Source organism: Saccopteryx leptura, chromosome 5, assembly GCF_036850995.1.
Source record: "Saccopteryx leptura isolate mSacLep1 chromosome 5, mSacLep1_pri_phased_curated, whole genome shotgun sequence".
Classification (NCBI taxonomy): Eukaryota; Metazoa; Chordata; class Mammalia; order Chiroptera; family Emballonuridae; genus Saccopteryx; species Saccopteryx leptura.
In genome coordinates, this window is record NC_089507.1 from 31721558 (window position 1) to 31793646 (window position 72089).

At 36.2% G+C, this 72089-nt stretch overlaps 1 long non-coding RNA gene across 1 annotated transcript; it reads right to left on the minus strand.

Moving 5' to 3' along the window:
• Window positions 1–3184: 3184 nt before the first annotated feature.
• Window positions 3185–28357, minus strand: LOC136407115 (uncharacterized). The gene is made up of 3 exons (XR_010751772.1): window positions 28230–28357; window positions 9157–9347; window positions 3185–3268 (listed from the first exon to the last, which is right to left on the minus strand). It is a non-coding gene; the product is annotated as an uncharacterized lncRNA (long non-coding RNA).
• Window positions 28358–72089: the final 43732 nt, after the last annotated feature.

Genomic DNA, 72089 nt, shown 5'->3' on the forward strand with positions numbered 1-72089 from the left:
AATGTAGATATGAAGAGATAAAGTCCATATGCTTTCTTTTCTAGACACCTGTTCATTTATTGCAAAGAGTTTGTGGGTGGGAAATGGGGAGACAGAAACCACAAAATAATATACTCAAGAGAAGATTATTGCTTATGCTATTATTGTGTATGATAGTATGGCAATAATTATCTTTATGTAAAGTTAGTGGAGATTGTTGATTGTAGTCTTGTGCTCAAGAGGTTTGGCTCAATTGTATTTTTTGACAATCAGTGAAGATTTGTAAGAGGTAGAAAAAGAAGTTGAGCTCTCCACCACTGATGGTATGTTTTAACAGTCAAGGCTTACTTACCCAGTTGAAGTACAGAAGATAAGCTCAGGAAAATGAGAGCCAGAAATATTTTAGGTTCAGAGAAGCAAAGATTTGATTTCAAGAAATTAGCTAAAGCAAAGATAAGAAATCTAGATTAAGAGATAGAGAGCAAAATATTAGAAATTAAATATTCAGTTCCAGATTGACCTTTCTGCCAGGATCTGGCAGCAGAAGCAAGAAGGTTGATATTGAACAGTGGTTCTCAGTTCTTAGTCTGTGATTCTTTATTTTTTTTTTTAATTTTTCATTTACTGGGGGTTTTTTTGGAGGGGGGTTAGAAATAGAGGAAAGGAGAGAGAGAGAGAGAGAAACATTGATCTGTTTTGGTATGTGCCCTGACTTGGAATTAAACCAGCAACTTCTGTGTGCTGGGAAGATGCTCCAACTAACTCAGCTATCCAACCAAGACCTGGCTGTGATTCTTTACAGATGTAGTAGAGAGTCTCCAAGGTGGTTTTTCATCATCTTTACCTCCTGGATTTCTTACTTTTCTGGAGTCCCCTCTTACATTGCACCCGGATTTGGCTGTGACCATTTTCATACTGCAGAAAGCAGTGTCATAAATTCTAAGATTAGGTTATAGAATGTTGACTTCCATCTTGGATACTGCTATATAAACGGGCCAAATATTATTCCTGCATATTGGTTTCTATCTTATTGACTTCTTTTCTTATTTTTTTAGGTGTGAACTATTAATTTTATTTAGAAAGTTTTTTTTTTTTAATGCAAAGCATTTTCACACAAAATTGAGATTATTGGATGTGCCCCTTCCTTCCAAAGATATAAAACTGAACTTACTGTTTATTAACTGGCTGTTTGGAGAGTATTGGTTAGAGCTACTTAAGAAGTGTTAGTTCTTTTAAAAAAATTATTTAGAAAATCAAATTTAATTTTCTAAAGTAAATTTAGAAAATTAAATTTATATAGAAACTTAAGAGTACATAGGTTTTAGGTAAACATCTCCATAACATTGAAACTGTTGATTATGTTGTATGCTCATCACCCAATGTCAGATCATTGTCTGTCACCATATATTTGTCCTTCTTTACTCCCTTCCACCTTATTTCATCCCCCATAACCTCCTCTCCATGATAAAAACACTTCAATTTTATCTGTGTCCATGAATCTCATTTTTATATCCTATGTATGTATGAAATCATATAATTTTTAGCTGTTTCTGATTTACTTATTTCACTTCTATAATTTACTTCTTCACAGCAGGGTGAGAGACCATTAGCTCAAAGCCCACAGGTGTCAAACTCAGGTTCTTAAATATCCAATTGATTTAAATATAGCTCAAATAATCATATGTTTGGCTATTTTGAGCCTACTTGCTTTGCATTCCCCATGAAACTGTACTCTACACTAGTAGCCCTGGATTAAGACAAACCCTGGAGCCATACAAAACCCCACACCGCTGCTGCATTGCAGAGCTCACTGATCCAGAAATTCGCACCTTGGCCAAATGACATCAACTAGACATGCAAGGCCACTGTCTTCTCCGGAGACTCCAACTCTCTTCCCCTTCGGGTGAGCCTCCTGCTGCCTCTGAAATGTCTCCTACTGTCAGAGACTTCTTCTTTCATGCAACCTTGTTCAAGGGCCACCTTATGAAGCTTGTGAAATATTGTCATTTTGTGATCTATTTTTTCCCTTGGTCAAGCTCAGAATCCTTGAACACACCTCGGGTGCCCACACTCTTTGTCTTTCTTTTGGGGCTCTAGCTTTGGAGGGAGGAAGTTGCCTTGTTCTGAGCAGCCCAATTGAAAAGTCCAAATGCTGAAAAACTAAAGCATCGAACCAGCACCCAGTGAAGGACTGAAACCTGCCAGCAACCACAAAGTGAACCTGAACGCAGTCTGCTCAACCCAGTGAAACCTGGACATTACTGCAGCTGGTGCGAGACCCTGAGTCAGAATCCTGACATAGAAGCCATTCAGAGATTCCCCACCCTCAGGACCTTTGTGAAATAATAAGCATTTGCTGTCTTATGTTGCCAAATATGGGATGATGTGTTACCCAGCAATAGATAAGTGATACAATAACCCTTTGATCTGGAGATCAGTCACCTCAAATGTTGGATAAGCATAGCCCCAGGGCAGAAAGCAAGAAGACCTGTGGAACAGGACTAATGGCCAGTGACTTCCTCACACTCTTACCGCATATGTGGGAATTTCAACAGCAACCATATAAAAGAAAATGACTTATAAGTTCCTTACACTTATCTTTATTTATAGCTATCTCCTAGGTACAGAGAAAATGTTCAACAGTGCAGGGAAGTTTTGCTCTTATTTTATTTGTTTTATTTTTACTGTAAAAAATACATGAGGGCCTGACCTGTGGTGACGCAGTGGATGGAGCGTCGACCTGGAGGTGCTGAGGTCGCCGGTTCGAAGCCCTGGGCTTGCCTGGTCGGGGTGCATGTGGGAGTTGATGTTTCCAGCTCCTCCCCCTTCTCTCTCTCTGTCTCTCTCTCCTCTCTCTCCCTCTCTGTCTCTCTCTCCTCTCTAAAAATGAATGAATAAATAAAAAAATAGTGGAAGAGACTGCACTTAAATGAGATGGAAGGTGTCTCTTCTAAAAAAAAAATACATGAGAATAAAGCTCCTGAGTAAAACAACCCTTCATGCTTCACATCAGATAGAACTAATCCCGTGCCTTCCCTCCCACTGTACCTGGAACTTGGCCATTAATGAGTGCATCGCTGAGGTGTGCCTTCTCGTGTTTGGTGTGTGTTTCCTTGCTTTTATATTCTCAGAACCTCTTAAGCTGTGTGACACATGCTCAGACGACAACTCGGTTTTGATTTGAATTCAACTGAAAAATTAGAATTTTAAAATTTTGCAAGATGTATTCTTCCTTTCAATTCTTTTGGATATCTCACATTGAAGACCTGGATAAAAACTAACAATGCCTCTAAAAAGTAAAAGATAATGAAAAGTGTGAAGTTAAAGCAAAATCTTTTTTTTTTTTTTATCAAATTGGGTTCATTTCATTTTATGGAAGGATTGCTATGTGGGGACTCCTTGGCTTAACTGTGAGAGTGAGAGGACAGTGTAAAACATAATAACTAATTGAAAAGTTCTTGAAATCTTGTAAGGAGGATAAATAAGAAGCAAATATAATACAGCATTATAGACAGCAGAAAAGCAAATCCTGGAGGGAAGGGGGCACGGAGGATGTTGAGGGGAACACAGGGGTGGGGCATGTATTCGGTGGAACACTTGAATTTATGTAAACACAATAAATTTAAATCAATTTTTTTAAAAAAGAAGCCAATACATATTTTGGGATGAGATTATTTTCTGACGCTGGCCTCACAATTCAATCTTGGGGCCCAAATTTACAAGTCAACTGGCCCTAATTTCCCTGCATTTTAAAGAGATTTGCTCTCTCTCTCTTTTTTTTTTTTTTTTTTGTATTTTTTGTATTTTTCTGAAGCTGCAAACGGGGAGAGACAGTCAGACAGACTCCCGCATGCGCCCGACCGGGATCCACCCGGCACGCCCACCAGGGGGCGATGCTCTGCCCCTCCGGGGCGTCACTCAGAGGCCAAGGAGCCATCCCCAGCGCCCGGGCCATCTTTGCTCCAGTGGAGCCTCGGCTGCGGGAGGGGAAGAGAGAGACAGAGAGGAAGGAGAGGGGGAGGGGTGGTGAAGCAGATGGGCGCTTCTCCTGTGTGCCCTGGCCGGGAATCGAACCCAGGATTTCTGCACGCCATGCCGACGCTCTACCACTGAGCCAACCGGCCAGGGCCGAGATTTGCTCTCTTTAAAGCTGGCAAAACAGTTTGAACAAGACATCCCTTCTTGTGTTCACAAAAAGAGAGTACATCTAGGCATTTTAAGAGAAGTGTCATTACAGAGATAAAAATTCTATAGGTTTAAAGAAAATGGAACCACCAGCTCTGACTGGAGTTATTATTCTTTTGAGTCATTCATATACTCATTCTTTCTATAAATATTTATTGAACTCCTTTAATGCTTCTGGCACTGTGAAAGGTGTAAAGGATAAAACAATAAATAAATGATTCATAGTCCCTGCCCTCAGAAAAGTACATTGTGTGTGACCTTAAAAAACTACTAATATTTTCAAATGCAGAGTTGTGAGGTGAAGAAAAGAGATAGTTTGAAAAAGAGCATAGTAGAATATATAATAAGATGGATGAAGAAGGATAACAAAATTGGGTTTGACGTAAGGTTGATTTTTACCTAGGAAGTCTTTAAGAATATCATGTTTATATTTTAATATAGACCAAAGAAATTTAGCTCTCTTACAACTGTTAAACTTTTTGCTACACATACATTTTTTGGATATGCATATTAAAATTTATTATACAGGAACCTCTCTTTGTATCAATTTTCTCATTTGTGAGGAGATTGGCTAGCTTGATAACTCAGAATTCACAAACTAGCTATCTCTAACCTATTATTAACCAAAGATTTACTCTTGAAGGTTTTATGTGAGTTGATATCATTGAAAATATGAGAAATTATACAAAAATATGGACTTCGTTTATCTTAAAAAATAAGAATCTATGACAATCCTGGGTCCAGTAGATCAGATGGTGACAACTGGATAAAGCTGTTAAAAGTTTGTCTTAAAAGTACTGTGATTTTCTCATTTGCCTTAGCTTTCATCTCTCCTATTGTCTGATGTACTCAATTCTATAATATGCATGCCCACTATTGTTATTTGAATTAGAAACACTGACTTCTAGAAATTCTTTTTTTTTAAGTTTACTTTGAACTTATTTTGTATTGGTGTTAAGTGTATAGCTTAATGGTTAGACAATCATATACTTTATATAGTGTTCTTAATATTTTTAGTAACCAACTGGCACCATACATACTTATTGCAATATTATTGACTATATACCCTATGCTTTACTTTACATCTTGTGACTATTTTGTAACTATCAATTTGACTTCTTTATCTCTTTACCTCTTTCACCCAGTCACCCAACCCTCCCTCTCCTCTGGCAACTATCAGTCCATCCTCTGTATCTATCAGTCTGTTTCAATTTTGTTTGTTTGTTTATTTTGTTCTTTAGATTCCACATATAAGTGATATCATATTTATCTTTCTTTGACTGACTCATTTTACTGAGCATAATAATCTCTAGGTCCATTTCTGCTGTCACAAATGGTAAGATTTCATTCTTTTTTATGGTCAAGTAATACTCTATTGTATATATGTATCACAGTTTTTTTTTATTTACTTGTCTATTGAATTGATGGACACCTAGGCTGTTTCCATAACTGAGCTAGTGTAAGTAATGTTGTAATGAATATGTGACCTCCAAGAATTTGTGATGTGCCTCTCAGTGTTAAGAGTCTATGGTTAATTTTAATTCATACTTTATCATTTCTCTTCTAGAAATATCCATAAAACTCTTCTTGAGCATGAGATTATTATAAAATATCCTTGGGGAATAAAAATATTTCCATGATGTGGACAAAAGGGAACTCTTGTACACTGTTAGTGAAAATGTGAATTGTTTTTACAACCATGAAAAACAGTATGGAGGTTTAGCAAAAAATTAGAAATAAACCACCATATTATCCAGAAGTTCTACTTTTAAATATATATATTTGTCCTAGGGATATGAAAACAAGATCTTGAAAAGATATGTGCACTCCCATGTTTATTGCAAAATTATTCACAATAGTCATATGGCAACAACCTAAGTGTTCATCAACAAATGAAGGGATAAAGAAGATACACACAAAGTGGAACATTATTTAATTCATGCAAAAGAAAGAAATCTTGCCACTGTGACAATGGGGTAGACTTGAAGGCATTATGCTAAATGAAATAAGCCAGACAGCAAAAGACAAATACTGTATGATCTCACTCGCATGTAGTAACAAAACGTTGGAGTTATAAAAGAAAAGAGTGTAATTGTAGTTACTGACGTTTGGAGTTTACAAGAGACTGAAGGTTGGGGACAGGGTATTAAAGAAGTGTTATTTAAAGGTATTTAAAGGTACAAAATTGTAATTAGTAGATATATAAGTCCTGGAGATCTAGTGCACAGCATAGCAATTATAGTCAATAATACTGTATTATAAAATTCAAAACCTCTAAGAGACTAGATCTTAATTGTTCTCATCACAAAAGTAAATGAAAGAAGATTCCAAGATGGCAGCGAAGTAGGCAGACATAAAAACTGCTACCTTCTGGGACCAAACTGGATTACAAATTAATTTAAGAACAATCATCATAAAAAACCAACTTTGGACTAAAATAACAGGACTTGAAAACCAAAGAGCACAGAAGAAACCACACCGAGACTGGTAGGAAGTGCGGGGATGTGGTAGGGGTTTCCTCGCTCCCAGGAGTGAGGGGTGGCTGAGGGTCCGGAGGGATTCTTATTGTGGGGAGAGAGACCCTGAAAGGTGAGGGGCCTCATTCTCAGAACCAAAGCCCCAGCCTAGAAGCAGAATTGAGTGGGAAGAAGAGCAGGGTTTCTGTCTGTGGAAAATGACTTGTGAAGAAGTTGCAGCCTTAAAGGGCCAGTGCAGAAAATCTCACTCACAGCCATTTGCCTGGGGCTCCAGGGGCAAGGAGGGCGAGAGGACTGGTCTTGCATGAGGAGAGTGGGGAGATAGAGGCACAGGGACACAAATGGTGATGGGGAGAATACCTGTGCTAAGTCATTCTCCAAGATTGAAGCATCCACAGGAAGGGAGAGGGTCACTCCCTCCATCCCAAACAAGCCTAGCATAAGGCCCATTGACCCTCCCTCCAAAAGCTCTCCAGATCCAATCAGCATGAAAGGCCATTTGGAAAGGAGGAAGTAAAGGGAAGGGGCAGTGACTCAGGTTTCCAGGAAGATGTGAGCTACACCTCCCCATTCTGATAGGAGAATGTGCCCCACTCCCTGTAGAGTAACTGGGCAGACTACATCTTCTGGTTCTTAGAAATCACACCCACGGCATTACTGTGGCCTGGATAGAGTTTCAGCTGGGGCAAAGTGCAAGATATGCCCACTACCCCCCCCCCCCCCATCCTAAACACAGAAGCTCCCTGCTGGGCTCAGCAAACAAACAGCAAGGAAATTAAGACTTTTATGTGCTCAACTTGTTAAGGAGAATTAAAATCCAAGCAACGGACAGAGGCTGAGGGATAAAGCCTTGGAGGAGGGGCCACATTCCACATATCAACCTCAGCTGCACAACCACAACAAGTTTGCAAACCACACACAGAAAAAATGGGAAAACAGAGAAATGTAATCCATATGAATCAACATGAGAAATCCCTAGAAAAAGAACTGAATGAAATGGAAGTAACCAAATTAACAGATGCAGGGTTTAAAATAATGATTGTTGGGATGCTTAAGGATCTCAGAGCTACAGTGGATGGACTTAATGAGCACCTAAATAAAGAAATTGCAAGCATCAAAAAGGACATTGAAACCATAAAAAAGAATCAATCAGAAATGACAACTACAATATCAGAAATGAAGACTACACTAGAAGGAATCAACAGCAGGCTGCATGAAGTAAAAGATTGAATTAGCAAATTAGAGGACAAGATAAATAAAAACAGAAACAGAGCAGCAAAAAGAAAAGAGGCTCAAAAAGTCTGAGGAAATTATAAGAGAACTCTGTGGCAATATGAAGAGAAATAACATCCACATCATAGGGGTTCCTGAAGAAGAAAAGAACAAGGGATAGAGAACCTGTTTGAAAAAATTATACTTGAAAACTTTCTCAAATTGATGAAGGAGAAAGTCACACAAGTTCAAGTAGCACAGAGAGTTCTGGTAAAGAGAAACCCAGTGAGGTCTACATCAAAACACATCATAATTAAAATAGCAAATTTAAGAGATAAAGAAAAAATACTAAAAGCAGCAAAAGAATAGAGGAGTCCCCATAATGATGCCAGCCAACTTTTCAACAGAAACACTTGAGGCCAGAAAAGAATAACAAGAAATATTCAAAGAAATGCAAAACAAGAGCCTACAACCAAGACTTCTTTATCCAGCAAGATTATTGTTTAAAATAGCAGGAGAAATAAAAAGCTTCCCAGACAAGAAAAACAACAACAAAAAAAACTCAAGGAATTCATTACTACCAAACCAATACTGCAGGAAATGTTAAGGGGCTTGCTGTAAAGAGCAAAGGAAAAAAGAAATCAAGAAAAAGAAGATTATAGATTTAAAGAATAAAATGGCAATAAACAGCTACATATCAATAATAACCTTAAATGGAAATGGGTTAAATGCTCTAATCAAAAGACATAGGGTTGCTGCATGGATAAGAAAACAGGACTCGTACATATATGGTTACAAGAGGCCCACCTCAGAACAAAATATACACCAAGACTGAGAGTAAAGGAATGGAAAAAAATATTTCCCGCAAACGGAAAGGAAAAAAAAGCTGGGGTAACAATACTAAAATCTGACAAAATACACTTTAAAACAAAGGCTATATAGTAAGAGATAAAGAAGGTCACTACATAATGATAAAAGGATTTTTACAACAGGAAGATATAACTATTATAAATATATATGTGTCTAATATAGGAGCACCTAAATATATAAAACAGATTTTGATAGAAGAAAAAGGTGAGATCAATAGCAATACTATAATAGTAGAGGATTTTAATACCACATTAACATCAATGGATAGGACCTCCAGACAGAAAATTAACAAAGAAACAGTAACCTTAAATGACACACTAGTCCTTGGTCAGCAAACCACGGCTGGCAAGCCACATGCTGCTCTTGGCCCCTTGAGTGTTTAGCAAAGGCCAGCTTAGGAGTACCCTAATTAAGTTAATAACAAAGTACCTACCTGTGTAGTTTAAGTTTCAAATTTTGGTTCTCAAAAAAAATTTCAATCGTTGTACTGTTGATATTTGGCTGTGTTGACTAATGAGTTTGCCGACCACTGCACTACATCAGCTGGATTTAATAGATATCTTCAGAATCTTTCACCCAAAGCAGCAGAATATACATTCTTTTCAAGTGCTCATGGTACATTCTCTAGGATAGATCACATGTTAGGACACAAACGAGTCTTAATAAATTTAAGAAGATTGAAATCATATCAAGCATCTTCTGTGATCACAATGGCATGAAACTAGAAATCAACTATAATTGAAAAACTGAAAAACATTCAAACACCTGGAGACTAAATAGTACGCTATTAAATAATGAATGGGTTAACAGTAAGATCAAGAAAGAAATAAAAAACTTCCTTGAAACAAATGAAAAATGAACATACAACAACTCAAAATTTATGGGACACAGCAAAAGGAGTTCTGAGAGGGAAGTTCATAGCACTACAGACATACCTTAAGAAACAAGAAAAAGCTCAAATTAACAACTTAACTCTGCACCTAAAAGAACTAGAATAAGAAGAGCAAGTAAAGCCCAGAGGAAGTAGAAGGAAGGACATAATAAATTTCAGAGTAGAAATAAATGACATAGAGGCAAAAAACAAACAAACAAACAAAAAACCCAATACAGAAGATCAATGAAACCAAGAGCTGGTTCTTTGAAAAGATAAACAAAATTGAACCTTTAACCAGACTCATCAAGAAAAAAAAAGAGAGGGTTCAAATAAATAAAATTAGAAATGAGTGTGGAGAAGTAACAACTAATACAGCAGAAATTCAAAGGATCGTAAAAAAGTACTGTGAAGTACTGTATGTCAAAAAATTGGACAACCTAGATGAAATGGATAAATTCCTTGAAACATATAATCATTCAAAAATCAATCTGGAAGAATCAGAAAATCTAGACCAATTACAACAAATGAAATTGAAACAGTTATCAAAAAACTCCCAACGAACAAAAGTTTGGGACTGATGGCTTCACAGGAAAATTTTACCAAATATTCAAAGAAGAACTAACTCCTATCCTTCTCAAGTTATTTCAAAAATTCAAAAGGAGAGAAAACTTCCAAACTCCTTTTATGAGGCAAACATAATCCTCATTCCAAAACCAGGCAAAGTCACTACAAAGAAAGAAAACTATAGGCCAATATTCCTGCTGAACTTAGATGCTAAAATTCTCAACAAAAAATTAGAAAATCAGACCCAGCAATACATGAAAAAAATCATACATCATGATCCAGTGGAATTTAAACTGGGGACCCAAGGGTGGTACAATATCTGCAAATCAATCAATGTGATTCATCACAAACAAAAGGAAGGGTAAAAACTACATGATAATATCAATAGATGCAGAAAAAGCATTTGATAAAATCCAGCACCCATTTATGATTCAAACTCTCAGCAAAGTGGGAATATAGGGAACATGCCTCAACATGATAAAGGCCATCTATGACAAACCCACAACCAACATCATACTCAATGGGCAAAAATTAAAAGCAATCCCCTTAAGATCAGGAACAAGGCAGGGATGCCCCCTTTCACCACTCTTATTCAGCATAGTTCTGGAAGTCCTAGCCACAGCAATCAGACAAGAAGAAAAAATAAAAGGCATCCAAACTGGAAAAGAAAAAGTAAAACTTTCATTATTTGCTGATGACTTGATACTGTACATTGAAAACCCTAAAGTCTCAGTCAAAAAATTACTGGAACTGAGAAATGAATTTAGCAAGGTGCTAGGATATAAAATCAATATTCAGAAATCAATGGCATTTATATATACCAACAATGAACTGTCTGAAAGAGAAATTAAGGAAACAATCCTCTTCACTATTGCAACCAATTAAATAATGTACCTAGGAGTAAATTTAACCAAGGATGTTAAAGACCTGTCCTCGGAAAATTATAAAACATTGATAAAAGAAATCAAGGAGGATACAAACAAGTGGAAGCATATACCATGCTCATGGATAAAAAGAATAAATATCATTAAAATGTCTATACTACCCAAAGCAATCTATAAATTTGATGCAATTCCTATTAAAATACCAAAGTCATACTTCAAAGATAGAGAACAAATATTCCAAAAATTTATATGGAACCAAAAAAGAACCCGAATAGCCTCAGCAATCTTGAAAAAGAAGAATAAAATGGGTGGTATCACACTTCCAGATGCCAAGTTACACTACAAGCCCATTGTACTAAAAACAGTTTGATACTAGCATAAGAACAGGCATACAGCTCAATGGAACAAATCAGAGAACCCAGAAATAAACTCATAACTTTATGTCCTATTGGTATTTGTCAAAGGAGGTAAGAGCATACAATGGAGAAAATACAGTCTCTTTAACAAATGGTGCTGGGAAAATTGAACAAATACATGCAGAAAAATGAAACTAGGCCACCAACTTACACCATTCACAAAACTACACTCAAAATGAATAAAAGACTTGAATGTAAGACATGAAGCCATGATCATCTTGGAAGAAAACATAGGCAGTAAGCTCTCTGACATCTCTTGCAGCAATATATTTGCAGATTTAACTCCACAGGCAAGTGAAATAAAGGACAGGATGAACAAATGGGACTATATCAAACTAAAAAGTTTTTGCACAGCAAAAGACAATATGAACAAAATAAAAAGACAACGCATACAATGGGAGAACATATTCACCAACACGTCCGATAAGGGGTTAATAACCAAAATCTATAAAGAACTTGTAAAGCTCAATGCCAGGAAAGAAAACAATTTAATCAAAAATTGGACAAAAGAACTGAATAAACACTTTTCCAAAGAGGACATATGGATGGCCAATGGGCATATGAAAAAATGTTCAAAATCCCTAATTTTTAGAGAAATGCAAATTAAAACCACAATGAACACCTCACACACCAGTCAGAATGGTGTGAAATATGTAAGACAGAGAAAAACAAATGCCATAGATGGGCTTCTATTGAGTTGTACACTTGAAAACTATATTGTTTGGCAAACCATATCAACCCCATAAATTCAAAAATAAATTCAAAAAAGAAAGACAGATACCATATGATCTCACTTATGTGGAATCTAAAAACAAAACAAACAGGCTCATAGAGAACAGAGTGATGTTGTGGGATGGGGTTGGGCAAAATAGGTGACGTTGTCAAAAAGCACAAAATTTTAGTTATAAAATAAGATATGGGGATGTAATGTACATCATGGTGACTATAATTAATAATACTGCAATATTTGAAAGTTTCTAAGAGAATATAACTTAAAATTTCTCATCACAAAAAAATTTATAACTCTGTACGGTGATGGATATTAACTTGTGGTGATCATTCTCAATATAGACAAATATTGAATTATTATGTTGTACACCTGAGATTAATATAATGCTTTATGTCAATGATTCCTCAATTAAAAAATAATGAGAAAGAACTTAAAAAAAAGTAAATGATAATTATATATATATAGTGTAATAGAGGTGTTAGGTAACATTATAGCAATAAACATGATATATAAGTGTACAAATCAATGTGTTGTACACCTAAAATTTATACAATGTTATAAATGAATTTATCTCAGTAAAAAAAAATTTCTTTTAAAAAATTTTATGGATATTGTTTGCAGCATTTGAGAGCTAAATCAAAAATCTTGGTTAAACAGGGCAGCTGCCATCTTGCATCAATGTTCATTAACTATAAATTGTGTTGGAAGACTATGAGAGTCTACAGACTCAATTGCTCTAACTAAGGTAACAAGACAGAAAACAAAGTTGACACGTGAAAGAAGATGAAGAAGGAAGCAATCTCCTTATACTTTTTATCATATCCATTGCTCACATTATTATTAAAAGACTATATTTAAATCAAGAGCAAGGACTGACTAATATAATTAAATAGTATGATCAACATTATTAAACACCACTACTTACTTTACATAGGGTATCTCATTAATTCCCACCTGTCACCTAAGATTGATTATATTATTATCCTTTATTTTACAGATAAGAAAATTAAAACTTAGAGTGGTTAATAACTTACACCAAACCACCAGGTAACTAAGTGTAGTCAGATTCTGCTGTATACTGGTATATCTCATCACTTTTTTAAACCATCCACTGGCTTATAAAAACAATTATTGTTATCCACAGAATTCTATTATATTACTAAACATATATATATTTCTTCCCTAAGCAGTCCTTGTTTAAACCCTGAAATAATTTAATATCTGTCCTTCAATAACTCCTGTAGTATTTCATAGAAGATATATGCAAACGACTGATAAACAGTCAACTGCTGTAAGAATTGTCTGCTTGAGTTGTCTTCAATCAGATTTTAATCAGCGTCTGAAAAGCTCTAACAGCAGGATAGAGAGCAGGATCCTGAATCCAGTTACTTTGGCAGCAGCAAAAATCCCCCACCAAAATAGGATAGATAAAAGAGTGAAAATCCATTAGAAAAAGGTTGCACGTTCTTTAGCAATTAATCTGTTAGAAGGGTGGCAATATGGTGTTTCAGTAAGGTTGAATGTAAGGTTTCCAGGGTCTGGTTACATTAATCTATCATCCAGATGTGAATTCACCTTTGATTGGCCTTTGAATTGTTTTGCTTGTGTCAGCTGCACACACCAGTCAAGATTAAGTTGCAGAATATGTTTTCACTCATGAATTTATATTTATAAATAAGTTGTTTATCAGAAAGTTATTGAGGCATACTCTTAAAAATAATTTACATCAGTTACTTATTAGATAATTTCTTTAAAATATTTGTTACGTATGCTTGGACAATCTAAGCTTTTATATTTTGAAAGTTACCATATCCGCTGTTATTTTCACCAACAATACCTTAATAAAAAGTGCATATTTTGCAGCAGTAGGTCTCTCTAAGGGCCTCTGTTAATCAAAATGCTTGCTTAATTAGCATTTTTTTTTGTTTCCACCAAGGTGTGCCAATTAAGAGAATTGTATCACATTATCATCTTGATGGTCTATATCATATCTCCATCATCAGGTCATCAGCATTCTTGGTCCCCAACTTTCAGGAGAATCTTCTCTGGATAAGGATAATAGCTCATTGCAATGAGTTTTCTGACAGTGGAATTTTCCTCTCCATTGTAGTTTTTCTAATGGGCTTCTTCTCTTTGTTAAATAAATTGAGGCGATAGACTGGAAGCTCCAATTTAATGTTAGGCTCTATTATCTTAGCTTTCTACACAAATTGTAATATAAAAATGGAAGGAAATCTTACTAGTATGATGTAGTGGAAAGTTTTAGGCATGAGCATCAGAAGTGCTGAGCTTTAATTTCAGCTATTTCCTTTTACTTGGGGAAATTTGCTCAAGCTTTCTGAGTACTAAAGTCCTTATCAGTACAATATGTGTATTCTATTTGTCCTGCCTATTCACAACATTGTTTTAGGAATTAGGTAATGGCTAGGCAAACACTGTATGTGCTATAATATTCTACCAAAAACAAGTTATTTTGTACTCGATATAGCAGACAGATTTGAGAATTATTTTAAAAGGTATATGGCTTAAACTATAAATTTGCTATAAAAATCTGGTATAAATAGTCTATTTTAATACAGAATAATAAAAATAAATCGTGAAAATGTCTGTCTAAAATAATCTATGAGAAGTATTTTACCTTTGAGTCACGATATGAACATAAAGCACATTTTGTGGAAGATAATGACCATTGCTCTCATAAATGTAGAAGAAAATGGATATGCTTCACATATTCAATTCTGCCAGTGTGTTGTGTTAAGCCTTGGGTAAGATTAGGTCAACAATGGGGCAAATAAAAGAAGCTATTATATAATAAGTGCAGCATCATTTTTTTAGCAGAAAAATTTGTATAATTATCTTTTTCCAAATCAATGAATAATAAGCAAATGTCACAAACCTCCACATTCTGACCTAAAAGATCTTATAATTATAAGGGTAAACAGACATACAAAAATGAAAAAAACAATGCTTTTCCTTGTGTAAATACAGAGAGACCATTTTCTTTCCCTTTTTGCTTAGAACATTTTATTTAGAAAACTTACGTTACTTCTCTGAATCTTTGGGATATATGTACATTTTTCTAAAAGCTAAATAAAACTTTTTGGCGACTTAAAAAACATAAATATCTTTCTCAGGGTCCTAGAGTTATCTATCACCTTTAAAATACAAACCTCATGCAGTCGACCACTGTTCGCCACTTCCCTGTTTCTGTGAGGAGACAGGAGCCTAACTTCAGCTGGTGCCTGGTTCAAGTTGAAAACCTCCTAACACAAAGATATGAGAAATTTATCTTTTTTTTTAGATAAAGCTAATAAAGATAACCTAGATGATCACCCCAATTACCAGAGAAATTTAGAGTCACTATGTGTCATCAATGATGCTGCCAAGTCCTCTCACTTGGAGACTAGTTATTGCTTATCTTGAGAGCATGCGTGGAGTGGGTTATATCTTTTTGGCTATAGAATAGGATGAGGTTTGGTTTTTTTTCAATGTCTTTATAATCTCTTTAACAGATTACCTGTGATGTGTACCACATTCTGTTTAATGCTTATTTAATAGTAAAACTGTTTTTTTGTTTGTTTGTTTGTTTTGTTTTATTTTTAGTATTCTACATTATTATAGAGGTTAGTGGTTGGCAGAAGATTATGTGTTTAATTGTATTACTCCAGCATAATATTTAGCTGGTTATAACATTATTTTATTTAAAGTTTTTGGATAGCTTTTTTTTATCCATGGGATCAAGTTTCAATCCCCAATATGAGTTCAATGTCCTCCGCCGTGTAGCACTCATGTATCTCTCAGCACTGTCCTGCCTGCTGAATATGCTATGCAAATTTAAATTTTCATTCAAAAAGATGTGTTGGGGTGAGATCAGAAGAGGAAGTAATAAGTTTGGTGGATCATTTTCCTAACAAAAGAACAACTTAGCTGGTGAAAATTATAAAAATAAATTATTGAAAGTTCTTGGAAATTGTCTTAAGGGAAGAAACGGAAATATGATACGAACATAAAGGATAATAGAACACAGGAAATAGAAACACAACATTAATTCAAGAAAACTTATTAAATCTTGGTAAGAATGAAGAGTCAGTGGCATTGGAGCTGTGAATCACTCCCCCACAGCCTCTCCTCCTGCTCCTAACCTGGAGCTGGAAACTAACCTGGGTACTGTTCTCTGGGCAAGGGCAGCAGAGAATTCTGGCTCCCTTTCTCACTACATCAGCCTAGGGCTGGGAAACCATGCTTAAGGAATCCAAGGAAGGCATAATAGAAATGTGTCACCAATTTTGAAAGTTCACTAGATGCGTTTGATGGTAGATTTTAGCTATTATCTGAAAAAAATTTAACAAGGTTGAAAGAGATGAATAGAAAATAAATGAAGAGCAGAAAGAAACGAATAAAGAACAATAACAATTTCTGAAAAATGTAAGACATATGGGTAACTTTGAAACAACCAGAAAACAACTTGATCAACTCAGCAATGGAGAAAATAATTGAAAGTGTTATCAATGTAAAATATGAAATAAAATAATCCATAAGAGTTCTAACTGAAGAGTACTTTCAAATATGTAGTGATTGCCTTAATTTATCAATTAAAAATACCTTTAGATTGACTTAAATGTATATATATTTATGAAATAAACAGAAAAAAAAATATATTTCATATATATATATATATATATATATATATATATAATGAAGACCTGAGTGCAGAATTCAGATTTTGGGACTCTTAGATTAAAAAGAAGATAGAAAGAAAGAAAGAAAGAAAGAAAGAAAGAAAGAAAGAAAGAAAGAGAAAGAAAGAAAGAAAGAAAAGGAAGGAAGGAAGGAAGGAAGGAAGGAAGGAAGGAAGGAAGGAAGGAAGGAAGGAAAGAAGGAAGGAAGGAAGAAACAAAGGAAGAAAGAAACAAAGGAAGAAAAAAGAAAGAGGAAAGAAAAACGAAAGATAGATTAGACCCAATAATCTTTTGAAGATTCTTTCTTAAAAACATACTGCAAATTAGTCCTGGCCAGTTTGCTCAGTGGTAGAGCGTTGGCCCTGCATGTGGAAGTCCTGGGTTCAATTGCCAGTCAAGGCACACAGGAGAAGCGCCTATCTGCTTCTTTACCCTTCCTCCTCCCTTTCTCTCTATCTCTCTCTTCCCTTCCCACAGCCAAAGCTCCATTGAAGCAAAATTGGCCCACATGCTGAGGATGGCTCTATGACCTCCGCCTTGGGTGCTAGAATGGCTCCAATTATAAGGGAGCAACAGCCCAGATGGGCAGAGCATTGCCCCCTAGTGGGCATGCTGGGTGAATCCTGGTCTGGGCGCATGTGGGAGTCTGTCTCTCTGCCTCTCTGCTTCTCACTTCAGAAAAATCTATTAAAAAAAACACAAAAAAAAACCCCAAACCAAAAAAAAAACATACTGCATATTAAAAATAAAAATGTTAAAAAAAATACTGGGCATATGTAATCATGATAAAGAAGGAGGTAACAATATTAATAATTAATAAAATAGAATTTAAGGTGATAAAAATAAGGTCAGAGAAAAAGATCTTATAAAAAGAACAATAGATTAAGGAGTTCTATTTATCATACAAATGTATAAACTATTTCAAAATAAATAATTTTTGGCAGAACTGTAGGATAAATGTAAATCAGAAATTATAATCAGAAATTTTAATATATTCTGTTTAGGAATACTGAGATGAAATAGTCAAAAATAAACTCAATGTGTTTCAAAATTTTGCAATAGATGAAGGAAGTCTTGAATGAAATTTTCTGTTGAATTATTTAGCTTTCCTGACCACTCAAAAAATAGTCAAGCATCTGTCTGAAGATTATTTAAACATTTCAAGAATTATTACTGAGAGATGAAAATATTTTCACAAGAATACAACCTCATTTCTCTTTCAATCCTTGCCCAAAGAATTTAAATGAGTGGGAATCACAGCTTCATGAAAGTTAACTGTTATTTTTTTTAAATCACTACTTATATACATATTTTTCTTAACCCAAATGGAAGAACAGTGTTACCAAACATTGTAGATGTCTTATTTCTGAACGGAGGATCAAACAATTACTTTCAGTTAATGATTTTAAAGCAGGAGAAATTAAAGGAATTTTGTGAATTCAAAAAAGAGCTCACAAAAAAAAAAAAGAATTAATGTCATTCAGGTGCACATAAGATAAAATCTAGAAGTTGGTTGCACAGAGACATGTCATCAGTTTCTTGTAGCTGCATGGTGATGAGAAAAGACAGCAACACTAATTTTTCATAACCTATAATATATTAGGAAACAAATACATGTTTCTTGAGTGAGTGATATCATTTGTCACAAGTACTGCTTCCCTTTCATCCTAAGCAACAGCTTTCATTGCCAGGAAACATGGTTGTATTAAGGTCTCTTCAGTTGTGAGCAGTTCGATTTCATAATAAGAAATAGAATGTGCTGTCTTGTAGGATGATGCTTCTTGGGAAGGGTTCTATTCAGGATAGCCTTAATTTTCTGGCTCCTTCAACCAAGCCATCTTCTTATGAGAAAAACCAACACTGTGTGACACATTTTCAGGTTAGATACATCTGAGCAGATTTTTCAGTCTTAATGGCTTTAGGTTATTATTGGCAAAAAAAGTTTACCACTCTCTAATACTGTAGTTTTATAATCAATCGGGTTTTTCAATAAAATTAAAATCAAAAGTAATTTTATTTTTACTAAATTTTTAATTTGATAGTTTAAACTTAAGTTATTCCCAATATAAACAATGGCAAAAAGATATGTTTTCATAATTTATATGAACTAGAAGCTATTCTAAATGAAATACGGTGTAAAGACTCTAATCATAGTAGTGTATGATGCCATTTACAATAAAGATGTAAAAGCATTAATGTAACAGTTTTTCTATAGACAAATACACATTTTCAACATGACAGAAAGAAAATCAAAGAAAAATGTGTAAGTGTGTGTGTGATATATTTTTCAGAGTTATGCTTAGCTTATGGAACTCCTAAAAACTATCTAGATGTAAAATATTACAGCTCTTGATCTGGAGGGATTTTATTTTCTGAAGCTGGAAACGAGGAGAGACAGTCAGACAGACTCCCGCATGCGCCCAACCGGGATCCACCTGGCACGCCCACCAGGGGCGACACTCTGCCCACCAGGGGGCGATGCTCTGCCCCTCCCGGGCGTCGCTCTGCCGCGACCAGAGCCACTCTAGCGCCTGGGGCAGAGGCCAAGGAACCATCCCCAGCGCCCGGGCCATCTTTGCTCCAATGGAGCCTCACTGTGGGAGGGGAAGAGAGAGAAAGAGAGGAAGGAGGGGAGGGGGTGGAGAAGCAAATGGACGCTTCTCCCGTGTGCCCTGGCCGGGAATCGAACCCAGGTCCCCCGCATGCCAGGCCGACGCTCTACCGCTGAGCCAACCGGCCAGAGAGATCTGGAGGGATTTTAAAGGGTTTATTTTTACCAAAATTGGATGCAGGATCAATGATATAATGATTTGTAACTAAGAGGCTAGTCTTACTCATTGCTGGAGCAGATTGGAGAATGAGAATACCTTAAAGAAATGTCACACCTTTGATTGAGCAATGGGACCTTGCTCAATAATATATAATATATAAGTAATCTCTATTTCATTCAGAAAAATCAAAACTCCATAATTTAACATTCAAGATAGTTATGATTTTCAAGCTAATTTTCAACTAGTTTTCATGAGGATAGTTACTTTATAGCTCTATGGAACTGCTGAGTACTGCTCCGTGCTTTCTCACCTCCATTAAAAACACATTTTGTTTCTCCAATGCCCCTGTTCCCTTAAGGACTAAATAGTTATCTTTTACAACCTTGTGGAAATTATTTGCCTTCTGTGTTGTCCACCCTAATCAAGTTAGTTAAAAATAATCTCTTTAACCTAAGTGGGACTCTTGGGATTTTTCTGTTCAAGTTGAGTATAAAAAATTTCATTTTTATCCTGTATTTATGCATTTTTTATGAACTCAGTCCTTCTTGATTTATCTTTGTAAATTCTGTATCACACCAGTGTTTGCACACATCGGTTATTCATTAGTTACTTATTGAGCGAGTGAATCAACAAATAGAGTAATAATGAAGGGTAGAATTTTTCTTCATAATGTTTTACTTGGCCTTATGTTGTCTGCCAACTCAAGTTAGTGACAACTCTTTCTCTCAATAATTTCACAACTGATTATCTGTGGAGGCACACCTCATGAGACAACAATTCTGAGCTGAGAATACTGATATAAAGAATCATTGGCTTTGCTCTAGTTGATATTACAATGCAAATAATGAATACTTAATTATCAGGACTTAGCAAGATAAGATTTTATTTAAAAAATCTTAAATTTTTAGTTATACAGGTTCAAACAAAAATGAAAAACCTTGTGATAGGACCACAGACTTTATGTTACAGGTTATTTATGCTCAGAGTGATGGGAAAATCTGTTGTAAACCAGGAATGGTGCACAGACTACATACATCTGACCCCGGAAGAGCCCTTACAGCCTTAACTCTCTTCCTCAGATGCAGGTAGAAGGCCCACAGAAGGCAGGCGAGTTCGCATCATGTAGCTATTGATTTGTGAATTCAAGATTTCTATCCAGGTCTATTCTCTTTCCACCATACTGAACTTGCTGTTAAAGTTATTGTAATTTTGACATTACATAATCTCATATCAGATTGAGAAAATTTGGTATAGTGAACAAAATTCAGTAGCAGGAGTCTAAAAGCCAGGGTTCTGGAAAAGATCAATTAAGCAGCCATGCGGAAGGTATGTAATGATTTTATATTGGAGAAATAAAATATTATAATGTTTGAGGGAAAATTCAAATTTTGCAACCAGTATTAACAAATAATGCAATTTGGGGCAAAGTAATATTATCTTAAAAATGAAGATAATACTAATCCATTTTCAGTTTTATTTGTACTGTAAATGAAATAACACATACAGGGTGGGGCAAAACCAGGTTTACAGCTGTTCGTATAGAAAATAACACAATAACCCATAAATAATAATACAAGAACAAACTGTTTCACATACTCACAACTATAAACATACTTTTACCCAACTGTGTATATTTGGCATTTAGTAAATGTTCAATCAGTAAGTGACAGATTATCTTTTGGAAAAATTTCACTCAACTTTAAGTAGGGTTCCCACACACACAAAAAAAATTCCACAGACTGGGTGGCTTAAGGAAAAGAAATTTATTTTCACACAATAAATGGCTGAATTCTCCCTGTGTCCTCACATGATCTTTCTTCTGTCTGTGTTGGTTGTGTCCTAATTTCCTCTTCCTCTAAGGACTCCAGTCATATGGTCATTCCTCTAATGATTCATTTTGAACTTAATTACTTCTTTAAAGGTCTTATCTCCAATACAGTCACATTCTGAAGTAAGGGGTTAAAACTTCAATGTATGAATTTGTCATGGTCACAATTTAGCCAATTATATTTTGGGACTAAGATTATAATTCCAGGAGATAATATATTTGAAAAAATTATTTATTGATTGATTTTAAATAAAGGCACATGAGAGAGAAAAGCTGGGGGAGGAAAGAAGAAAATGTATCAACTCATAGTAGTTGCTTCTCCTCTGTACCTTGAGCTGGCAAGCCTGGGATTTCGAACTGATGATGTCAGCATTTCAGGTCGACAATTTATCCGCTGCCCCACCACAGGTTAGACCCCAGGAGATAATATTTTAAGAACTAGATTAAGGATATATGATAGAAAGATTGGAATGTCGTGTTATGAAAGATGACTTCATACTGTAAATAAAACTAAAATATTAAATATTCTTGAGCAGGTAAATGATAAAAACAGACTTTTTTCTCTCAGGCATTTTTGGTTGCAATCAAACACTTAAGTAATTAAAAATTGGAATGGAGAATTTAGACAATTAACAAACAAAATGTGGAGAAATGTGGATTAATTTTATCCATGAAAAAAATAAAGATACAAATATGTCATAATATACATGATCTAAAGTCAATTTAACACCAGAAACTCTGTGCTTTTGTTCATACTGACTGCAAATTCATTTGTCTTAACTTCCTTCTGTTTCTCTTTATCTCAAAAAAGTCTCTAATCCTTGGAAAACCCTAGGACAACTGAGAATAAGTTGCTTGTCTTTTCAAAACGAGCCTGCAAATTCCTCCTAGACATTTCCTTCCCTCCCGTGGCACTAACTAAGCTATTCCTAGTTTTAATACCTGTTAAGAATCCAGACCTAGTAAAACAGAAATCCTTTTAGCTTTTGAGATGCCATGTGGATGTTTTATTTCTATCTCATTTTTCCCAAGGGTGCATAGCTTCTTGCTTTGTTTTCTTCCAGTGACTCAACAGAAAGACCATCCTCATTCTCCAAGGAAAAATATAATTCATTTCTTTTAAAAGAATATTACAGAGCCCTGTTTTATATTTTTCCTACTTGTTCTTATCATCAGCTCTAAATCTTTCTTACTAGAGTATTTCTGAAAGGGGTTTGAACTTTCTCTCGTTGTAATGTTTAAAATAGTATATTTTGAACAGAATACTTTTTAATTTTTATTTATTCATTTTAGAGAGGAGAGAGAGACAGAGACAGAGAGAGAGAGAGAGGAGAGAGAGACAGGGGGGAGGAGCTGGAAGCACCAACTCCCATATGTGCCTTGACCAGGCAAGCCCAGGGTTTCGAACCGGCGACCTCAGCACTTCCAGGTCAATGCTTTATCCCACTGCGCCAGCACAGGTCAGGCAACAGGATACTTTTTATTCTATACCTATTTAATTATATTATTTGCTACTATAAGGAAGGTATTAATGACTTGATTATTTATAATATAACAGAGAACACTTTTATTAAGAAGACTTTTTTTTTAATTAAAAGTTTATATGTTAGGAACTTGAATTTGTTTCCAGAAAATCATTTCAAATTCCACATCTCTTATTCTCCTTCATTGTGAAGAGAACTCTTCATTCATTTCGAATTCACATAGCTCAGACATGTCCCTTATATTTTGCTGACCCAGAAAACTTCTTTGTCATGGTGAAAATTTGTTCACTTTGTTTTCTCTCCAGCTTCTGGCTTTAGGTATATTGGTAAGAGTCTAATGTATATACATAGAGGGAGGGGATGGTAATAATTTAGTTGGCAAGCTGGAAGGGGTTTTGGCTACTCTAAAACAATGATGATTGGAAGAATTCATTTATATCAAAGAAAAGAACTTATTTCTTCCAAAAAAATTTATTTAATAACAAAATCTGAAACCAGTATAAGTCACCACATGCCAAAATGCTGCCTGTTCCTGACAGTCTACAGTAAATCTGGATTGACACTTATGCATAGATTTCCATTTTTCTGTTAGGCTTTGGGACAAAATTATATTATGTATAAAATCTGAAATACTATAGGAAGCAGGGTGCCCTGAAAAAAGTGTGTTCAAAAGATCTGTTACAACCCAGCTGTTTTGCCTATTCCTAAAAACCAAAAGACCTAAGTCTCACTATACCAAAGCCAGATATTAATAATAATTTAAAATTATTACTTACATAATTAACAACTTATTAATTAAATAATTAATAACATGTATTATAAATGAAAGATTCTGGACCTTTTCTTTTTAGATATACCAATATCAACCAAATTAAATTTTAAGGTTAGTCTTTGTTCCATAAATACAACGTGACTCTTAAGCACATGACAGAAGGACACAAATATGAGGTGTTTGAGGAGAAGCAACAACCTTTGAATTTATGAATATATTTCTTTTGTATTTTTCTATTTTTTGGTATCTGTTACTCCAGGGAACTTAATAAAACAATTGTATTGATATAATGTATACCCTGGTGAATGTATAGATATCTCTCCTTCTACTTCTTGCTCTGAAGTATTAAATTGCAAAGAAAAAAAAACTGTTCCAGAAGAATAACAGCAAGTATGTCTTCCTTTTAAAATTAATTTCAGATTTATTAAAAAAAAGGAAACATACTCAGAAGGAATTTAACAGAAATGTTTGTTGGATACATAGTGATATAATTTGGGAGTATGAGGCAGTCTCAATGCTGTTGTTGGTGCCAAAAGTTTTCCATAGCTGTGGCTTTGTGATTCTTTTATATTTCTTGTTTATAAAAAGAAGGTATCCCTGGCTGCCCAGCTTGGTTGGTTAGAGCATTATCCCAATACTGCAAGGTTGTAGATTCAATTTCCGGTCAGGGCACATACAGGAACTGATTGATGTTTCTGTCTTTCCAACTCTCTCCTGTCTTCTCACTCTAAAGTCAGTAAATAAATTAAAAACAAAACAAAACGATAAAGCCTAGTGTTACAGAGTTGTGTTTCTCTCAACTTTACATGTTGAAATCCTAACAACCAATGTGACTAGTTTTGGAGATAACGTCTCTATTTAAGGAAGTAACTGAAGTTAACTGAGGACATAAGGATAAGGCCCTAATTCAGTAAGACTGGTGTTCTTTTAAGATAAGAGATACCCGAAAGGCTGCCACACAGAAAAATAGGCTGTATGAAGACACAGCAAGAAAGTGGCCACCTGCATGGCACAGAGAAAGGCCTTGAGAGAAACCAAGCCTTTCATCACTTTGGCCTTAAACTTCTAACCTCTAGGCCTGTGAGAAAATACATTTCTGTTGTTTGAGCCCTCCCCTCCATACCCCTGGTGGTGGTATTTTTTATGGCTTTGCTAGCTGACTAATATACCCAGTCAGACTTCTGGTAATAGAGAGATTGCATCTTCTAAAGTCAAAGTACCATAGAGAAGATGCCCTAAATGTTCTATGTGTAAGCTGTTCTTAAAAAAGTATTTCAAATCTCTATCCTCCAATGAATTCTTTATTAATCATCTTTATAGTTTTTATTTTCCCTCTTCACATACCACAATAATTACCTAAGAAATTGGCAAGAGCATTGGATCAGGAGAGTTTGACTCAGTTTGCGTGCCATTAAGATCAAGCCTTCATCAAAAACTGGAAGTGAATTGTTATTCATAGTCAAGGCACAGTAGGGTTTTAATGTGTGAAAGTAAAAGTTAATATTTAAAAGAAAATAGTCCAAAATATACCTAGAGGATGATGAAATCTGCATCATTAATAATCAAATAAATACATGCAGAAGAATTTTTAGACCCCTTCCTGAAACTGTGTGCTGTGTGCTTCTGTGAGGAAAATAATTTGGGTCGGTAAAATAAATGTGTATTTCAAGGGAAAAAAGTAATCATCATGTGATTCTTATACATCACACTGCATATTAACAAATGAAACTCTTTTTTTTTTTTTTTTTTTTTTTTTGTATTTTTCTGAAGCTGGAAACGGGGAGAGACAGTCAGACAGACTCCCACATGCGCCCGACCAGGATCCACCCGGCACGTCCACCAGGGGCGAGGCTCTGCCCCTCCGGGGCATCGCTCTGCCGCAACCAGAGCCACTCTAGCAACTGGGGCAGAGGCCAAGGAGCCATCCCCAGCGCCCGGGCCATCTTTGCTCCAATGGAGCCTTGGCTGCGGGAGGGGAAGAGAGAGACAGGAAGGAGGCGGGGTGGGGGGGTGGGGGTGGAGAAGCAAATGGGCACTTCTCCTATGTGCCCTGGCCGGAATCGAACCCGGGTCCCCCGCATGCCAGGCCGACGCTCTACCGCTGAGCCAACTGGCCAGGGCCCAAATGAAACTCTTTACATAATTTAAATATTGATTTTAGGAGTTTGAGAAACTATGGATAAGAATAACTTCAGTAATCAAAGTAATTTAGAATCAGGAATGACACATTATGAGGATAAAATAAGGATTATCAATCTTGAAAGGTTAAAAAAACATATTAGAATCTGCAGTGTTATTAAGATTAGAAAGTGAAGAGTAGAGTTGTTTATAAGATGATATCTGATAGATACAATAGATTTTTTTTGAAGCTTAAGCAATTTTAATTACAAAGTAATACTTAATTGAAGAATGTCATAGGAAAAATTTTTGTAGGGTGAATATGAACTTTTTCCCCACTAAAGTTAAATTAATTGCATCTAACATAATATTTTAGTGTCTCAATAGCTATACTGCTTCCTATTAATTCATGGACCTTAGTAGAAAATAGAGCAGTTGGGAACAAAAACCCAATGTCTCCTTTCATTGTATTTAATAATTGAACAATGACACTTTATAATGCTGATAGACTCTGTGTGTTTATATAAAAGTGCTTGTTTTTTTAAAAAATGTTTATTAGGGTTTAAGTCAGGAGTAGTCAACCTTTTTATACCACCGCCCACTTTTGTATCTCTGTTAGTAGTAAAATTTTCTAACCGCCCACCAGTTTCACAGTAATGGTGATTTATAAAGTAGGGAAGTAACTTTACTTTATAAAACTTATAAAGCAGAGTTACAGCAAATTAAAGTATATAATAATAATTACTTACCAAGTACTTTATGTTGGATTTTCACTGTTTGGCAGAATAAATCTTTATAAACAACTTACTATAGTTTAATCTATCTTTTTATTTATACTTTGGTTGCTCCGCTACCGCCCACCATGAAAGCTGGAACGCCCACTAGTGGGCAGTAGGGACCAGGTTGACTACCACTGGTTTAAGTCATTATTTTTTAAAAACTGCAATATACCATGGTTTTTATGATAAATTCTCACAATTTTTGTTCTAATGTAATTGAATAAAATGATCCAAGTGGAAAAAAAAAAGTCTACCAAATAGAACCTGATGTCAACAGTAGAATCACATCAAAAATTGCTCTTTATGATTCTTAGTTAATACACACAAAAAAGTGAGACATTCTAATTAAGGCCTATGATAGAGTTACAAAGCAACATTTCAAACCTGAAGGACTAGAGAAATTTACTTGAAGAGATATTGGGAGACTATCCAAGAGGCATAATGAAGAAGCACTACTACTTCTGTTGATATTTCATCACAATGACTTCTGTTGTTTTATCTATTTCATACTGAGAAAAAATAAAAACTTACTTTTTCATATACTGATAATTAACTGAAGTAATTGTTGGTTAGAACATTCTAAAATGAGGTCATTATTTAAAATATCAAAATTATTTTATCTTGGAAAGTACTTTTAATTCTGAGAAAAAAAATCTATTTTTAAATAGTACTAATAAAATCTCTTAAGCCAGTATGTATTAAGTTTCTATAATGGTCTGTAATTTAATTTTCTTTCATTTTAAAATTTACTTCAACACACTATAGTTTAATTGAAAATTTTAGTTAATGACAAAGGATCTTCTTTAAAAGAAATCAATAAGCTTTCAATATTTCAAAATAAGTATGTCATAGGAACATTGTAAACAAATGCTTTATTCTTAATGTGGCATGCCTGTAGTCCCCTTTAAATTCCAGATTAAGAAAAACATATTTTTAATATTTCAAATATAGTCACATAATTTACGGTATAAAAATTGTTAATTGCTTAAGATTCTTCAACTAACTTTCTTAGTTTACGTTAAAATAATAAAGTATTTTGAACGTACTATAAATGCTACAAAGGAAAAAAAAAATTACTACGTTTCTAAGCCATGTATTCAGATGACAACTATGGAAGAACAACTGTTCTGGGTGATAACAGTCAAGGAATATAAGTCTCAAGAACACACTATTCTTCTTTAAAGCAAGAATATGGCACACATTTTTACAAGTATGGATCAACCTTTTTATCTATTGAACTTTAAGTCTAGAGGCAGCTCGTCCTAGGATACACTGTTAAAATCATAAAGATGACAAGCAAATATCTAAATTTTAAGATGGTATCAATAACTTTATGACCTGTTTCATGATACTACTTTGAAATTCAAAGATTGTAAGAGTATAAAAATGATAAAAGGGTTCCATCACATGAATAAGTTAGAGCAATCAGGAATAGGCTCTAAAATATGGACTATTTGTTTAGGCCACATTTTACACATGTACATGGGTCAAAACCAATTCGAAAGGAAAAACATGCCCTTAGATAGTTTTTGAAATAAATATCATCTCATTTTAGCAGATAGCTTACATAAAAGCAGGTGAAAGGAAGATAGAAAATATTGCCTTACGTATTTTCCAAGCATAGCCCTCAGTCCTTTTAAGAGCTTCCAATCTTCTCTTCTGGAAATATTTCAGAGTTAACCAATTTTTTTTAAAGAAAAAATATATAGCACAGAGTTACATAATCTTCTGCAGATGCAACAACAGAGCTTTTGAAAATAAATCTTTTCTTATTAGGGTGTCAGCAGCTTCGACTTTTGCTAAGTTAATCATTTAGCCAGCTGAAACCTAGCATGTTTGTTTTGCTGGTTTTGGCCTTGTCAGCAGTAATGTAAGTAAAAGTGGTTTTCTTAATATAACCTTTTCTTGGCCCTTTTACCTTAGTAGTAGAAATAAACTCCTGTGCAGGTTATTTTTTTTTTAGGAAAATTACTTTTTTTAAAAGTGTATGTGATCTAGAGGATATTAATGTAGTAAAATTTCTTATCCTATAAACTGAATCAGCTCTCAGCAAATCCCCAAAATTGGTATACTTCATTCTTTGCAGTTAATTTCATGACCTCATTTTCTCATAGTCTTTCACACACCTGTGTCAGGTTCTCTATGATCCTCTCAGACTGATCAAACAAAAGGCATCCTTGAAGAGGATTATTATGCAGTACAAAAACACCTCCAAGTGTTCAGCTATGGGGAGTTGTTATGTAAATTAAATAAGCAATATCATGTGATAAAATAATATGAATTAATTAAGAACACAAAGATGCCTGCTTTCAGCAATTTGATGAGCTATGCACTGTGAAGCACCTCTGACTATAAAACAGCTAGATTTTTTTTTTTTACTTTTCTGAAGTTGGAAACAAGGAGGCAGTCAGACAGACTCCCACATGCGCCCGACCGGGATCCACCCGGCATGCCCACCAGGGGGTGATGCTCTCTGCCGCAATCAGAGCCATTCTAGCGCCTGAGGCAGAGGCCACAGAGCCATCCTCAGCACCCAGGCAAACTTTGCTCCAATGGAGCCTTGGCTGTAGGAAGGGAAGAGAGAGACAGAGAGGAAGGAGAGGGGGAGGGGTGATGAAGCAGATGGGCGCTTCTTCTGTGTGCCCTGGCCGGGAATCGAACCCAGGACTCCCGCATGCCAGGCTGATGCTCTGCCACTGAGCTAACCGGCCAGGGCAGCTAGATCTTTAGTAAACCATTTCTTTTCATATGTCTGTGAATTCCGAAGAAGTAAGAGCAAGCTAAGGATCACACATCCTCACACACACCTAAATATAAACTATGTGATGGGATCTCACAGCACAATGGAAGCATCAGCACTGCAACAGATCGATCCATCTGCTAAGTGTTGGAATTAAGTCTGAGGTTTTTTACAATAAGTCTATGATTTTCAAAAGAAAGCTAAAGTGGTTCCAGATTGGCATTAACCTTAAATTCCATCACAGGCAAATATAAATCTTTTCTAGAGTTTAAACAATCCCCAACTCAGGTCTTTAAAATTCCTGTGGCTATGTGAGAAAATAAAAATGAGACAAAAAAGATTGCCAGTAAACAAAGAAATAAACCACCATGTTTGAGAGACAACAGGAATAATTACTAGACACAGTGCCAATTTAGGCTATACATTATAGAATCAAATACAGAACAATGAATACCAGTTGAATATATATATATATGATATACAATATATATAATTGAAAATTTAAAAACAGATAATATTTTAAAAAAGCAAAGCTAATTCTGAAATAAAATAAATATTAATAAATGGATAAAAATACATACTTTTTGAAATAAAGAAAGACATAAGGGATGGGTAAAGTAGACAGAGTTGAAGAGTACACAGAAATACAAGCCTGAAAAAATTAACCAGATGAAGAGAAGAAAAATAAAAAGTGATGTGTAGGGTACATTGAAAAATATAAGGCACATCTAAAACGGTCATTCCAACAGAAGATTGCATTAGTTACTGATTACCACATAACAAATTATCTCACAATATAACCTCTTAAAACAACACATATTATCTGAGTTGCCTGGCTCAGGAACTTTCCCTAGTTTGTGCCTAGGATGGCGGTCTCAGAAGAGTCGACTGAGCTGCAAGTTCCTCTTCCAAGTTCACTCATAGGTCTTTTGTTGGGAAGCTAGATTTCTTTCATCATTTGAGTTCTTCTACATATGTCAGAGATTGAAACAGAATGGGAGAGAGAGAGAAGAAGAGAGAGAGTGTAGGAAAAAGAGTAAGAGAGTGTGGGGGAGAGAGAGAGAGAGAAGAAAGAGTGGGAGAGAAAGAGTGAGAAGGAAGAAGTGAGGCTGAAATAAATCACATATTAAATGGCATAAAACAGTAGAAATGAATTTTATAGCTGTGGAGGTCAGAAGCCCTAAAGTCAAGATATTGGCAGTTGTTTCTTCCAGAGCTTGTAGGTTATAATCTATTTCCTTGTTTTTTTCAGCTTTAAGAGATTACCTGCATTCCCTGCACAAAACCTCTTCTTCACATCACTCTGACCTCTTCTTGGTGTTTTTTGTTGTTGTTTTTTGTTTTTTACTGACTCTAGTCTTCTACCTCACTCTTCTAAGATCATTTGTTGTTCATCACATTAAGCACATCTCCCTAAACCAGGATAATCTTCCCATCTCAAGCTACTTACTCAGAACTGTAAAGTCGCTTTTGCCATGTAAGGCAACATATTCACAGATTTCTGATGTTAAGATGTGAACATCTTTGGGGGGCATTATTATGTCTACCACCACAGTCTTCATTTATAAAATGAAAGGAGGCTGAGCTTCAAACTTCCTGACCTGGCTGTCTTCCAGTTGGGTCAAGTCAATGGGAGCCACTGGCAGGCTGGAGCAGATTGGAGTAAAGACCATAGCTCCTCCTTTGCTTCTTTAGGAGCTCTCTGGCAGTAGCTGCATACCAGCTGGCCTCTCCTCCAAAGTTCCAGTTCTCAGTGGGCTCTGAAAATATTCTTCTTGTCTTTTCAGTCCCAGAAGTGGTAATGGTTTTCCATTGTTGCTTTGGGTGTCTCACCATTCCTTATTTATTTCTTTATCCCTGTTCATACCTCTGTAACTGAAGTTCCTTTGTAAGTCTACTTCTTGAAATATTTAAGTTTTTTTTAATGATACTTTTGTTAATATTCTACTGAAATAAGAAAGCAAAAATAATAGAATAGTATTATACAATAAGTGCTAAATTCTATTGAAATATATCACTTGGTTTATGCAATGTAAAAAAATCAAACAATATATAAAACTATTTAATTAGTTGATTAATTGACAGGTCAGATTTGTTGACACCAAACTCCAAAATATATGGTTTATTTGGAATGTCCTAAGCCGTGAAACAAACCTGTTTAATGACTTTTTTTTTTGGCCAATGCCTTTAGGACAATTAAAATGGTGTTATATGTAAATGTAACTTGTAATATTTAATGGTTATTTTGAAAGAGACAATGGTAATACCTTTACTGTTTTATATAGTTACAGTGATATGAAATTTTAAAATATAGCAGTCTATTATAACTTTTTTTCAAAGATTTTTCATTGGAATTAGGATATTTCATTATAAGCCCGAGGATTTTAGAAATGGATGGTAACCATCTCTTTTAGCAAAACCGATTAGTCTGTCTTCCTACTTCAGTGTGTTTATCTATTAAAGCCAGACTAATTAGCAAATCCACTAATGAGCTTCCTATATCAGTTGTAAAGAAAAACTGTTCCTTAGCAACCTTGTTATTAAAACTGTATGTCAAACTAAAGCTCAGCTTGGCAAAATTCTGCAAATCATACTTGAGAAATGTAAGCAGAATTTCCTTTACTACCTGCAGTGTGGACTGGTAATAACGGGCTCTCCGTTCAAACAAATAATTAAGAGTTGGTGATAAAGGCGTAAACATGACCCTCATTAATGATTTTGTTAATGGTTGTTGCTTGTTTAAGGCACTCATGCAATTTCACTGTCCTCTTCATACCTACTAACCTATATGGAACAATTAACAATTCGTTGACTCAACAAGAAGAGACTAGGTGGTGGTGTATGACTGTATCTTTGAGGTGCTCCCAGCAATGATTTTGGCTGTCTCTTCTGCATTTTGACTGGGTCTTCTGCTGTAATTTTCTTTTTTTTTTTTTTTTGTATTTTTCTGAAGCTGGAAACGAGGACAGACAGACAGACTCCTGCATGCGCCCGGCCGGGATCCACCCGGCACGCCCATGAAGGGCGACGTTCTGCCCACCAGGGGGCGATGCTCTGCCCCTCCCGGGCGTCGCTCTGTTGCATCCAGAGCCACTCTAGCACCTGGGGCAGAGGCCAAGGAGCCATCCCCAGCGCCGGGGCCATCCTTGCTCCAATGGAGCTTCGCTGCGGGAGGGGAAGAGAGAGACAGAGAGGAAGGAGAGGGGGAGGGGTGGAGAAGCAGATGGGCGCTTCTCCTGTGTGCCCTGGCCGGGAATCGAACCTGGGACTTCCGCATGCCAGGCCGACGCTCTACCACTGAGCCAACCGGGCCAGGGCTGTATTTTTCCATGTTTGGCTGGACATTCCACTCCCACAAACTCCTGTTGAAGAAATTAACTGCAGCTAGTTTTGTAAACGCAGAACACCTAGTGTCACAGTGGAAGAAAACGACGCCTTGATGAATGACCACTATTGACCTGCTTGGCTGTGAACTTGTCTATGAGTAGAGCTTTTGCATAGCACTGGACGGTGATTGTTAGACCAAGTCAAATCCTCTTATTTTGTCTTTGAAGTAAAAACATGCAATGTTTTAAAGGCTTAGAGGAAAGAGATCATAACCCCTTTGAAGAGCTGATATAAGCTTAGTTGAGTAGTAGTAATGGCTAGAAACTCTGCCGAATATCAAGTCATGGCTTATGTTTTGGAAGGTTTGTAAATCACCCTAAAGATTCCGATCTATACCATACAAGTTATTGAAATCTTGGCAACTATAAAACAAGAAAATAATGTGATCAGATACACATTTCTCCTCTCCTCTGGTTTATTCTTACATAGAACCCTAAGTTACTTGAGCATACCTCTCTTATAGCTGGAAAGATATCAGCTAACTCACTTCTCATTTGTATGAACATAATCTTAGATAATATCTTTATTTTGTACTTTCGATGTACTCATTCTGTACTAGCCACTTGAACTTTTTACTTATTCCCTAGTCTAGATGTTTTAGCTTCAATTTCTGCCTCTGTTAGAAAGTTTGCTGTTTTGACCATCCTTGCTCAACTTTTTCTGTCCAGATCATTCTGGTGGACCATGTTTTACTACTGCTTCTAACTTACATGGACACACATTTAATCCTCAAATGAAATTCAGGGTCAGAAGTGTGTGTCTTGGCTCTTCTCCTTACTAACTAGACTTGGCACTATCTCATCAAATTCCTATACTCTTTCTTCTGTCCTCTTAGATTCTTTCACTGGTCTAATAATTAAATTTACATGAGATCGATTAACAAGGAAAAATAACCAAATTAATTACATAAGTATGTATGGGAATTCCACATACCTGAGACAGTCAGAAACCCCTCCTACATGAAAGTCTCAGAGAAAGAAAGGGAAAATGAAGTATGTATGACATTCTGAGCTAAGGAGGAGGTAAGGCACTGTGGGGCTTCAGAAAAGTAGAAAGTCATTCACAGGATGATAAGAAGAGCAGATGTTCAATAATTAGAAGTTTGACCTGCCATATAGTTAGGTCATACAATGTTATTTCTGGTGAAAACTCATTATGGGTAAGGCCCCTAATTTAAATCTTTTAAGGGAGAGGTCGTAGTATCTTGTGAGCTTGTAGGGTCTCAATTGCCTTTAGCTCAAAAATAATCCACATGCCACAGAGGCATGTGTTGGGGGCCTTCCTCTGAGTGCCTGTTCTGTAAAGGGATATTTTGTTTGTTATAATTTAGAGATTTATTGTCAAGAAAAATTAGAAAGTCTAGATGAGAATGGTATATGTAAAGCCAGCAGGCAGGGTCAGGGCCACTATCACAGCAGCCTTCTGGCCCATGCAGGTTCGCATTGGATTCGGACAGTCGGTAAAGAAACCATGGAGCCACAAACTGGTGGGCCATAACCTTTAATCCTACCTTGCACCCGGCGGGCAAGTAAAAATACACACTGGGCTCCAAAACCCAGTCACACTCAGTGCTCACAAAGCCACTGACTTATCCGAGTTTCCTAGAATCAAAGGTTTCTAGCTCACCAACCTTATTCTCCTCAGTTCCCCATTTTCTTCCTTATCCCAGATACAAACTCTACACAGACTGGCCTCTCACTCAGCACTCTGCCATCTTGGCTGCTTTTCCTGGTCTCCTCCACGTGGCCTCCTCCTGCTGCTGGCTCTATTCTCTCTGCTCTCTCATGCTAACCTCAGGAACCAAGAGTCAAGTCCCGTTTTGCCCCCATTTTATAGTGTAGCTTCACAACCTTTAATCCAATATACAAAGTAGGGAAGTCTCTAATACAAAGTCACTTCTCTGAGGCATGATTGGATTGTACCGCCCCACATCAAAAAGGGTAGGATAGGCTTAATCCCAAAACCAAGCCCCAGGCTACAAGGATTCTGCCTGCCTTTAGCCCACCCCAACACACATTAATATCACCTGGGCGACGGCCTCCTCGTGTTATCTTTAACAAAGTGAGCATAATACATTTTATCTGCCCAACAGTATAATATAAGATGATACATGAATATGTTATTATGGTGAGGTGAATTTGAATAATTTATGGGCACACCTTTGGAGATACAAAGGATTCAGTTCCAGAGTGCTGTAGTAAAGAGAATATCACAACAAAGTGAGTAAGACAAACATTTTGGTTTCCCAGTGCATATAAAAGCTATGCTTACACTATATTGTTGTCTAATAAGTGTAAAGTAGCCTTATGCTAACCCCCCCCCCCAACAATGTACATACCTTAATTAAAACAATTTTTTTTTTGCTAAAAATGGTTATCCTCCTGTGAGTCTATTGGAAAAATGGCACCAACTTGTTTAATGTTGGGTTGACACAAACTCTCAATTTGTAAAAAGGCACAATACAGTGAAATGCAATAGAACAAGGTATGGCTGTTATTACTGGAACTAGGAAATAATAGGCGGAACAGATTCTTGACCAAAAACATGGGCTTTAGAGTCAGACAGGTTTTAATCAAATCTTTCTTACTTAGCATCTGTGTAACCTTGGGCAAATTAACTAACTTCCCTCTACTTAAATGTCTTTATCTATAAAATAGAGATAATATTGACTTCACAGTGTTATAATAAAGATTTAATCAGGTAACATATAAAGGATTTCGAAAAAGTAACAGACACAAGAAATGTTCAATAATTTTTTTCAATACTCTATTCAGTTCTAAAAGCATTTTGTTGTAAAGTAACCAGTGAGTTCCATAGAGACACCAAGGGAGGTTACAGAAGAAATTTTAGAAGAAGCTTTATTGCCAGTGACATGCATGGGGTATATCAAACACAAATTGTGCGGCCCTGAACACAGTTCTGAGGCTGCTTTTAAAGACAAAATCATGTACTGGTTGGGGGGGGGAGTGGGGAGCATGGTACAAAAATCATTAATCTTACTAACAAGCTCATTGAATTTTACTGTCTTGTTAAAACGTTTACCTATAGGATCTATCAAAAGGAAAAACATTTCTACACGCTAAGACCATAAGATAACAACACAGTAGTGATGAATGTTTTACATACCTGGCAAAGACATTCGCAAACATTCTAGGATTTATAACCTATCCCTGTCACCACAGCAGTGGAAAATGTTTAGTTTAGGTTAAGGAGAGAAGCTAAATGAAGTTACTTTTGCTAAGAGTGTTGAGGTTAGCTTATTAGGAAGTCTAAAGCTAGTCCCCACTTGCTTAGTTTATAAGTTTTATACATACAAAGAATTTCAAAATGATGATTATTAGAAAGCATATAAAATGTAACAGAATACAGGTTTTTCATACAAGGGGCGGGGCTCATGATCCCTTTGTCTAGAGGTATACTCATTCTCCTGACTCCAGGATGGGAAGGTGAGTCAGGAGTAGAGTAGGACATTTTAATTAAGGCACATAAACATTGTTTCCTGAAGGCTTTTAAGAAAAGAGGAGAGAAAGGGGTTTTCAGATAGATTCTGTCTTCTTTCCTCTGTCTAGCAGGTGGCGCCTGTCTTTCCAGAGAACTATAAGAAGTAGTTAAGAGTATAACTAGCTGACTCAGTTGCCCCTGCAAGCTCTTCTTGTTTTTTACTCCTTCAGAAAAGAGGGGCAAGGGGGCCAGAATCTTCCTTTTAAAATACTAATGTTGCCTGACCTGTGGTGGCGTAGAGGATAAAGCGTCGACCTGGAAATGCTGAGGTTGCCGGTTCAAAACCCTGGGCTTGCCTGGTCAAGGCACATATGGGAGTTGATGCTTCCAGCTCCTTCCCCGCTTCTCTCTCTCTGTCTCTCCCTCTCCTCTCTAAAATGAATAAAATAAATAAATAAATAAATAAATAAATAAATAAATAAATAAATAAAATGAAAATTAAAATACTAATGTTAACAGTTACTCAGTTCCGTGGCACCTTATCATAATTTGACTGTGTTTGTAACGGCTGTAGAGGGGAGTGCTCCAGTAGAAAGATGGCATCTACAGTGTTGGAGCTAAACTCAGCTCAGTTATCCTGGTGGCTGTCCTTCGAGCTCTTTTCCCAGAGCCACAAATCCCAGTCTCTCCTTATGTGACTCTAGTCTGCCCCACCGTCCCTCTGCTAAAACCCAGGCCCTGAGGATTCCCAGCCTCCAGCAGAGTAGCTCCAAGGAACATTAAGAAGTAACTTGTCAGTTCTATTTGGCTATGGTGGCTATGGAGCAAAAACAGGAAGAGAAGAAGACTACTCTTATCAATTGTTTTCCAGATTTTTTTTTTTCAAGAAATCACCCCATGCTTCCTAGATGACTTACATGTCCCCAGAATTAGCAGCTTGAACCCCTATATGAATCACTAGCTACTGCCAAATTTTATTCCATTTCCTTTCCCCCAGGAATTTCTCTGACTTGGAGTCATTAATTCTATTTGTTTTATTAATTATCTTCAGGTTACTTTATGCATTGAGGTATAAAGTTAGAATTTATGGGAAAATAAGGTGAAATTTCTGCTCGAAAAATAGCTCAAGGGAGTAGACACTGAAATCTGTGGTGCAACTTAATAAACAAGATGATTGAATGATTATGATTATATTGAAAGATAGCAAAATGGACACCCCCAAATATGCCTTTTTGGCATATTATTTTGAGCTGGTAATTTGTAAACAACAGTAGACAGGAGAGATCTGAAAACAGAATATAAGTTAACCTTCCATAAAATAATTTCCATTTATGAGGGAAATTTCCATTTGTAAGGGTATCTCTCTCTTTGTTCCAGGAACAGAAGGATGACTCAATCTCTAGGAACTATTGTCAATAGAGAAAACTGAGACTTAAATATCATCATTACAGCCTGTAGGGTGGTGGGCAATGGGGGAAGGTCAAATGGGGAACTCAGGCCCAGGAACTTTGGCTAGGGCCGCCCACAACCAAGCGTGCCAAAAGAACCTTCCTAGGAGCCCTTTGGAAAAGAGCGACAGCTCTGTCAGCCAGTGAGGTTTCACCACGTCATATTAGCTCGACCACCCTAGGACCCTTTAAATATCTCCCACTCGAGTCACCCCTTGCGACTTCTCTGAGCCCTGCCCCCCGGGACCAGAGAATCTCATCAGGCGGGAAGTGCTCTGTACTCAATAAAGCCTTTTATTATTCCACACTTCCTGGCTCTGACCCCTTCTTTCCTTCTCAGTAAGGAAAAATACCTTACACAACCTTCCCTTGTTTGCTGTAATTTTTCTGGTAACCTCCCATAACTGCACCCCAAACATCTTCTTTTGTTTTTAGTGTTATAAAGTACTGCATCCCAGATTCTGAAAGGCACTGTACCTCATTTCATCAAGTTCACGTAGAGATACCCAGCCCAGATAAATTTTGAAGAGTTTTATTAGAGGAGGAGATTTATTAATATGCCAGCCGCATATGGCTGACACGGAGCATCTGCAAGCCCAAATCGTGCAGTGTCAAAAATAGTTCAGGGGCTGTTTATATACCCTTAATCACACAGGGGTGGGGGAGAGCATGACATCATGGCATAGGCTGGCAACATTTGTTTAGGGGATACACAGAAACATTAAGACTTTTAAGGTAACACAATCAAAGATGTTTACAAATCTTTCAGGGTTCATCTTCCCTCACTAGCCTAGAGGTCTTTTGCTCTCAAGATTCCAGGAAGGGAGAGGAACTACAATACAATCAATGCAAGGTGGTATGTAAATGCTGCCTCCTATTGAAAGAGAAGAAGTTTCTAGGTTAACCTTTATTTTAGATTTAAAACTAAATGACCTATTGTTCTTGCAAGCCAGAAACTTCTACATTCTTCTCCCTCCCCTTCCTAAAGGAGGGAAGGGACAGGGAAACCTGATAGGAAAGCCTGACCTTTCCTCCCAGAATATTAATATCAATTTTCAGCTTTTGGTGCCTTAAAACATTAGCTTGAGATGACATTTAAAGTAATGGTTTCGGCCATTTATAAGAGTTATTTTCTTGGGTCTCTCTTAAATGTAAAGGAGTTATACATAATATTAAACTCTTTTTCTCCTGTTAACCTGTCTTTTATTGCAAGAGGTGTTTCAGCCAAGAACCAGAAAGGTGGAAGATAAATTATTTTCCCCCTCACAATATCTAACTTATTGAGTGGTTAACAGTATCAGACACAATTTCAATTGTTTACATATATAATGGATCGACTCTTCTAAAATCTCCTATGAGCATGTGCTTTGTTGAAGAAGTTGCACCAAGGCTGGAGTCACAGGTGAGGTTGTGTGTGCTCAAACACCTGGCTCCCCAATGGCTTTCAGAAAATGGGTTATATATGGATAAATCATTAACCATGGTGACTAAGGGAGTTAGGGTATTGTCTCTGCTGACTGGTTGGTGCTTGGGTACCGGTAGTTGATCAGTGCATCTGGTCCTGAAGTCAGCCTTGGATAGCTTCATCTGGTCTCACTGATTTTCTGGGCCTAGAGCTGAAAACGACTGAGGCCTAGACATTATCTTTAGTTTGACCGAATCTCTTTGTTGTCAGTATACCTGAAGCTTTGTCTTAAGATTGTTTAATGTTGACTGGGGCCTGATTGTCCTGAGGGCTTTATGATTAAGCGAGTGGAGAGGCAGGTGAATCAGAGTGCTGGATGAAGCCAGTTTAAATCAAAAGGAAGGAAAAAAGTCATATTAAAGAAATGAAGTTCCTGTGCAGTTATAAGTCCACGACCTGAAACCATCCCCTCTAGTTATAGCCAATGAGAACCACTAAAGAAGGCAACTAACTGTCTATTTTCTATTCTCACATGCATAGGCACATGTGCACATGAAAATTTTCTATTTTGTTCAGTTAATGCTAAAATCTCCTTTTCATAATTTCTTAAAATTTTTATTTCTTTTCTTGTCCTCCCCGCTTTTCTTCATTACCCCTTTCCCCAGTATCTACTTTGCTATGCTTCTGTTTCTCATTTCTGCTCTCTCTGTCTTATGGACACCAAGTACTGTTTGTCCTGACACTTCACATATTTTGGCATGATAGAATGTGTAAGACAAACAAGTGACTTTCTTATTGATACTGGTCACATTTCATAGCATAACTTTAAAGGGTTATTACCCAGCAGATAACACAGTGTCAAGCACATAGTAAGTGCTTAATAAATTGTTCATGTACAGTGAGTAATGGCTATTTCATCTACTGTGGTGTACTGCAGACACAGAGAGAGGTTGAAGGACACAGTCTACCTTATATGGCCCCATGAATTGCTATTATATAAAAAAATAGACACTTTATTATCAGTTTAAGTTAAAATAGAAAAATCTGGCAAAAAGAAATTAAACTTACTTTCATAGAAATTTAAAATAATAAACTGAAGACAGTTTGGGACTAGTCAAAGTTCAAAAAATTATGTTTTGAAGTGTCAAGACTCATCATCATATAAAATTCAATTTAAAGAGAGTTTGTACTGAAATATCTATAGTTCTGTGCAGAACAGATAAAATTGACTTGGTTACTGCATACTTTATAACATGGTTTTACAAGGACAGAAAGTGACAAAGATTATAAAATTATAGTGTAATGTCAATAATAGTATTAGCTACTCCGAATACTAGAAAAAATGTATAAAATCTTATTTGCATTTGGAAGAGTATAGATGGAATTTGGAATCCTGGTCTGTTATCTCTACATTTCAAGTGTTATTTGTATATTTTATATTTTTCAGTTCTATTATCAGCACTTTCCCTGTAATGTTGTCACCTTGAGTACTCATTTAACTGGGTGCACTTCTGAATTTTGTGCAGAAACACCTTTCATTATACCCTGCTTTTTCTTGCTGCTGATATTATTCTGTTTTCCCCTAATGTTTGTTTCAAGGTATTTTGATGTTTATTTCCAAAGGTGTCCATTTCTTCTAAAAAGTTAAACTATTTTGTTTTAATAATCACTAATGCCAATAGAAACTGATGATTTGGTCCCAAACTTGTATCTAATCTTAGGACGAAAATTCTAAATTCTTAGTTCTCAGAAGTAGGGATTTTCATTCAAACTTTAGAAGAAAAAGAAATCCATTTTCCTGGAAGTCTTTGAAACTGAACTGTAAATGCCCAGAGTGTGTAAGAGTTATTAACCTGCTAGTTTCACTCAATTTGGATTCTAAATTGCCCACTGTTGAGTGTGTCATGACCTCATCATTTCTTTCAATGTTTCTATCTAGTCCTTTTCTTCAGACAACAGTTTCTTATTTGTTGCTCTCAGCTACAATCTTTTCATTCTTCTAAGTTTCCATGTGCCCTCCCTCACTGCTTATTTGAGCAAACAGGAATAGTCCTTACCACTTGGTGTTCTCTGTTGCCCTTAGACACTTCCTGAGACCCCTTACACACACTTGAGCTCTGGGGCATAGCTAAGTGATAAAGTGGTTATAAATCAAGGTGGTCTGGCATAACTTTCTGCAAAGGAGAAATCAAAACTTTTATTATAGTATATCAAGTTGATGTAAAGGGCAGTACAATTTCGAATCATCACCCAAACCTACGATGGACCTATATCCTAAAGTTAAGATGCAGTGCCCTGGGCCCTCTTTGTGCTCCTGCAGTTGTGCTGGTAAAGAAGACATTATCATTATTTAAAAATATTTTCTGAATATATTTGTTAAAATATGATAGAAACTAATTTGATTTTAACATCGGAAAGCACAAAGGTAAGTATTTTAGAAAAATAATGGAATTGATGATAGAAGGCAGATAAAATGATAATAATACTGTCAAATATAAGTATGTATGATAATTTAAGAGGTTACTCAGGAGATTTTGTAAATCTAGTCAGAAAAACTTTACATACACTACCTATACTAATTTAGAAAAATTATGTCAAAGCATAGATTTTATGCAAGTTAAATTTAATATTTATAATTAACACAGTTTCTATTTTTTTTTTAAATTTAGCTAATTTATTTCTTTGGGGCTTTCTAGAAGCATTTGGCCCTCAATATGTCTTCTCAGGCATACTAGTGAACACACTAATCTTTCTAGCTAAGACACTCAAGTATGAGAAAGCTCTTCGCTAGTGTGTTAATAAGAAAAATATTGACTGGAAAATTTTTTTTCAGGCTTAGTGAAAAATAATGGATACAAATAAGTAAGAAATAACATTCTAGAACTAAAAACACAATACCTGAAATTAAAAAAAAATATTATATAAGTATTTTTAAAAATTGTAAGACATGCATAAATTTTGCTCCAACAAATCAGTTCTTTATATATATTGAATATTAACCCTTTAGCAGCTGTATTGTTGGCAAATAACTTCTTCCTTTTAGTAGATTGTCTTTTTGTATTGTTATGGTTTCCTTTGCTGGGAAAAACCTTTTAGTTTTTTTGCTTTGTTTTGTTTTTGTCATTTTTGCTCTATCCCTACACCTCCCTTACCCAGCCCCCCCAACCCCAACCCCTACCTCAATAGTGGTCAGCTTGCTCTTTATGTAAGAGTTTATATTTTGCTTATTAGTTCATTTTGTTCATGATATTTCACATTAAATCATATAGTACTTATCTTTCTCTGACTGGTTTATTTCACTTAACATAATAATTTTCAGATCCATACATACTGTCACAAAAGGTAAAATTTCTTTCCTTTTTTGCCTGACCAGGCAGTGGTGCAGTGGATAGAGCATCGGACTGGGATGCAGAGGACTCACATTTGAGACCCCGAGGTCACCAGCTTGAGCACGGGCTCATCTGGTTTGAGCAAAGCTCACCAGCTTGGACCAAAAGTCATTGGCTCAAGCAAAGGGTTACTTGGTCTGCTGAAGGCCCATGGTCGAAGCACATATGAGAAAGCAATCAATGAACAACTAAGGTGTTGCAAAAAAAAACCCACAACAACTAATGATTGATGCTTCTCATCTCTCTCCATTCCTGTCTGTCTGTCCCTATCTATCCCTCTCTCTGTCTTTAAAAAAAAAAAAAATTTCCTTCCTTTTAATGGCCACATAGTATTCCATTGTGTAAATGTACCATAGCGTTTTTTAACTGCTCATCTACTGATAGGCACTTAGGCTGTTAATAGATATTGGCTATTGTAAATAATGTTGCAATAACCATAGGGGTGCATATATTCTTTAGAACTGGTGTTTTGAAATTCTTAGGACATATTCCCAGAAGTGGGGTCACTTGGCCAAAAGGCAGATTTATTTTTAATTTTTTGAGATAACTCTATACATACTGCTTTCCACAGTGGCTGCACCAATCTGCATTCCCAGGAACAATGCATGAAGGTTCCCTTTTCCCTGCACCCTTGCCAACAATTGTTGGTCATTGATTAATTGGTAGTGGCCATTCTGACAGGTATGAGGTGATACCTCATTGTAGTTTTAATTTGCATTTATCTGATGTTTAGTGATGTTGAGCATCTTTTCATATGTCTATTGGCCATCTGTTTATTCTCTTTTGAAAAATGCCTATTCAGATTCTTGCCCATTTTTAATTAGATTGTTTGAGGGTTATTTTGTTGAATTTTATCAGTTCTTTATAAATTTGGGATATTAACCCTTTATGAGATGTATTATTAAATATGTTCTTATTCCATGGGTTATGGTTTCATTTGTTGATGGTGTCTTTTGTTGAACAAAACTTTTAGTTTAATTTAGTCCGATTTGTTTATCTTTTCTCTTATTTCCCTTGCCCGCAGAAATATATTAGAAAAAGTGAGAATGTCCAAGATGTTACTGCATATGTTTTCCAAAAAAAAACAAAAACAAAAAATTATGGACAGGGTCAACTGAGTGTTGATCACCAGGATAAGGGAGGTGAAGCAGGCTATGGGGACATAAATGGTGATCGATGAAGACTTGACTTACAGGGATGAGCACACAACATGGTGTACAGACATGTATTGTAGAATTGGGCACCTGAAACCTGTAAAATTATGTTATCTAGTGTTACCTCAATAAACTCAATAATAAAAAAATAATAAAAATAAAATATACCTTTTAGTTTGATGTAGTGTTATTTGCTTATTTTTTCTTTTGTTTTTACCTTGTCTGAGGAGATATATTAAAAAATATATTACTAAGAACAATGTCAGAGTGTATACTGTCTGTGTTTTCTTCCAGAAGTTTTATGGTTTGGGGTCTTACATTTAAGTCTTTAATTCATTTGAGTTTAGTATTTTATAGGGTATAAAAAGTGGTCATTTTATTTTTGTGCATATATCTGTCCAGTTTTCTTAACATCATTTATTGAAGAAACTATATTTACCTTATTGTATAGTCCTGTCTCATAGATTAATTAAACATACAGTTAAGGGTTCATTTCTGTGCTCTTTATTCTGTTCCATTGATCGATGTGTCTGCTTCTATGGCAGTACTATGCTGTTTTTATTATTATGGCCTTGTTTGATATCAGTGGCATGATACCTCCAACTATTTTTTTTCCTCAAACTTACATTGATTATTTGGGGTCTTTTGTGTTTCCATATAAAATTTGAGATTAAGTGTTTTAGTTCTGTGAAAGATGCCATTGGTATTTTGATAGAAATTGTATTGAATCTGTAGATCGCTTTGGGTATAATGGATATTTTAATTTTCATATTGAAGGGATGACTTTGTACAGGGTGAAAACAATAGAAGTTAAGAATAGAAGTTGGTAGACTAGGTAGGAGGATACGGTTAATAATTGCGGAGAATAAACTAATGTCTTGAACTAAGAGATTAGTGGCAAAGGAGCTATTATTTTATAAACCTTTAACTAAAGGTATGTGTTGGGCAGATAAAATGTATTATGCTCACTTTGTTAAAGATGCCGTCACCCAGGTGATATTAATGTGTGTTGGGGGCAGGCAGGATCATTGTAGCCTGGGGCTTGGTTTTGGGATTAAGCCTTTCCCACCCTTTTTGATGTGGGGTGGTACAATCCAATCATGCCTCAGAGAAGTGACTTTGTATTAGAGACTTCCCTATTTTGTATATTGGATTAGAGGTTGTGAAGCTACACTATAAAATAGGGGTAGAACGGGAACTTGCCCGCTTGGTTCCTGGGATTAGCATGAGAGAGCAGAGAGAGTAGAGCCAGCAGCAGAAGGAGGCCACATGGAGGAGGCCAGGAAAAGCAGCCAAGATGGCGGAGTGCTGAGTGAGATGCCAGTTTGTACAGAGTTTGTATCTGGGATAAGGAAGGAGATGGGGAATTGAGGAGAATAAGGCTGGTGAGCTAGAAATCTTTGATTCTAGGAAACTCGGATAAGTCAGTGGCTTTGTGAGCACTGAATGTGACTGGGTTTTGGAGCCCAGTGTGTATTTTTACTTGCCCGCCGGGTGCAAGCTAGGATTAAAGACTATGGCCCACCAGTTTGTGGCTCCATGGTTTCTTTACCGACTGTCCGAATCCAATGCGAACCTGCACTGGCCAGGCTGCTTTGATGATGGCCACGGCTACTGCCTTTACATTTGGCGTAGTCTGTGGCAGGATTCGATACAGATAGGCAAGGAGCCTTTGAGTGGTGGAGTAGAGGACTGGCTAGTGTTAGGGTTCCCCATGGCTGTCCTTTTGGGGATCGTAGGCTGGCTTACTTTTACAGCCATGCGTGAGGAAACTGAGAGCTCTGTGGAAGAGGCTGCCCGGGACCTGCAAACCGAGCAGCGAAAGGAGCTGGAGCAAACGCAGGAGAAACCGATGCTGACCCTGGAGCTGGAGGAAATGCTGGAGGAGGAGGCCAACCAGGTGTTCGAGATTCGCCTGGAAATGGAGCAAACGCTGGAGGAGGATTCAGAGGTTCGTGAGTTGCAGCTTGCCCTGGATGTTGTGGAGAGTCAGCAGCAACAGGAGGCCAGGGCTGAGGCTGAGGCTGAGGCTGAGGCCGAGGTCGGGTCCGGAGCTGCAAGGTCTGCAGAGCAGAAGGCTGCGGCAACCCGGGGCTCGAGACTGGCAGCAGGAGTTGGTGTTTTCAGTTCCTCTTTGGAAGTTGAGGAGAATCGGGCTGGAGTTGTGATCTGCAGTCTCCAGAAGATGGAAGCCCAGCTGGAAGGAGCACCTACTGCAGCCCCGGTAGGTCTGCGATTTGGGGACATAGGGTTGTGTAAAGCCAGAAGCCAAGGCCAGGGCCACCATCATAGCAGCCTGGCCCATGCAGGTTCGCATTGGATTCAGACAGTCGGTAAAGAAACAGCGGAGCCAAAAACTGATGGGCCATAGTCTTTAATTCTAGCTTGCACCCGGCGGGCAAGTAAAAATACACACTGGGCTCCAAAACCCAGTCACATTCAGTGCTCACAAAGCCACTGACTTATCCGAGTTTTTTAGAATCAAAGGTTTCTAGCTCACCAGAATTATTCACCTCTGTTCCCCATCTCCTTCCTTATCCCAAATACAAACTCTACACAAACTGGCATCTCACTCAGCACTCCACCATCTTGGCTGCTTCTCCTGGCCTCCTCTACATGGCCTTTCTCTGCTCTCTCTTCTAATGATAATCTCAGAAACCAAGAGCCCAAGCTCCTGTTCCGCCCCTATTTTATAGTGTAGCTTCACAATCTCTAATCCAATATACAAAATAAGGAAGTCTCTAATACAAAGTCACTTCTCTGAGGCATGATTGGATTGTACCACCCCACATCAAAAAGGGTGGGAAAGGCTTAATCCCAAAACCAAGCCCCAGGCTACAAGGACTCTGCCTGCCTTTAGCCCACCCCAACACACATTAATATCACCTGGGCGATGGCCTCCTCGTGTTATCTTTAACAAAGTGAGCATAATACATTTTATCTGCCCAACAGGCTGGACATGCTATCCAGAGCAGAGATGGAAATGCTGACTGCCATTGCCATGTGGCCCTCTTTGGGACAATGTAAGACTTGCCAGGACGGCAGGAATGAGGGGGGTGGCTGACACCCCATGTGCATGGACTGATTTCCTGGACTACGACTGGAGTGGGCATTGGCTCCTTTGTTGGATGGACTTATGGATTATGGATTTTGGACAATGTGAAATACCCTGATGGGGGTGGGGGGTGGCTTTGCTGGAAGCACTCCCCGGCCCTGGGAAGCTTTTCCCATGTGTAAAGCCAGAAGCCACGGCCGGGGCCACTATCACAGCAGCCCGGCCCTTGCAAGTTCGCATTGGATTCGGACAGTCGGTAAAGAAACAGCGGAGCCAAAAACTGATGGGCCATAGCCTTTAATCCTACCTTGCACCTGGCGGGCAAGTAAAAATACACACTGGGCTCCAAAACCCAGTCACACTCAGTGCTCACAAAGCCACTGACTTATCCGAGTTTCCTAGAATCAAAGGTTTCTAGCTCACCAGCCTTCTTCTCCTCAGTTCCCCATCTCCTCCCTTATCCCAGATACAAACTCTACACAAACTGTCATCTCACTCAGCACTCCGCCATCTTGGCTGCTTCTCCTGGCCTCCTCCACGTGGCTGCTGGCCTACTCTCTCCGCTCTCTCATGCTAACCTCAGGAACCAAGAGCCCAAACTCTCATTCCGTCCCCATTTTATAGTGTAGAAATCCAAACCCTTAATCCAATATACAAAACAGGGAAGTCTCTAATACAAAGTCACCCTCTGAGGCATGATAGGATTGTACCGCCCTACATCAAAAAGGGTAGGAAAGGCTTAATCCCAAAACCAAGCCCCAGGCTAAAGGATTCTGCCTGCCTTTAGCCCACCCCAACACACATTAATATCACCTGGGCGACGGCCTCCTCCTGTTATCTTTAACAAAGTGAGCATAATACATTTTATCTGCCCAACACCATGGCTGGAAAGAAGGCCGAGGACATTTTGCGCTTTGGGCAAAGTGCTCAGAGACTGGTGAAGTGTACCTTTGTAATTGTTGAAATTGTAATTTGTGTAATGTGCCTAATTTCCTTCCATAGGGATGCCGGTGGTATAGATTGTGGGTAGTAAAGTGATCATAGGGGTGGATTGTTGGGCAGATAAAATGTATTATGCTCACTTTGTTAAAGATACCGTCGCCCAGGTGATATTAATGTGTGTAGGGGGCAGGCAGGATCATTGTAGCCTGGGGCTTGGTTTTGGGATTAAGCCTTTCCCACCCTTTTTGATGTGGGGTAGTACAATCCAGTCATGCCTCAGAGAAGTGACTTAGTATTAGAGACTTCCCTATTTTGTATATTGGATTAGAGGTTGTGAAGCTACACTATAAAATAGGGGTAGAACGGGAACTTGCCCGCTTGGTTCCTGGGATTAGCATGAGAGAGCAGAGAGAGTAGAGCCAACAGCAGAAGGAGGCCACATGGAGGAGGCCAGGAAAAGCAGTCAAGATGGCGGAGTGCTGAGTGAGATGCCAGTTTGTACAGAGTTTGTATCTGGGATAAGGAAGGAGATGGGGAACTGAGGAGAATAAGGCTGGTGAGCTAGAAACCTTTGATTCTAGGAAACTCGGATAAGTCAGTGGCTTTGTGAGCACTGAATGTGACTGGGTTTTGGAGCCCAGTGTGTATTTTTACTTGCCCGCCGAGTGCAAGCTAGGATTAAAGACTATGGCCCACCAGTTTGTGGTTCCGTTGTTTCTTTACCGACTATCCAAATCCAATGCGAACCTGCATGGGCCGGGCTGCTGTGATGGTGGCCCTGGCCCTGGCTCCTGGCTTTACAGTATGATTGGTCAAATCACTAGTGGTTTTTACTTTTGGTTTGTGGACTGGTTAAAAGCTAAATTGCCTTGGTCAAGAAAGTCATGGTTTTCCTGTGTCTGTCATTTTAGCTAGACTAGATTTAGATTGTAGGAGTTCTTGTCTTAAAATTACTGATTTTAGTTCTTGTCATCATGACAGTATCAATAAGCTAGATTCACTTTTTAAACAAGCTTATAAAGTTTTTGTCTGATTTAAGCTCTGTTATTTCAGGACAGGTAGAACTGAGAATTTATATTTTTCAAGCAATAAGTTTAGTTGTTTTTTGTAGCAGGGCAGAAGATACACTAAATGAGATACTGCTCTAGAGAGCACTTGGCTCTCTTCAGAGGAAAGCTGTTTTGCAAATGATCATATTTTTACTGTTGGTCTAAGGCAGGGGTTGGGAACCTATGGCTCGTGAGCCAGATGTGGCTCTTTTGATGGCTGCATCTGACTCACAGACAAATCTTTAATAATAAAAAAATAATAACATTAAAAATATAAAACATTCTCATGTATTACAATCCATTCATTTCCTACTACTCATGTTCATGGTTGCAGGTGGCTGGAGCCAATCACAGCTGTCCTCCGGAACAACACCAAACTTTTATTGGATAATGCATAACGTACACGGGTCGTTGTATGGCTTTCATGGAATTACAATTTAAAATATGTGGCGTTCATGGTTCTCTCAGCCAAAAAGGTTCCCGACCCCTGGTCTAATGTTTTAAGTTGTTTATTCATGTAACCACTTCACTTCACATGCTTTTATGTTTTCTTTTATACAGAGTTATTTCCTCCTTTATCTCAGACAATTTGAGATTTTTTTTACCCAATATTTTAATTTTAGTCTGTGTTATTTCTTTGCAGACATGTGTAAGATGTGCCTGCCGATAAAGACATTTAAATATACATGATTTTCTTCTTTTCTTTTAAAAAAAAAACTCAATACATATGTGGTAAATTGAGAATTGATTATTCCCTTTCCAATGAAATTTACAAAAAAAAATTCATTCATCTTGTAACATACTTTATGGATTTATAAAATGATCTAGTTATAAAAATATTGCATTGAAAAACATACTTACTGATTTTAGGCTTTATGTTTATTTTATGAATAATTACCATCATGAATAACTGTGGCACCGTCAATACAGGCTTCTCTACATACCTGCTTTAATCTCTACTTTCTGTCCTCGCTGCCAAAAAACATCATACAACGCACCTCGAGGGCAGAGATTTGGCGGGACAGAGAACTGTTTTATACGTTCTCATTCACGAGGGCTAACATGATGCGCTCTGTCAGCTGCCATTCTGCATCAGTGTCACAGATTCCCCAGGTTCTTCTGCAAGCTCAGTTCCTCACTGATGACCTCTAAATATTTAGCTTCCTCTGATTCAATTTAAATGTCTCAAATGTAATTTGATGATAGAATTTTGAGGCTGTATTTTACAACCTAGTTGCATTATACCAGGGGTCCCCAAACTTTTTACACAGGGGGCCAGTTCACTGTCCCTCAGACCGTTGGAGGGCTGGACTATAAAAAAAAAAACTATGAACAAATCCCTATGCACACTGCACATATCTTATTTTAAAGTAAAAAAAATAAAACGGGAACAAATACAATATTTAAAATAAAGAACAAGTAAATTTAAATCAACAAACTAACCAGTATTTCAATGGGAACTATGAACCTGCTTTTGGCTAATGAGATGGTTAATGTCCGGTTCTATATTTGTCACTGCTAGCCGTCGTAACAAGTGATATGACGCGCTTTCGGAGCCATGACACTTGCGTCCCGCGTCACTAGAAGTAGTACTGTACGTGAGTGATGCCCTGCTTTGCAGTGCCACCACATACAGTACTCCAGGAGCTCCTCTCACTGACCACCAATGAAACAGGTGCCCTTCCGGAAGTGCGGCGGGGGCGGATAAATGGCCTCAGGGGGCCGCATGCGGGCCGTAGTTTGGGGACCCCTGCATTATACTATGCTATAGGATTTTGAGCATTAATTCATGTATTTGTTTACCTATCAAAGAGAGATATTATATCAGATCTATGAAATCATGTAACAAGAAGTCCCTTGTAATCTCTCAGTCCAATGAGAGATAAAATATTTTATGTATAAAATGTATTTCACATTATGTATACATGTATTCAAATATATTAATATATATGTGGATACCTACATCTATATATAGATTCATGAATACTGTGTTCAGTTAGTAAGTAATGAAAGATCAGTAATGGGAAGTGGTTGGTCATTGATAATAGGGGATGATATAAAACTAGCATGCAAATAACTAAAGCTTGGTGTAGTTTCCCTTATATTGAGTGAAAAAATTAAAGTTGCACTCAAGGAGTTTTTAGGTTAGGTGCTATGATAAGCATATTGTTTTAGGGAATTATTACTTCACTTTTCAAATGTGGTAAAAGAGCTGGCAAAACATTTGAGTTCGGTTCCTTAGCTGATTGGATTCTCTGATGGGTGGAGGCTAAGAAGTAGTTAGCAGTGCAAAAGATTTACACAGGACTATTGTCTGTGAAGAAAATGGACATAGGTATGATCGGGCCGAGACAGCAGACGGACCATGAGGCAACCTGACAAGAGTCTTGAAGCTGACAGAGCTCTAGAGCAATGACTGCTTCCTGGATGCTTCCCATGTGTGTCACTACTGGGCTTCTAAACCAATGCCCTGCTCAAATCTTGTCTGGGGACTGCCCAAGAAAAACATGACCTTGAAGGTGGAAGTGAACTCCGAAGAACTGACAGCTGAAAGTTTCCAGCTGATGCACATTTTTTACAGCTGAACAGCAAGTCTTTATTTTTTGAGGGGAATCTGAGTGGTTCTTATCTGCATCTGACACAATTCTTATTTTGGGTGTTTTTTTTTCTTCTTTATTACAATACAAATGTTAGAATTAGAATTTAGTGACTATATGAGAAAGTTTAATAAATATTAATCTTGAAGCTTTTAAAACAAAGACACCAAGAAACTTTAATATGCTCTACTTAGAAAATGTTGGCTGGAAAATTTTGCTAGTTTGACAAATGTGTAAGACAATAAATTATTTAATAACATTGATTTCAGACACTAATTTAAGACTCTAATATATTCAGTTTATCTAGATAGTTAATTTTTATGAGACTCACTAATTATAAATTCTATTTATTTAATTTTTGTACCTCATGTAACATTCTGGCATCATCTGATCAATCACATTTTGATGCTTCAAATGAAGCACAATTAATAGCTGAATAATTTATTATAATGATCATAATTTTCTAGTTAGGTGACATGAAATATGTGTAGAAAACGCACAAGTGAATGAATAGCTATGACAGGTTTTTCCAAACAAATATTTAAAACCAAGTGAAATTTGGATTATATATGTATTCAATAACACTGAAGCATTAAACATTGATAATAAGAAGGATGTTTATTCTATTTGTTAGAGAGTTTAGTGGTTTGCGATATTTCTAAGCTATACTAAATGCATTAAACATCTAGGCAGTAAAAAAGAAAATTTCAATATTTGTTGAGAAAAAGCCTCCATAAATCCTAGATTTTGCTGTTACTTTATTCCACCACTCTGATTTTAGAATACCTTTGATTTTTAATTCTTTTTCTTCTTAAGTATTATAATATTTATTATTGTTTTAAGTTGAAACTGGTAAAATAATATTTGTAGAAAACTACTGTTTTCCTCAAAATTTCTTTTGTTTTAAATAGAGACAAATTTCAGAAAAAAAATCTAAAACACCAGTATATATTTCTATTTATCTTTTTACTAGTGTATTGAGAACATATTGACAATAGTATATATTGACATATACTTTGCCAGATATTGTAACTCAGCAGTTGTTGCAAGTTTCCTAATTTTATCAGTTTAATACCACTATTATATAGTATTTTTTCTCTATTTTACCAATGCAGAAACTCTGGCACAGAGAAGTTAGGTGATTTGCAACAATTTACTGAGTAAGTGACAAAGTTAATATGTGAGACAATATTTTTCTTACAGTCTAAACTTTTTCAGGAACGTCATCTAAATATACTTGCAAACACATATATCTGGGTTTCTGTACATGATATTATATTTGCTAGCTAAGAATGAATGGAAAAACCAACAAGTAGCAGCTCTGATGTTTGAAAAGGAAAAATTAAATCACCACAAAACATTAAGATAATTGTCTGATATCTGGAAATAAAAAGATAATATCAACCTCATAAGATTTTTATGAGAATTAAATGAGAGTAACTAAGATAAGGAAAAGTTCTTACTAATATTTTTCATGCAGAGTAAGCCATTCAAAATATTAGTTTCTTCTTAATAATGTCTTCTCAGTGTAGGCATAGCCAAATAAAGATAGATCTTTAGAAATCAAATAAGAGAGGTTAAACCATCTCTACGACCTTAAAGATAAAAATTAGAAAACAAGCAGTAGAACACAAAATTATTTTAAAGGAATATAAACTCTGTGGAGTAGGTCAAAGTCTGTTGATTCAGCCCTCCAAATATTATGATTCTAATGAGGGTTGTTAATTTGTTCTTTGAGATAATATTTTAAATCAAAATTAAATTGCAGATTTTGAAAATCTGATATTTTTAATAAAGTTTACATTTTTTCTCATAACACATCTCAGTTTGAGATGATATCTAAGTACTTTTCTTTCTTTTAGTGCATGTGTGTGCATGCTCTGCGTGAGAGAGAGAGAGGGAGAGATAGACAGGAAGGGAGAGAGATGAGAAGCATCAATTCTTCTTTGTAGCACCTTAGTTGTTCATTGATTGCTTTCTCATATGTGCCTTGACTGGGGAGCTACAGCCCAACTGGAGATCCCTTGCTCAAGCCAGTGACCTTGGGCTTCAAGCCAGCGACCTTTGTGCTCAAGCCAGTGACCATGGGTTCATGTCTATGATCCCACACTCAAGCCAGTGACCTCGGGGTTTTGAACCTGAGTCCTCCACATCCCAGGCAGATGATCTATCCATTGTGTCACTGCCTAGTCAGACAGTACTTTCTTATTTTTAATAAACTCAGAAAGTGTTCACAACAAATCTGTTTTTAAAAATATCAGAATATTAGGAAAAGTTGATTAAAACTTCTGGTAAAAATACCTCATAAATTTCAACTTAAGCAGTAAAAAAATAAACGTGTTGCATTGAAAAGTCAAAATCACAAATATTTGCTAAAGAAATAATTGTGTACTTACCAATCATGAGCCTTAAATAAAAATAATCACTAGAATTTATACAATAGCCTAGTGTTGAGACTTTAGACCATAGAGAAAGGCATATGATTAACATCTCTGCTCACTACTAGTTGTCAGCCAATAATTACTTCAACCTCAGTTTGTCATTTGCTAAAATGGGAATAATAACATAACAAATATTTGGTTTGGTAAGATTGAATAAGAAAATGCTTACAAAGCACATGATGATATATGACAGATAATAGATTAATAAACATAAATTCAGATAATCACAAAGTAGCTATGTGACCTATAGTTCAAAGTTAATTATTTTATGCATCATAATTATCCTATAAGAAAATGTAGTTTAAAATTATAACATATTTATATAACAAGAAAAGTATGAAACATACATGAATAAAACTATACTTCTTTTGTACATCTATAAAAGAAAACATAAATAAACCTGAATAAAAAGATATAGACCATATAGTCACATGATCCTTTAACCTTACAATGACAATGACAGCTTCATTTTACAAATTCACAAATTGATTGTAAAATGCATCTGAATGAATGTATACATGAACATGGCTCTTTTTTTTTAAAGAATATCATGAGTGGTGGACTTGTCTTATCAAATGACAATATAATGTAAGACCTTTTAGATAATTATAATCTTTACAGATATAGATAAATAGACACATGGAACAAAATACAAGTAAGTAAATGGTATTTAAAATCAGGAAGAAAAGGATAGATTTAAAGTAAGTAATGGCCCATTTGTGTAAAAATAAAGTTAAAGCGTTATTTTATATCTTATACAGAAGTTAATTTCTACATAAATTAAGGAACTAGTTAAGACAATTGAAACAAAAAATATACTAGAAGGCATATGAAAGATCACCTTTTAATAATCTTGAGGTGGAAATTGCTTTTCCAACTACAACAGAATACAGAATATATGAGCAGAAATTATTAACAAATATAAATACTTAAAATTTAAATATTACAAAATAATTTAAGCTAAAGAATGTATAACTGAGAACAATATTAACAGCATATAATTGTTTGTGTTTTTATACAAACTCTGAAAATAAGTACATAGCAATCCAATAAAAATGCTGCCTTGTGAAATAGAAAAGCTGCATAATCATATACATGGAATTATTGCATTTTTAAAAAGGTACACCCAAATACACTCACACCCCTGCTTCCTTAACAGTGATTCTTCCATGGAACAGAAAAATGGGAGTAAAGGAAACAGAAAGGAGCTTTTAACTTTTTTATTTTTTATATTATATTCTTTGGTATTGCTTAAAAATTTTTTTTTTTTTCTGAAGCTGGAAATGGGGAGAGACAGTCAGACAGACTCCCGCATGCGCCCGACCGGGATCCACCCGGCACGCCCACCAGGGGGCGACCCTCTGCCCACCAGGGGGCGATGCTCTGGCCCTCCCGAGCGTCGCTCTGTTGCGACCAGAGCCACTCCAGCGCCTGGGGCAGAGGCCAAGGAGCCATCCCCAGCGCCCAGGGCCATCTTTGCTCCAATGGAGCCTCAGCTGCGGGAGGGGAAGAGAGAGACAGAGAGGAAGGAGAGGGGGAGGGGTGGAGAAGCAGATGAGCGCTTCTCCTGTGTGCTCTGGCCAGGAATCGAACCTGGGACTTCTGCACGCCAGGCCGACGCTCTACCACTGAGCCAACCGGCCAGGGCCAAATTTTTTTTTAAAGTAGCACTTTGTTGCTATTTGGAAATGATGAAAAAATACTATGAATAAATCTTTCACAAATCAAGCCCTTAACCCATTTGTCCTTTTTAATCAACTCTTAAATTGTATTTTAGAATACATTCTCAAGGACATTAGTGGTTAATGAATTGGACCAAAGTGTTACTTCAGCAAAGTAGAATAGTGGAATTTTTCTCTAAATCTGTTGGAAAGTAAAAGTTAGTGGATATACTTGACTCAATTTTGTGTTGACCTCTAGTTATGCTAGCAAAGCAGTGTGGAAAGTTCAGATTATGGAACTTGACGGCAGGTAGATCTGGCTTAAAAACTAATTATCATGTAAAATTTGTTAAATTATATAACATAAGTAGTGCATAGCTTTACTAAAAAAAAAGACGCTTAATAAAGAGTAGATATCTGTGTTGTTCTGGGTCTTAAGATAGTATACAAAACAATGAAGTAGAGGCAGTGAGCTTTGCATCCAAATTCCTGCTCTTTTTTTCACAGTGTAGAGCCACCACTGGACAAAAGCTCTTCAACAGGGTCTCTGTTTCTTCTAACACTCCTCTGTGTTTAGGTGACAGGCTGTTGCCAATAAAATCTGTACAAGTTCTATGTTTCACTGGTCTGAGCCTGGGAAGAATAGTGGGTGCCTTCTCCTCTCTCTTTTGCTCCTTCTGCAGCCTGGATTCTGACGATACTGAGAAATTCTTTCTCAACTGGGGCTTTGGTCTAAACCACAGAATACAGAAAATGATTGATTGACATTCCAAGGATCTTTCAGGGATCCACAAAAGTATGATCATGGTAGATGCCTAGGAGAGAAGTTAATTCATTATATAAAATGATTACTTTAGGACATTAGGGCTTAATTGTCTGAAGACTCTTGTCCCCAACTGTGAAAGGCTAAAGAATGAGGAGCCACAGGATGGAAATGAGGTGGGCCCTGAATTACCACCTAAATGAACGATGCTCACAACCAACCGGGCCATCTGTATTGTATGCTTACATCAAAGAAAACAGATTTCCAGTTTGTTAAATCACTGAAAGACTGGTGTTTATTTTTTATATCAAATGCTATTACCTAAATTAATACAAATAAAATATCTTTTAACCACAGTACTGTATAATCATTTTCAAAATCAACAAGCAGCAACTAAGCAATGCTATGTTTCAATACTGAAATAAAATTGGGAGAAAATATAAATAAGACACATTTATATTCTATATTAAATCTTAGAGAGTTTAAAAGAGGAAGAGCAGAAATATATGCATTTTAATGATTGTTAACTATATCACAATTTGGCAAGAAAAACTATAATAAACATGGTTTATCTGGTTAAAAATATTAAATAAAAATATGCTAATATCACAAGTAATAATTAATTATATAGTAAAATAAAACTGTAATATAAATAAATATATACATGTCTTATAAAAGATTGAAAAGAGTGAAGGAATTCTCAGTAAGGGGAAACACCATATGCCCCATTCAACTTTAAGGTAAATTAATAGTATATGGATAACTTCTTGTAAATTTTCATGAGCATTATCAAAAAACATAACCATTATGTATCCTCAGGGACAATTCTGCCTTTGTATTAAGGGAATGTAATACATTTACTCAGTCATTCAGAATACTTAAAAACCTTATCACCTTCATTGTTTTAACTACAGAATAATTGTTGTTTTACAGGACTATTTCATTAGTTGTTTTGTTTTGCTTTTTTGAAGCACATTACCAGATTGTTGTAGAAAATCAAAGCAGTAAGGGTTAAGAAAAATTCTATTATATGTTAGTGGTATCTATTTTTAGAGAATGTGTAGAGGATATTATTTCATGTCACTGGGAGAGCATGGTCACATGCTTACTTCAATTAAAATTAAACAATAACAAAAAAACTTTAAATTTAATATACTAACTTTATTTTGATTTTCTAGGTTTTTGCAAATAAACGCTTTCTAAAGTAAGGAATGCCAATTGCCACCCCTGACCCAAAGAAAATTTATATTTTCTTACAACAGTAATGAGAACCCTAAAGTTTATAATTACTAGTGTAGGTAGTTTATTGATTATAATATAAGAAATTTAGTAAACTTGTCATCAAATGGGGTCTACTTATGGGTAAAACTGAACCATGAGATATGATGAGAAAATGTGTGTACTAGTGCAATATCTAAAACAGTTGGACATATTCAAATTGCTCTGTAAAGTTGACTTTTCTCTTTCCCCACAAACTTTTCTGTGTGTCCTCTGACATTTTTAAACAGGGATAGAAAATTATGCCACTACACACCTAGTAAGTTGTCCAGAAACTGGAACACTAACACCACCAAATGCTGATGACGTGGAGCAACATAAACTCTCATTCATTGCTGGTGGGAATGTAAAATGATTCAGCCACTGAAAAACAGTTTGGCAATTCCATAAGATTACACATAATATTGTCATGTGATTCAGATGCTTGGTCTTTACCCAAAAGAGTTGGAAACTTAACATCCACACAAAACCTGCATTCAGATATTCATAGCAGATTTATTTGTAATGACTAAAACTAAAAGCAACCAAGATGTACTTCAGTAGATGAGTGAATAAAAAAAGTGTGGTGCATCCAGACAACAGAATATTATCCAGTGTTGAAAAGAAGCGAGCTATCAAGTTGATGAAAAGACACGAATGAAACAAGTGTATATTAGTAAGTGAAATTTAAATTTTACTGAGATTTAAATTTATTCCCCATATTTTTTTTACAGTCATTCTAAAGTATCTGCTGAAAATGTAAAGAGAGTCATTAATTTCCTTGTCTAAAATTCCTTATTGGGTTCTGTTTTTATGTAGCAACTGAACTCTTACCTGTCCTATGAGGGCTTGTATGATCTAGTTCTCTCTACTCAGGTCATCCCTGCCATTTTATTTTCACTTATGCTCAAGATTAAACCAGAAAGTTGGCGTTTGTTCTGCCTGTCACTACAAAGCCAAATTAGTGGAGACAAGGATTGGATGTTTATGGGTGCTTTATTTAGATGACTGGAGATCTGATAAGATGATGGATTATGTACCCTAAAAACCATCTTAACATTTCATCTCAAACCAGCCTTTTTATAAAGAGGAGAAATGGGTAAGTAAGGGGTTTGTAATTCACGAGGAAAAAAAGATTAATTGCTTCTGGGGTCAGGATTCAGGGTGAAAGTATTATTGTTCCTAAGCATTTTAGGGGTCAGGGTCTGGTTGGGCATTTCACAAATACCACTTCAATTGATTGCAGTCCTCCTGTCAAACAAATCATTAATTGCCTGGAACAACAATATTTCTGTATGCATGAATCCTTAAGCCCATCAATTAAGATTAAAATTTAAGGTCCTGGCTGGTTGGGTCAGTGTTAGAGCATTGGCCTGGAGTGTGGATATCCCAGGTTCAATTTCTGGTCAGGGTACACAGGAGAAGCACTCGTCTTCTTCTTCACCCTTCCACCCTCTCACTTCTCTCTCTTTTTTCCCCTCTTACAGCCTTGGCTCAGTTGGAGTGAGTTGGCTTCAGGCATTGAGAATGGCTCCATGGCCTCCACCTCAGGCGCTAAGAGTTCAGTTGCCAAGCAATGGAGCAAAGCCCCAGATGGGCAGAGCATAGTCTCCTAGTGGGCTTGCTGGGTGGATCCCGGTCGGGGTGCATGAAGGAATCTGTTTCTGCCTTTCTTCCTCTCACTGAATAAAAAAGAAAAAAGAAAGATTAAAATTTAAAGCATCAATCATGAAGCTTATTATTATAAATACAGTTAAAGCTAAAATTTTAAACTTAAGAGTTCCCCTGTCATTCCCTAGTATTAGTTTTAAATCTCTTATTTCTATAAGATTAGTTTTATATGGAAGTAATAATTTTGCTGTAGGTCATTTATCTAAGCATTAAAAAGTCTTTAGGAATGCACTTTACAGCAGCAGGTCTGCATAAGGGGCACATTGTATGCAACAGCAAGCTATGATTTTGAAAAATATAAGAAAGAATGAAAACAACAAATGCCTCTTTAAGACCAGTAATAGTAGACAACCAAGAGGTTAATTCAGACAAATCAATACCGAAGAAGCCCTCTCTTTGTTTTATCTTGGAGACTACTTCATTTGCTTGTTTTACTTTATGCTCTATGAGCTATGAATTATCAGTCAGGTTGAAGTAGCAGAGTCTTTTAAATTCTTCACATCCACGACTGTGTCTTAGAAGGAGGTAGTCTACAGCTGAGCATTCTCTAATATCACTTCCCTAACTTGTCTTAAATATTGAAAATGGCACTAATGGCTTGAGAAGTTACATTTAAAGCTTTTGTGTTAGTACGAGCTAATCTATTTATTTCTATATTTAAAGAGATTACCATGACTGGCATTAAAAACATAATTAAACATATATATTCAGTGGGGCTAAAAAGGTGCAAATCACTGTTACAGTCAGGTGCAAGGGAGGATTCCCATGGAGCCTAGGTGGTGTGGGGCTTCTGAGGTATAAATATGTATACTATCAGTCTTCTTAGAGACCATGGTCCCCTAGAACTGTTTTCTGGAACATGGGAATAAACTCTCCTTCTGTATATTAGAAACCACTCTGTAGGTAATTTAATGTGACCAAAGGTATAAGATACATGAATAGTGGTGTTGCAATTCATCCCCACATCTGCAAAAAGCATAAAACCATTTTTGGTACAGTTGACAAAAGATACACATTCTCCAATTGTGTATCTTTTGGCACCATTTTTTACTCTCCTGCTAAGGGGTTTAACCTACATGACCAGCTAAGGGAAGAAAGGTGACCATGGGGGTAGGATCCTTGTCTTCTCAGTTTTGCCCATTGCTAGCCACTTGGGCTTTTCACCCTGGTGACCTTCTGTGCCTGGCCTATAGTCTAACTGCCTTGCCCTGCTTGCCTGTCTAACTGCCTACTATACAGAGAATACTGGAATTCTTATAGTATTATTGCAATCCTCTCACATGTCAAACATACTATCTCTTAATATTGTATATGACTTTGTTAAAAGAATATTTTTAAACATTATTTTTTCTTCTCTCATATAACTGAATCCTTAATCTATTTTTGATTATAGATAAATTTTTTTTCTTTAAGAGAATTCTTTCCATCATTAGACTTTCAAATTTAGACCCTTCTCACTTCAACCATATAAAGACCCATCTCAGACATATCTTTATCCATAATAAATTTAATCCTTTATATCTTATTTATCATTTATAGTATTTTTTTTAATATTTTCCCTACTAGAATGCAAAACACATTTTAAGAGCAAAGACTATCTCTTTATATGTGTGTTTCCTGATCTAGCTTAGTTTACGGAAGGAAGGAGGAACAAATTTGTATTTTCTGAATAAAAATAAAATTCTTGCAAAAATAAATAGAAATATTCATTTTAAGAAAATTATTAGGTAGAATAGAATTATTGAGTGTTTCTTCTCTCTAGGTATTAAACCATTAATAAAAAAATAGATTCCACCATGATCACATAATTATTTATAATAACACTTGGCTAAGATATATCTCTTGGAAAATTAAGGTTACTACAAAATAATGTGCTAAGGGTGACTCACATTTTTTCATAATAAAAAATTGTGTAAAGATTAGCCAAAAACATATATACATAACACATAAATATGGATGACAGGGTGTCATAGCGGGAAAGGGGTGAAGGTAGGGGGATCAGGGCAAAGGGGGAAAGAGAGGCTGGAAGAGACTTTCCTTAGGGTGGAAGGTGCATGAAACAGTGTGTAGATGGTGTGATATTGAGTTGTACACTTAAAACCTGTATGGTTTGGCAAATCATATCATCCCAACAAATTAAAAGTAAATTAATTAATTTAAAAAGAAATAAGATACATGGATTGGGATGAAGAACTCGCAATATTTAATTTTTTTTTTTTGTATTTTTCTGAAGCTGGAAAAGGGGAGAGACAGTCAGACAGACTCCCGCATGCGCCCGACCGGGATCCACCCGGCACGCCCACCAGGGGCGACGCTCTGCCCACCAGGGGGCGATGCTCTGCCCCTCCAGGGCGTCGCTCTGCCTAGCGCCTGGGGCAGAGGCCAAGGAGCCATCCCCAGCACCCGGGCCATCTTTGCTCCAATGGAGCCTTGGCTGCGGGAGGGGAAGAGAGAGACAGAGAGGAACGAGGGGGTGGGGGTGGAGAAGCAAATGGGCACTTCTCCTATGTGCCCTGGCCAGGAATCGAACCCGGGCCCCCCTGCACGCCAAGCTGACGCTCTACCGCTGAGCCAACCGGCCAGGGCCTATACTTAATTTCTTTACCTGAGTATCAGTTACATGGGTCTTTCTTTACTAAATATTTGTTAAGCTGGTCAAATAAATTAATGCACATTCTTGAATAAATGTGCAAGATTTTACAATAAAAATATTTTAAAGGGTCAAAAATTTGTGTAGATTTCATTCTATATATAATATAGAACAAATGGAAGAATGTACCAAACTTTCTGTTATAAAACTGTAAGGTTATGCTTTTTTCTTAAGTTCTGGTGAGGACCCCTGAACAGCAGGACTAGATCTTTTTAGGTAGAGAGCCAGGATCCTATTCTAAATCATTTGCCATAATTCCATTCTAAGATTATCTACATGGAGAGATACATTTCTTGCTTCAAGAAGCTCATTAGTAACCATAGCAGGTCCTTTATCATTGTCTGAGTTCTGTAAGTACTGAGTTTTTATACCTTGATTTTTTGATTGTTTATGGAAGACCTATTTTTTTTTAATATCTTCTGCCTAAAACTAGCTGCTTGCCTTACATTTGGAAGGAAATAGCTGTGTGATAGTGAAATTATTATTTTCTCTACCTGAGAGATGTGGTGTCTGTGTGTGTGTTTCCTGCTGTAATCGGCAGCCTCTGCTACTGGGTGATAGGAGAGGCATTTTAAATCTTTTTGAAGAAATGAGCCATTTTCTGCTTGGTCTAAGTCTTGAAATGGATCCCCTATTGTGCAACAGCAAAAACACCATTATACATCTTCCATCACACTGTTAAATTTCCCTCTACGAAACAAGAGGGAAAGGTTAGAACAATGTGTTTAATCACTACATGGCAAATATTATGCTGGTATCCCAGTGCTTTCTTACTTTAAGAAATACATTTTAAGTGAAAAATACCCATATTATAAGAGCAATTTTTGAATTTCACAGTGCTATACTAAAATTTTTTATTTGTACTTTTACTTTCAATACCTGTGGTTTTAGACATAAACAGTATTAAACTTCATAAACACATGACTAATTATCATATTATGTTCATCAACATATACTTACAGAAAAGTGTAAATCAAGAGAATGCAAAAACTACATACCCATCCAAGCAAAGTTTCTAAAATGCGAAACAATTAAGTATCTAGTCAATAAAGAACAAGATACTAAACCACCAGGGAAACGGGAAAAAAAGGGGCAGCTTTTGTCATAGCAACCATGTAGTTAAAGATGTGAACAAGAGCCAGTTTCAGAATTTATTCTAAGTAATAAATAGACTGCAGGAACTTTCTTAATTTATTTCAGAACAGAATTAATGTTAATCAAAGAAATACATTAATACTTACACAGTGACTGCTTCCATCAAACAGCAGGACACACAAGTTAATGAAACACAAGAGGATGGGAATTAGGTAGAAAGGTTGCCTATGAGTATAGAATGAGAGGAAATAGCATACTCTAGTTCAGCAATTGTCCAGTGTGCCACAAGAATTTTTAAAACATGCAGTACTTGACTATTTAGTTAGGGGCACCAAACTCTTTTCCCTTAGATTGTCAAACAAAAAACTCACTGATAACAGCCAACACAATAGCCATCAGGTCAGAGTGAATCAAAATAATACCTATTTTGTCAGTTTGGCAAAAAATGTATTTGTTGGTGTGCCACAGAATTTTAGTAGTTTATGTGTGCCATGAGATGAAAAAGGTTGAAAATTGCTGATCTAGGTCATACTCCAAATTATATCAGTCACCTGAAGGGATCTTGACTTTAGATCGTCCGGCTTCATCTGCAGTTTCTGACTTAGCAGGTCTGGGATAGTACCCGTGTCTTTACCTCTCTAACAAATTCCTAAGTGATGGATGCTGTTGCATTAACAGAAATTATTTCTAATGAATGAAGACAGACAGAACATGAACAAGCAAGTGAAATATACAGTACATGAAAAGGTAATAAATTTAAGGAGTCAAAAAAAAGGGGGGGGGGAGGGCACAGAGTAGGACAGGGTTCTGTTTTCCATAATATGCCAGGAAATACTTCACTTGATTAGGTCCTATAGAGTGATGTAAAAATGATAAGGGACTGATTATTCACTTACATTGGTAAAGATTTTTCTAAGATGAGGGAAGAAAAAAGGAAAACAAGGTAACAGAACAAAGATTACTGTGGTTGGAGGAGAAAAAACAGAAGGAAAACTAATAAGAGGTGAAGTTAGGGAGGAAGCAGGGAAATCCATTGATGTAGAATTGTAGAATCTCTATTTTATTAGGCCCCATACCCCATTGTACTGACAATTTTTTACTAAAGACATACAGGAAAAGCAGTTCTTGAAGGTTTACTTTGCAGTATAACCAAGTCCCAGAGAAGAGTCCACCACAAATGGAATTCATCACACGTCTCTGAAGCTGTTAGTGATCACATCTGAACTTGACATGTATCTTCTCAGAGTTTTGGCTCCTGCTACCATTTATGCATTCCAAATCTCCAACGAGTTTCTCTTTTCATCAATTTTAATTTAAAGACACACAGGAAAGGGCATTCTTGAAGGTTTAATTTCCAGTATAACCAAGTCACAGAGAAGACTTTACCACAATCTATACCTTGTCAACTTGGTGGTCGTACACACCATTTTAGTCATATTTAACTTACAGAGAAATAATACATTTCACTCTAAAAGATGCAACAGTCAGTCATAAAGCCCAAAACACACTAGCTCACACCCATAAAAGATACACAAGTTCTTACTATATTCACTCTGAGCTGATGTTCATTTTTCTGAGTGATACTTCTCCTTTGATGTTTTCTAACTTTAATATCCTCTAAGTACTGAAATATAATGTTAACCTCTATTAACATATCAACATATCTTTTGAATGATAAAAGAATAAGAGTGAAAAAATAAAAAGATAACATTGGCATACACTCAAATATATAAATGCTTTTATCTATATAAATGCTTTTTATTCACAGACACATGTAAACATATACACGCACAGACACAAATAAGGAAGAAATAGCTGTAACTGCTGGTTCTGCTCACTGCAACTGATCATGTGGTTGTAGCTGGTATTGATAGTTCCCATTTTCCACCACCAATTTCATACATCTTTCGGACTCAGAAAGTATCTTGGATGACTATGGTTTCTTGACTTGTATGGTAACCTCAAACTTCATTCCCTAAGGGTCTTACTATTAAGAATCCTGTCTTGAGTTGTAGTTTCTATTGTCACCACAATGCATAAGAGTATAAAAGGATGCCTCAGAAAGACTTCTGCATTTCATTTACTCCTCCTTACTTGCGTAGAAACAGTCATTTCCCCCTTAACAATTGAAGAAGATTTTGAGAAAGGAGAAGCTGAGGATTGGAAAAAATAAAATAAAGTCTTATAGTGACAAGTGATGATTAGGTATCATGAACTAAAAGGTATATAATTAATTCATTTAAAAATATTTGGAGCTAAATAAATTAAGGGACAAACTTTGACATAGACTACATGTTCAATAAAAATGAATTTTCTAAAGTAGAATCTCTATCAAAGAAAGGACTGTGTAGGATGTTAAACAGGACATCAACAGACTATAAAGGGAGAACCTGACGAAGTAATAGGCCCCCTTATGGTAGTACTGCTATATATAAAAATTATATATATATATATATAATTTTATTTAGAAAATTAACTTTAACAGGGTGACATTGATTAATAAGAGTAGATAAGTTTCAGGCAAACATTTCTCTTTTTTTATTTTTATTAATTTTAACTTATTGTGTTAACATGGATTCAAGTGTCCCACTCAATATACTGGTAACACCCTCACCACCACCCCATATCTCCCATTACACCCCTATTGCTCCGCTCCTCTTAAATCCCACCCCCTTCCCTCTGGGATTTGTTGTCCTGTTATCTGTATCTATGTGCTATGTATATATAATTTTACTAATCCCTTCACCTTCTCTGATCCTATCCCTTCATCCCCCTTCCCTCTGACTGCTGTCTCTCTGCTCCCGTGGACCCTGCCTCTGCCTTTATTCCATTTCTCAATTCACTTTGTTCATTAGATTTCACATATAAGTGAGATCATATGATTTTGTTTTCCTCTCTGTCTGGCTTATTTCACTTAGCATAATAATCTCCAGGTTCATCCATGCCATATCACAAAAGGTAAGATTTCCTTTTTTTTCGTGGCCATGTAGTATTCCATTGTGTATATGTACCACGGCTTTTTAATCCACTCATCCACTGATGGACACTTGGGCTGTTTCCAGATGAGAGTGTGGAGAAAAGGGCACCCTCCTGCACTGCTGGTGGGAATGCAGACTGGTGCAGCCACTGTGGAAAATTGTATGACATTTCCTCAAAAAATTAAAAATGGAACTGCTTTTGACCCAGCCATCCCACTTTTAGGAATATATCCTAAGAATACCAAATCACTGATTCAAAAGAAGATACATACCCCCATGTTTATTGCAGCATTGTTTACAATAGTCAGGCAAACATTTCTATAGCATTTGAACTGTTGATTATGTTGTATACCCATCACTCAAAGTCAAATCATTTTCCATCACTTTATATTTGTCCCTTTTTACATTCTTCCCTACCTCCTTTGCCTCCCCCTCCTTCATGTTGATATAGGCAGAACTGGCTCAGGAATTGGGTCAGTACATAGCATTGAGGGGGTTGTTTCAATGAAGCAAATGTAAAAAGCTAAAAACAGAAGGATAAGAGGTAGCAAAACATATAAGGACTGACAAATACCTTGTTTCTTGTTGATTTGAGAATTTAGTCCTCATAGATCCTGGTGAGAAATTAAAATGAGATATTCTTTAATATAAATTATAACTTGATTCTCCTGATAGTCTTGTATAAGCTAAATAACTAATTTGCAATTTATATTTATAGTACCATGGCATTCTTAGCTTGGGGCGCTGGCTATTTAATTTTTACGTATTTTAATAATAAATGAAGTCTCACAATGTTTATGGCATCCTTTTTTGGTTGCAGAACTTAGATCTTTGTCTTCTTTATGAATTATACCTGCACTGGTGTCATTAGCTTATTTAAATTAACATGGTATCTTCAGCATATATGATCATACATTAACCCCACATTTTGTATCTTCCAAATGCTTTGCAGCCCATATTTTACTAGTTGCTGCTAAAAACAAACCAGTAAATCATTTTAGGAATATTATGTCTTTTTTTATTTACGCTTGTAGAGGAAATAAAGCAACATGGAAACAAAGCACTCTGCAATTACAGCAGGAATACTAGGGACAGAAATCTGATATTTCTCTGCAATGGGAATGCATTCAGTGTTTCATCCCCTTTCAACCCCAGGATTGGAGCTATTCTTAGGGGAGTGGAAAGTTGAACCCATTGAAAATAAGCAACTCAGTATTAGAGTTATTATTTGAGATAATTCAGTCATTCTCTTCACTATTTGTTTCCCAGACACCTCTGGTTTTACACTGTAATATATATATATATATTCCCCTCCCCCCCGAAGTGAAAAGTGGGGGGAAGTAGACAGACAGACTCCTGCATACACTCCATTGGGATCCACTTGGCCTGTCCACTAGGGGGCGATGCTCTGCCCATCTGGGGTTTTGCTCTGCTGCAATCAGAGCCATTCTAGCACCTGAGGCCAAGGCCATGAGCTATCCTCAGAGCCCGGGTCAACTTTGCTCCACTGGAGCCTTGGCTACAGGAGGGGAAGAGAGAGATAAGAGAAAGGAGAGAGGAAAGGGTGGAGAAGCAGATGAGTGCTTCTCCTGTGTGCCCTGACCAGGAATCGAACCCAGGACTTTGAAAAGCTGGGTCAATGCTCTAATGCTGAGCCAACTGGCCAGGGCGTATACTGTAATATATTTTAATCATCTATATTTTAAGATTCTTTTGTTTTTTTGTTGTTGTTACAAAAAAAGGTCTTGGTTGAAGAAAAACTTAACAATCTGAGGTATTACTTTTTTTTTCTAGCATATAAACATGGAAAAATCTGTGACTATTTTTAAGCTACTGTTATTTTCAAAGTCATGTTACCTGATTTATTTTATTCTCAACCTGATCTCAACTTTTCTACATTCCTACTGTACAGTTTCACCAAATACAAATGTGATATTCTATTTTAATATATTATTTATTTTGCAGTCCTTGGCTGTGCAGCAAAGCATCATATGCTTTAGCAGGGTCTTTAACTGAATTGTAAACTACAAGCAAGGTGGAAGAGTACAGATTTATATAACTTAGAATATTATTTTGCGGAACCGTGAACTGCCATTATTTTCTTATAAAATAACTATTTAGAATGTCAGTTTTAAATAGAACTAAGACAATATATTTTTTATTCTGTTGAACTAGAGGATCAATTATTTTTTCTGGTCATTGAAATATTGCTCAAGCAAGTCTTTTCATTTCTGTTTCAGGGTCTGTGTCCAATACCTTAACACAGACCTTGTCTGTGTCCAATACCTTAACACAGACCTTGATCTCCATACTTAATTACTCTTAGGGCTTTCTAGCTTTTTTTCCTGAAGGTTTTTTTTTTTTAAACAAAAATTTTTTTAAATAAATGTACTAACCCCTCAAGTCATGTCGCTCCTTGAAACCAACACTTTGAAGGCTGTTTTAACAGACTCTATCACATTTAAATTCTTCAAGTACATGTTCATTCTCACTCCCATCTAATTCACCTTGGCAAATCTGCCTGTGCTAACTGCTATATAATTCAGTTCTATTTTGCAATGAGTCAACTCAGACCCTGAGAGAAGTTAAATGCCTTGAAAATGTTATTTATGCAGAAAATGGGGGAACTGTATTTTGATGCACAGCTTTTTTTATTTATGCTTTCTTCATCATCTTCTTCACTTGTTTGTTTTCATCAAAGTGGATTAAAAAACAAAGGTATGTATTATGTGTAACAAAACCATAGTTTACATACTGGACTGGTATAGAGACACCGTAGGTCCAGGACCTCATCTGTTGCTCTTCCTTTCACAGCTTCTCTTCTGTACCGTTGACTTCATTCTTTGCAGGACACTACTTATGGTCCCATGATGGCTCTTGGACTTATTAATTTAAATGTATATATGAATGGCAAAGTTTGAGAGGAATAAAATGGGTTAGATGCCCATTATTTAAAAAAACAATGTGGACAATACTGATTTAAACTTGAATCATATTCCTCATACCTAAATTCTACTGTGAAATTAAACTATGAAATATATAAACTGAGCAAAGAAGTAGAGACATCTGGATGAACAGTGAGGTCCTCTTATTACCTAAAGAATGGATATTGGTCAATTAAACCAAACAAATGCATACTCCGTGACAGTACATGAAATTTGTCTTTCTAGGCCAATCTATATCTGTTGCAAACACTCTTTACCATCATTCCCACTACCTTCACTATGCTCAAGTACCTCTGTACTAAAAAATCTTCATATCTTCTTATACTCTGCAAACTCTATTTATGTTTCCAGGCCTAAATTTAAAGAGTTCATAAAAATTCTCTGAATCACCACAGCCTTACTGACCTGTTCCCACTAAACTTCCATGGGATTTATAGTTATCATAGATCTTTAAAATACAGTCTTCAACAAAATATTTTATATTTGTAATTTGTGTGACCCTAACTAGACCATAGGAGATTATTGACTCCAGCTCCATTTTTACTATTAGGTAACTTAACATTCTGAGTTTTAATTTCTTCATCTCTAAGATAAACAAAATAATATTCACCCCATAGTGTTGTTGTTGAGAGGAGTAATTTAGATACTATATGCAAAATTCTGAGAGCTATTCCAGGCATAAATTAAATGCACAGAAAACATTGGTTATTTTATTTGTTAGTCTCTTTATAAACATTGTGATTTTATTTTTTATAGCTTTTTCTATTTATTTGAGAAAGAGAGAGAGAGGGGAACAGAAAGAGAGAGAGGGAAGCATCTCATTTTATTACTTGTGCACTCATTGATTGCTTCTGATATGTGCCCAGGGACCATGTCTCAAGATCAAATCCATGACCTCAGTGCACCATGTCAGCACTTTGTCCACTGAGCCACCCGACTAGGGCATAACCATTGTGATTTTTAGGGAATTGATAGTCACGTACACAGTAAATGCTCATGAACGTACCTAGGTTTTCCCAAAGCTAAACCAATGCCCAATATGCTAAAGGGGATATCATAAAACATTGTCTAAAGAGAAAATCAAATTTCTATGTAGATTATTTTATTATATAATTTTTAGTCTTTCAAAATACAATGTTTAGTTCTGTCAATGAAAATTTCCTAAAAATCATAGTGTGTCAAGACTAAGTATTATTGTTAGATCATTTAACAATATGGATATAACCCTTTTCTCTTAGAGCCAACAGTCAAGGATAGTAGTTTAAGGTTTAATATGGAAAAGTAAACAGGAAATCACAAAATGTCACTCTGTTGCTATGGAGAGAAAGTAGGGCTCAGAAATCTTTGGTTTTACTAGGCATCAGTATAGTTTTGATGGATGCTAAGCTTTGAGAACCACTGTACTTTGCTAAGAAATAATTTATTTTTTGTTTCAAGGGAAAAGAAAAATGTATCACCCTAGAAACATAGAATGTTGCTCAGACTTACCTATCCACATATGAGCATTAATGAATTTCTATTTGTATGTTTGGCATACTGCATAGTAATTGCTCCATGAATGCTTTTCAAATATACAGCTTTTTAATAAGGAAGATATTTATTTTTAGAAACAATATAAAGCCTTTTACTTTCTTGAATGTAATTTAGTCCAATTCACATATTGTTTCTAGAATTGAAATGTTTTAAAGTTATTTTATATGTTGGGTAATAGTTCTTATTGATGTGTCTTTTGCAAAAATTTTCTTCAAGTCTGCATCTTGTCTTTTTATTTTCTTAGTATTGTCTTTTGCAGAGCAGAAAATATTAATTTTAATGAAGTCCAGGTTATCAAATATTTCTCTCATAGATTGTGCCTTTGGTGTTATATCTGAAAAGTCATCACCATAGCTAAATCTTCTCCTATGTAGTCTTCTAGGAATTTTATAGTTTTGATTTTTACATTTAGATCTGTGATCCATTTTAAGTTAATTTTTGTTAAGAGTGTAAAGTCTGGGTTCTTTTTTTTTTTTTTTTACAGAGACAGAGAGAGAGAGGGATAGACAGGGACAGACAGACAGGAACGGAGAGATAAGAAGCATCAATCATTAGTTTTTCATTGCGCATTGTGACTTCTTAGTTTTCATTGATTGCTTTCTCATATATGCCTTGACCGCGGGCCTTCAGCAGACTGAGTAACCCCTTGCTGGAGCCAGCGACCCTGGGGTCAAGCTGGTGAGCTTTTGCCCAAGCCAGATGAGCCTGCGCTCAAGCTGGTGACTTTGGGGTTTTGAACCTGGGTCCTTCCACATCTCAGTCCAACACTCTATCCACTGTGCCACCGCCTGGTCAGGTTGGGATCATTTTTTTGCATGTGGATGTCCAGTTTTTCCATCACCAATGTTGAAAAGACTATCTTCGTTTCATTCCATTACGTTTGCTTTTTTGTCAAAAATTAATGTGGGGCTGTTTTGGGACTTTCTCTTCTGTTTCATTAATTGATTTGTTTATTTTTTTTCCTCCAATACTTCACTGTCTTAATTGTAGTATCTGTATAATTAAGTTGTGAAGTCAGGTATTTTAGTCCTCTAATTTTTTGTTCCCTCAATACTTTGTTGGCTATTTTGGGTCTTTTTCTTCTTCATACATATTTGAAAGTCAGCTTGGCTATATCCACAAAAAATAACTTTGTAAGATTTCAATTTTAATTGCTTTGAACCTATCAAAATATGATAGTTGGAAAGAATTGATATCTTAACAATATTGAGTCTTCTTATCTGTGAACATGATGTATATTTTTATTTAATACTTTTTAAATCTCATTCACCAAAGTTTTATTGTTTTCTTCTTATAAATATCTTACAGATCTGTCAGATTTATACTTACTTATATCATTTTTGAAGGTGCTAATCTAAATGGTATTTTGCTTTTAATTTCAAATTCCAATTATTTATTATTGTTACATACGAAAGCAATTGATTTTTTTATATTAATTTTGTATCCTGAAACTTTGTTATATTGTTTATTACAAAGAGTTTTTAATTTTTTCCTTCCCAATGGGTATATTTTATTCCCTTTCTTGTCTTATTGCATTAACTAGTATTTCCAGTATGCTGTTGAAAAGGAGTAGTGAGAGACAATTATTCTATTTTAAAATTACATTTTTAAATTTTAATATTATATTTATCTAAATGTTATATTACACCAAGAAGATAAAAGATTCATGATACTTTAGGCAATCTAAGAAAATAGCTTCAATATTTAGAAAACAAAAAAATTAAGATTGCAATAAATGATTATAGAAATTTCTATTTAAATATGGCAATATAAAAAGCTATTGCTTATTTTCATCCTGTGAAATTTACCAATACATATAACATCAAGAGTAGTTTCTGAAAAATATTTAAAGCAAATAAATTAGTA